Genomic DNA, 71,784 nt, shown 5'->3' with positions numbered 1-71,784 from the left:
TACATATTTTTCGTTCATCATTTTCTTTATATATAAATTATTTATTCTTCTTTTAATATATTATATACATATTATAGTCCGTATGAGCACTCCCTGGCCAGCTGGCCGAGCCGAACACCGTGTTCAGGCTCGACTCATTTAAGCTAAACAAGCTGTAGGCACATGACCCACGAACAAGTTTATGACAAGCTGAGTCATGTGTTGCTCGGTTCGTTTACCAGCCCTAGTCAGGGCCCTCACCCAAGCTATGCAAGTAGTGGACAGCAGGTTCGCCGGGCCCAACCTGGACACGTTAGAGCACAATTGGCCCAACCCAGACTGACCCATGGAAAGCCTGATTCAGTTCTTGTCAGTTTTTTGCTCAGCCTGGGACTTCTCGGGCTGAGTCCGAGCCAGTTTGTGCCACGCTCTTTAAACTTGATTAAAACAACTCGCGCTGAGTTAGGCTCTATTGAGATGGTCTTTCAGCTCTACATGTAACCCGGCCCATTTATCAACGGCCTAGATGGGGTTAGGCCCAATAGCTCTATCTGCACTGGGAAGCACAAACCTGGACCATATCGGGTCGATTACATGACTACCCATCAGGTACCCAACAACCCGATGTACACCCATACCAAAAAAAATGGATCTTATTTCCAGTTATATGCAAGAGTGGTGGTATATACATAATTAAATATCCCTTTGGACCCCTGCTGGCGAGGCGAAAAGTTGTGTGAGTAGCTTTGTCGCGATTGGGGCAGGTAAGTCAGGGTGCTCGTGGTCTCAAAGGGGTTTGGCGTATTAGGATGGGACCTACGCCACTAGGCTGGTGGTCTAGGTTCAAATCTCATGGGTGTTGAGCAAGTCAAAATCATGGTGACTCACTGGGGCAAAGGGTAAGCCCACAGAGTTTTATGTTGACAGGACAGCTACCATAAGTAAGGTGAACAAAACCAGCATGGCTAGGTTTGTGATCTCGGGGGTGGTTTCTTCATGTAAATATCAAAAGGGTCAGGGTGCTCGTGTTCCCACCTGACCATCAAATGACCTGGTCCTCCGCGAGGGTTCTTCGTCATTAAAAAAAAGACCTGTCCAACTTTACATACGTACAAGGGCATTTTATTGATTTAGAGGAGCAAGGTTGGCTCTAAAAGAGTAAGGATGTAAACAGGTGGGGGCATAATCTGGTGTAGCCTAATCGGATTCAGATAAGGATGAATAAAGCTTTTACTGAACCCACTTCCAGTTAGCTATTTGTCCTAATCAGATATAAATTTACGTATATAAAGAGTCTGATCTGAGATTTAGTCATCTCTGGAGATAAATCTGGATTGCATTTGGATTTCAATTGAACTATATGAAACCAAATTAACTTGACCTGATTAACTAACCCAATCTGAATACTTAATCTGACTAAACAGATATGGGTCAGTCAGATATCTGACCCAAACCTGTGTGACCAACGCACCAAGCTTAGGAACTCAAGCATTTCCTTTATGGAAACCACTATTTCTCAGAAACATCAGACGTGTGTTTGGTGCGTAGAATTGGAAGCTCATTCTAATGTGAGTAAACGGATTCCAGTCACTCGGATATAAAACCCTAAACGGTACGAGGCACACACCACGTTTGAGAAAGCATTTATTTTATGAAAAACACTTTCTCACAAACATTGGATGTGTATTTGGTGCATGGAGTTGGAATTTCATCATGATTCCATATAAACAAGAATTGTTGGATAGAATACTGAATCCACATCAGTTAAGACTGTTTATTCCTCATTTCATGTGGGATATGGAGACCATTGAGGCAAAAGTTTGTCTATCACTATTTAGTAAATATTACTGATAAAATTGCAATATTTTCAAAATAGGTGATATTTTGAAAATAACTTAAATTTTCAGGTTTACATCGGTTTTTTAAATATCAGTAATATTTTTTTGCCAATCGAAAAAACTATTACTGATATTTTAAGAAACCAATTATGCAAACTTGAAAATTTAATTTATTTTCAAAATATCACCTATACTGAAAATATCATGATTTTTTTGTAGTATTAACACGATACCAACACTTCTTAAAAAAATATTTTTTGTAATGCTTAAATAACATTTTGTATTTCCATATAGTATTAATACTACATAAGTTTCTTTTTTTCTAAAATAATATGTTTCCTTAATAATTTGTTGCAAGACCTCTCTAGCTGAGAAATCCCTATAGCGATTGATGTCACATTGGTTTATAATACAGCAAACCATACTCACTCAAGAGTTAATGAACATGGCATGTTTGAGTTAACCCCAAAAAATAGCCTTATAATCTTTCTTGCCACCAACTAAATGTCATACAATATTCTTTAACCATTGAAGGGCTAGTTTCTAGTTAGGGATTTCAATTACATATTTTATTGGATATTCGATCAAATTCATTTTCATTTAATTGCATTTGATAAGCCAAAGCCATATCCAGTTATAATGGGATGTGGATATGGTTTTGAATTTTTGCTACCAAATCTGAAAAATATCTGAATTTGATGGATATCCCAATCAGTTTACATGAAAAAAAAAAAAACAGATCTGGTATGAGATTTTTACCATCCGAATCTGTATCTGAGTTCAAATTCATTTAGCCAACATCCAATTAGTCAAATATAGTATTAGTCCGATCGGAATCCAACCGTCCATATTTCTAGTTCCTTCAAGTAGGCAGGGGCAGCTCAAGAGAAGTTCAGGCCCTGGTTATATTTCATTAGAGAACCATATTTCTCCATTTTTTTTTTGTTGGAGGCCCCCAGCATGTGAAATATAAGCGTTATATATTTTTTTCATTTGAAGACCTAGGTGGTGGCTTCAAATCTCAAAGAGGCCAACTGGCCCTGGAGGTAGGGCATGTAGCAGTCTTTGGCAAGTTGGCATGAGCAGGTAATATGTTACTTTCCTGCAACTGCTTTCTAGCATCTCATCTTGGACCAAGTTCTTGAATTGGTTCTACAGTGTGGTATGCAGTACTTATTCAACTAACTAATTGATAATGTCAAGGCCTACCACTACATTCCTTTAGTCTTTTAAGTTTTTTTATTTTATAATGAAAGAACCCTCACTGAGAACTGGGTCACTTACGGTCTCGCTTCCCAGCCTTACGTGCCCCAACCGTGTAAAAGCAACAGCAGGACAACAGGGTTCACACAGGACCCCGCTTACCACATGGGATACCACCTACATTCCTTTAGTCTTTAAGTTACCTACCCTTCAATAAATAGGTTTAGTTAGGGTTGCTGTTGATACTTTGGTGCAACAAGACCTACGTACACTGATAATTACCACTAAGTTGAACCTAAAAATCATGAGACCAGTGAACTGCTGCCACCTTTACCATTGTATTTGAATTATTGGAACTAATGAAACAATATTAAATGCATGTTAGGAAATTGATGCTGACCATATGGCCTGGTGGCCAAATAAATTGTCATTTATTAGGCGAGGGAAGATTGATGAACCTATTCTCCGAATTCGGAAATTGGATGCAGTGAGCCGCACCCTCTTGTGTGATTGGTGATGGAAAAGAGGTTGTTGTGTATGTGATGTATTCTTAAACAATGGTTGAATTGTGATGATTTAGTTAATAACATTGACAAAGCTTATGGTCATGGTGGAGTATCAACTCTGGTGGAGTCTACAATGATGGGTCACGAGGAGGGTATGGAAACTATAATGGTAGGAGGCATTATGTACCAACCACAGTTTGCAAACATGTGCAGTGATGGAGGTTCATCAAATTATATTTTGATGCTTAAGCATCCAGTTCTTCAATAAAATGGATCACATCCAGATTGGTTCCCCACTTAGGTAGTGAGTTTGAAAAATTATAGTGTGGATTACTAACTTCTTGTATCAAAATGGAAAATTATATCTTACTCAAAAGTGAGTTTGAAAAATATGTCTTAAATTTGTTGTTTGCATAGTTGCACATCAATCCTGTTACCGAGATTTTCTCGACAAAGGAAAACTCTCATGATAAATTAAAAAAATGTTTTTCTCAAAAAATTATTAGTACATTTGAACTTAAAAAATATTTATCATGATAAAACACGATATTTGAAAATAGGCGATATATTCAAAATATCACGTTTCTTTGGAAAATCATGTCGATTTTTTAAATCGTGTGATAAAAATGAGAGATTTTCAAAAAAAAGACTATATTTGCACCAAGGTGGGGAACATCATGTGGTCCATTGTCAGGCAATTAGGGATTTAAATGGGTTGGACTCGGGTGGGATCATAGCGACAAAAGTTTAAAACACATTTTTTTTTTGCAGTCAAAAACTCGTAAGTTTTTTATTTTTTTTTTTAAATCTTGCATTTTTTCTGGCAAAATCTGGGTAATAAAAAATAATTTTAAAATATAAGAAAATATAAATAAAAATATTTAAACATAAAAACCACATGATTTTTTCACGATAAATTGTTGTTTAAAACATAAATATCGTGTTTAAATCGTGATATTTATGTTTTGCTGAAAAAATCATGATCATGAGAAATTGCTTTCTTTAACTTTCAGGTAATTTCTTGCGATATAACTTTGAGATTTTCATAAATCTCACAATATTTGTCACTATGGGTGGGATCTATCCATTATCGAGTCTGATTTAGCATAATCGGGAAACTGAATCTCAATCTGCATGCTAAAGATCCAAAATTTACACATGGATTTAGATTTTAGTACGATTTAGTTTTTTCCCAAATTTAGGCTCAGATTCGAATGTAAAACTCGATAATGAATTCAGATCCAATTATTAATCTAATCTCGTTTTTTCTACCAGATTCGATCGGGTATCCTGAAGAAACAAAAAGAATGCAAGACACGGATTTATGTACGTGGTTCGGCTTAGCCTACTCCACGGGAGAAGAGAGGGAGAGATTGATATTGGTTTATAATGGAGATCACGTACATATAGATACAAAGAAGATCTTATTTTAGCAACTACCATTTTCTAATTGCTCTAAGTAGCAATTACTAAAAAACGTGATTCATCAAATCACCCATAAACAGTAACAAATTCTTAAAATCTTTGTTCTCCACCAACACTCCCCCTCAAGTTGGTGCAAAAATATCGATAGAGCCCAACTTGAACAATATCTCTTGAAACTTGGCAGAAGGCAATCCTTTAGTGAAGATATCTGCTAATTGTTGATCACTGTCAACAAAAAGCGTACAAATAACATTCGCTTGAACATTCTCTCATGATAAACTGGATTTGAAGCAATGTGAATTGTAGCTTGATTATCTCAAAACATTCTTGTTGGTTGAGATGAACCAAAACCAAAATTCTGCAATAAAGCTCACAGCCAAATAACTTTACTAATGGTGGATGGCATTGCTCGATATTCAACATCTATACTTGATCGAGCAATAACATTTTATTTTTTACTTTTCCATGTTACCAAGTTACCTCCAACAAATGTACAATATCCTGTGGTAGACCTTTGATCAACTGGACATCTAGCCCAATCAGCATCAGCATAGGAAGTAATGAAATTGTGTCCATTCTTACGCATCCAAATACCTCTTCCTGGTGATCCCTTCAAATATTGCAGAATTCGGTTGATTGCATTCATGTGATTCAATCTTGGGGCATGCATAAATCTACTGGCCAAACTAATAGAATAAGATATATTTGGTCGAGTAATGGTCAAATAGATTAGTCTACCAACTAATCTTTGGAACTGACCAATATCAGGCAATAATTCACCATCATTACTAAGCTTAGCTCTGCTATCAATAGGAGTGTCTGAAGGTTTTACTTCTAATTTTTTAGTTTCATGTGACATATTTAATACATATTTTCGTTGATTAAGAAATATGCCCTTTTTTGAGTAGGCAATTTTTAATTCAAGAAAATATTTTAAAATTCACAAGTCTTTGATAGCAAACTACTTATGCAAAAGAATCTTGAGCTTTGATATCTCAACTTGATCGTTATCAGCGATCATAATCTCATCAACATAAACCAGAACAATAGTAGTACAATAGATACCTTGCTTAACAAATAGAGAAGGGGCTGAAGCACTTCTTTTTAGCCCGTTAATTATGAGAACAAAACTGAGTTTAGCATACCAGGCTCGTGGTGATTGCTTGAGTCAATAAATTATCTTTTTTAGTTTGCACACTAAGCCGGGTTTGGGTTCTTGTGGGTGACCGGGTGGTACACTCATATAGACCTCTTCTTCTAGATCACCATGCAGAAATGTAAAGACTCAGAAAGTATTCATCTTTGCGACAGGAGCAAATGTCTCTTTGTAGTCTTCTCCATAAGTTTGAGTAAAACCTCTAGCAACAAGTCTTGCCTTATATCACTTCACAGTTCCATCACTTTTATATTTTATTTTGTATACTCAACGACACCCAACTATTTTTTTTTAGGCAATCTAACAAGTCCCATGTTTTATTCTTATCAAGAGCCTGCAATTCATATTTCATAGCATTTTTTTAAATAGTGTTGGAATTAGCTTCTCGAAAAGTCTTTGGTTCTTGATCACTAGATACTGCACTAAAAAAAGCATAGTAAGATTGGGCAACATTCTCATAAGTCAAATAGGATTGTCAAAGGTAAGAGACAGTATGATAAGTGACAAAATCTTTCAACCTTTCTGGAGGACGAGTTTCTCTACTTGATTTTCGTTGAACTGAAAGAGCTTCAGTTTGATAAACTGTAGAAGTCACTTCATTCTCTAGAGGTATAACATCTATATGTGGGGCAATGACATCAGACGTTATTGTTGGAAGCGGTATCAAATCTGACAAGTACTCTCCCTGGGACCGATTCTCACAATCATTTTGTGTTGAGAAATATGGTTCAATTTCAGCAAACTGTACGTCATGAGAAATGACAAGTTTTTTGGATGACACATCATAACAAATATACCCTTTCTTTATAGAAGAATACCAATAAAAAATACATCGATTTGATCTATCATCCAACTTATCACGATGGATTGCTTGTTGGTGCACATAACACACACAACCAAACACCCGCAAATGAGATATGTCAGGTGTCCGATTCTTAAAAACTTCCAGAGGAGCCCTAAAATTGATTACTCGACTAGGAAGTCGATTAATTACATATATTGTCGTTAAAATTTCATGAGACCAATACCTTTTTGAGACATTCATTTGAAACATAAGAGCTCTTGTGACTTCAAGAATGTGCCGATTTTTCCTGTCTGTGGTGTTCCAACACAACTAGTTTGGTGAATAATCACTTGGCTCCAAAGAAATTCAGCAAAGAAGACATTGGTGTATTCCGAACCATTGTCAAACCTGGAAATCTTAACTTTGGCATTGAATTTAGTATATATCATAGTATGAAAGTCTTTGAAACAAGTATAACCATGTAGCATGAGTCTGATTATCAATAAATAACATAAAGTACGTATATCTATCATATGAATCAATTGGAGCAGGACCCCATAAATTAGAATGAATGAGTTTAAAAGGTTCAACAGACATAGACATGAAATTAATGAATGGTAAGTGTGTTTGTTTAGCAAATTGACAAACATCACATATACTAGATGCAATTGATACGGAAGGAAGAAGACTTAAAAAACATGATTGGACGGATATCCAAGCCGTTTATGTAAGATGTGACTCTGCACACAACTATTGGTATGATACGCCTTATGAGTGGGTTTGAGCAAGTACAATCCATGAGAATAAATTCCTTCACCAATCGTCTGCTTTGACTTTCGATCCTGAAAGATGACAAAGTTAGGAGAGAAAATAACATCACAATTTAAAGAATTAGTAATTTTTTCAACAGAAAGAAGTTGAGTTGGAAAGGATGGAATAACCAGAGCATCAGAGGTAACACTATTTGAAAAAAAAATAATTTTGTCACTTCCTAACACAAGAACAGTAACTCCATTGACAACAAAAAAATTAGGTTTATCAGGCCCAGAGGTAAATTTATACACAGAGGATGGACTATTGGCCATGTAATCAGTGGCTCTTGAATCAATAATCCAAAAATTAACTTTAGAAGATTGAGTAGGGCAAGTTTGTAAATTACTTGAAGCATGGGTAGAGGCCGAAGAACTTTGTTCAGAAGACATGGACTTACTGATTTGATGAAGGAGGTGACTCAATTGACTCATTAAGATGGATGTATCGGCTATTGCAGCATGAGCTCTCTTATTCTTGTCAAAATTTAATTTGAGGTGAGGATGTAATTCCCAGCATCGATTCTTGGTATGCCAATTTTTACCACAATGATCACAATGATAAGTCTTATTTTTTTCTTTATTTTGATAAGTATTCCTTCCTTTTTCAGTACCAAAAAATTTTCTTTGATCGTTTTTCTCTGCCAAAAGAGCATTTGATTCAACTTTCTCAGATTTTAGTGCAATATTTATAGTCTTCTTTCAAGTTTTTCTTGTTGAATAATGGCACAAATACTGGAAAAAGAAGGAAGGGTAGCATCCATAAGAATATTACTCCTGATGTTTTCATATTCAGGCTTCAGACTACTAAGTAATGAAATTTTTTTATCTTTTTTCACCCTTTGCAAGAGTGTCTTGGTATCATTGAATATTTTTTCACCTTGTTGTGTTGCTGCAATCTCAAGCTTGAGTTCAAATTTGCAAGCAGCATTATTACTCTGCTATAGAATCCCACAATTCCTTTGCAGATTCAGAGAAAGTAAAAATTCCAGAAATTTGAGGTTCCATGAAATTAAGAATTTATGATCGAACAAGTTGGTCACTAGAAATCCAATCTTCATAATCATAATCAGTAGATGCAGGATAGGTTTTTGTTCCATAAATAAAACCCAAATTTTTTCTTACTGCCAAGAGACAATGTCACTACCCTTAACCAAGGAACATAATTAATACCATTTAAGAGAACAAAGGAAAGCTTCCATCCGAGGTTACCATCTGATTCACCCATTGAGAAAGAAAGCAAACACAAAAAAACTGATCAACGGTCTTTGAAAAACAAATTTTTGCAGAGCCTTGCAAAAAACAACACTTTGCCTTCTTCATCAAATAGAATTTTTTTTGCCGTTGTTCAAGAAGTACTTGAGACAAATGAGATAGATAACTTATGTAGGGAGATTCAACTTTTCTTTGAAGAAGTCAACACTTCAATCAAAAATCTGCAAATTGAAGAGACCATCGTCCAGCAACAAATTCAATGGCCTGTTGATGAATGCCAAAAAAAACTAAGCAACAGAGTTATACAACAACTCTGATAATGATGATCCGACCGATAATAAGAGCAATCAATTCAGCACAAGTTCAAGCAGCAACAGTAGCCGCAAAGGAAGCCAACAACATCCGAGAGTCTGAGTTATGAAGAACCGATGATAGAAAGTTGCAGCTCTACTCGAGTATGAAAATCAGAGATCTCAGCATGCTACAAGATTCAGTCGGTAGGACGACAACCTTCCTATTCCTCCAAGATCCGAGGATGAGCCTTTGTCATAAGAATGCAGCAAAAAATGATCACGAAGAAACAGGAACCCGATCATGTCACTCAGCACCACAAGATCAGGGAAACAGGAAACACAAGCTCATCAGTCAAGCCTCAAGGATTAGCAACCTTGCTCTGATACCATGAAAACATAAAAAGAATGCAAGACACAGATTTACGTGGTTCAGCTTAGCCTACTCCACGGGAGAAGAGAGGGAGAGATTTATATTAGTTTACAATGGAGATCGCGTACATATAGATACAAAGAAGATCTTGTTTTAGTAACTGCTATTTTCTAATTGCTCTAAGTAGCAATTACTAAAAAATGTGATTCATCAAATCACCCACAAACTGCAACAAATTCCCAAAATCTCTCTTCTCCACCAACATATCCAACCTAAATCCTAACGGTTTACATCCCTAGAGTCAAGTCAAATACCCAACCCATCGAAAGCTGTGTGCATTAGGGATGAAAAAGTGCCTGATCTTACCATATCCGAATATGAATCCAAAATATAAGTAGTAATCAGAATCAGATCCAAGGAGGTAAGGTCAGACATGTGGTTATATTGGATTCAGATAAAATAGAACAAAAAACAGCTATGTACATGTAAAAAATGCAATTAAAATGCTGATCCGAATCCAAAAGTAAACCCATTGAACAGATCTGAATCTGATCCAAATGCATCTTTGGATTTTACTTAAAGGATCCAATCCATAAATAACATGTATCCGTCTATGTCCGATCAATTTGCAGCCCTACATGCCGTCCACCTAAAATTCCATGCATTTTAATTATCCTTTTGAGGCATTTCTTTAAATAGGGCGTGGATATAAAGGATGGATGTCAGGTCGAGCCCATTAGAGCTTGACAGGCTAGGAGAGGGAGAAAACCTGACCCGGTTCATATAGAACGGAACTGGGAGTGGGTTTTATGGTGCTTGGGCTCGAAACCTTTGTATATTGGCAACCTGGTTGACCAAAGTCCAGGTCAACTTAGGTCCCACTGAAATGATGTCTAACCTAGATGCAATCATGCAAGCCCAGCCTGGTTTACAGTTCAAGCTGGGCTGAGTTGGGTTTTGCTGGGTTTCGAGCAGAAACAGGGATGCCAGTGGATCAGATTTTATCTGACACTTGACTAAATCCAGCCCCATTTAGTCAGACTTGGTAAGCCAAACTATATGAGCTTATAATCAGACTCGGATATGGTTTTCATATTTTTCTATCGTATCTGATGGATATCCAAATTCATTTAACCAAGCCCACAAGGGCTCTGCTCACCTGGCAGGTGAGACTTATGAATGTCATCACATTGACGGGATGTCACAAGTTTGAAACACATGGGTGGCATCCCTTACTGCAATGTCGAAGCTGGGTGTACCCCGTCAAGGGTTTTACCAACCCAAGGCCAGCCAATGTGTGGTCTGTGATGGGGGGTTTTCTTTGGATTATCCAAAAAAAACAAAATTCATTTAACCATTATCCGATTAGTTGGATCTAGTATTGGCCACATCCTACCTGAATCCAAACTGTTTACTTTCCCCAGGCAGAATAGCAAACAGCTAGTGAATTCCCCACATGATTGGATTCAGATCGTATCCAATGTCCTTATCCATTTAGGATAACAGATGATAGCCAGTGTGACCCCAATAGATCCAGACCTAGTCACTCTGCATGGACCCAATATTTGGGTTAGAACCTTGACCCAAGTGCTAAGTTGGCCTGCAAACTATGGGTGTCAATGGGCCGTGTTTGACCCGTAACAAACCCTATAAGGTCAGGGTTTGGCGATAAACCAGGAGGTCCAATTAGAATCGGGGTCAGACTCAAAGGGTTCAATCAATATATGGAGCCCGGTATGGTTTGTAAAATTTCATATCAGACCCGAGCCCAACCCAAGTTCCAACTAAGATCTACGATTTTTCAATGTAAAAAAGAAAATATTATTTTATTGAGTATGGTCCGGGTACGGTTCATGTAATCTTTATATGATTCAGGTATGGTTTCTCTTATGGTGAGTCTGATTGGGCTCAGGTTGGGACCCGTACCACGGTACCAGCATCTCAAATTAGATCTGAAATTGGTCCTACTTAGGTCCGAACCATTCACTAGAGGAGCGTTTGAATCAAGGACGTGCATGGACAGAACATGTCAGGACTTTCACACACATCCACGGACAGGACAGGACACACTATTCTGTGGAGGGGACATGCAGCAGCGGCGGAGGCTGTTTCGGCGTCCGCAGGATGCACCAAATCCTTATCTGCGCGTCCTGCATTTGCATGGGCGTGCGGACTCTCGTGGGGCCCGTGCTCGGTGGGTCTCGCAGACGGGGATTCAAACGCTCCCCTAGTGTGAACAGAAGAATCGGATTTCTAACCGGGTCGATCCATTTTCGGTGTTGGTCCCATCTATGACCCGAATCAGAGGCTGCCATCAAGGCCATCATCATTTCGCTCATTACCCTACGGTCCCTCGAAGCCTCATGACAGAGGAAAAGCAAAAGCGTGGTTTCGTCGCGACCAGGCTCTAGCGCAAAACAGGGCGAGCTCTTTAAGTTTAAACCTGTCCTGACCCGGTACGGACGGACCAAGAGTCCCATTGTCTGACAGCCACCTGTATACTTTACTGTTCGTGCCAAATCTTCAAAATGCCCTCCTCTATTTGAATATATAGTATTTAGACCCCTCAGAGGACTTTGGATCGGGTTAGTTAGGGCCTGTGTGATTCATAGGCCCGAAGCTTCTAGAAAGAAACACTGCTTCCAGGAAATTTGAAACCTGCTTTGAACGTGCAGAATGCATTTCTTTCATTTTATCCAAATTTTATAAGAAGTTCGCTTTTTAGGCAATGTTATAGGACCTACCGATTCTCAAGTGAATGGTTCTGAATCGGCCAAAAAATATTACTTGTCAATCAGAACATGACACATGCTAAAGCCATTAAAATAATATTTAAAATTCAATTTAAAATTATTATTTTTACATTTATTAAAAAATAACGATAAGGTACCCATCCACCGATATACGTTAGAGATAGAAAATGAGCTCTTTCCAACATAAAAAAAAATAAACAGTGGATTCCGAAATACGTTACTTGGATCCAAAGGATGTGGACTGGGTACAAATACCAGACCCATTTACAGCTTAACTAGGCTACCACCTCAACTAGTGTTACAGATGTCAATGAATCGGACTTTATCCGATGTTCCCTTTAGTAAGCCGAAACCATATCCGACAGATCTAGTATGAGCTTTTCACCATCCCAATCCAAATCCGTTTAGCCAATATCCGATTAAACGGATATATGGCATTGGCTACAGCCGATCCGAATCTGAACCGTTTAAATCCCCTAACAAGTGCGGATATAATCGTAATTCTACAAAATGAAAACAAAGGAAGCCATTGTCAGGACTCAGGACCGATTAGGGGTAAATTCGTCAATGAAAAGTCATACTCAAATGGATCATTTCCCCACCTGATTTACACGGGGAGCACGGGGAACGGTGGGCCCCATCCCACCCCCATTCGATGCCGACGACTTGACCAGACGATATTTTAAAGTCGGACGAGCGAGGGCACCGTGGAGTCACCGACGAAGCGAGAGCGCGAGAAAACAGCTAGCGGTTAACGTTCCAGCGGCGGCGGCGGCGACGGCGACGGGAATTCCGGCTGGATGAGGCCGCGCCAATGCCGGAAAAGCCACGAGAGGTCCACCGGTGCCCACTGTGAAACCCTAATCGGATGACCCAACTGAAGACAGAGAGTCAACCCTGAGAGAGAGCTTCCTCGCCCACGCCCCCCAACGCTTCTCTTTCCTCCGTAGCGAAGATGAAGAGCAAGAGGGAGGTGGAGAAGAAAGGGGAGAGGAAGAGCCCGTTCCTCGTCTGCTTCTTCCCCGCGGCAGACGACGCCGATACTCCGGAAAAAGCCGCCGGCTCGGACCCCGTCCTGGCGGTGATCGCCGTGTCGAAGGAGAATCTCATCCCGGTGATCGTCCAGCCGAAGACGAAGCAGAGTCCGGCGACGGACTCCGATTCGTGCGGCCAGAAGACGTCCCGCCGGTTCTCCGGGTTCAAGTCGGCGATATTCGGCAATGCGAAAGTGAGAACCCGCCGGAATTTTGCCTGATTCCGGCCGATCGATTTCGTGATCTGTTTCGGTTTTAGGAATCTGACGGAGGCTCGAATTTCTTGATTTCTTTTGCAGAGAGTTCGGAGCGGGAAGGTCCAGCAAGAACCGCGGCGATCGTCGGGTCGCGCGGAGAGAGTCTCCGACGAACCTGTAACGGCCGTGAAACCGCCGGAAGTTAACCGGAAGCCGGCCGTCTCGCTCGTCCGGAAAACCGATTCGAACCCCCGGACTCCGTCGTCGTCGTCTTCCCAGTGTTCAGTTTTCGGCAGATCCAAGAACTCGAGCTCCTCGTCTCGCCGGAGAAGTGATTCTCCGACGTCTTCCGCCGAGTCCCGGAATTGCAGGCAATCGTCTTCTCGACGATCCAACGGCCGGAGAACTCTTATTCCGACAGGAAAATCGGAGGCGGCACCCGATCGGATCGTCGAATTATGCTGCCTTCTAGCGTTCAGCCTCTGGGTGACGTTGATCTGGGGGCAGATCTCCGCGATCTTGTGGACGTCGATCTGGCTATGCCTCTCTGGCTTGACGAGGGTGCGCAACTCGTCGGAAAACGGCGAACTGCCGGAGAGTCCGGCGGACCCACTGGAGATCCATTCGTGGGACTACCGGAAACGGGTCATCATGGAAGGATTCTTGGGGCGGAGCCACCAGCACCACCACCATAGGGCTCCTTGCCCCGCCAAGTAGGAACTCTTTTTTCCACGCGGGAGATACTTATCCGAATCAGATCAAGATCTCGGTAATTCCCCAAACGCCTACATTAGAACTTCCAGAATTCACATTTTCCTGGAAAAGGAAAAGTTGGCTGATTTCTAATCCATTTCTGATCATAGCAGATGCTGGATTATTACGTGGAGCAAAATTCTCACATGATTCATGAATAGTAAATCCTACGTATTAAATTGCATTTTTACCCTTATCTTGGTCATATTTCCCTCTAAAATCCAATTGCTTGGACATGGCTTTACCCGATTTGACACCTGTTAAGAATTTTCTTCGGAAAATATTAACAAATAAAAATTTATATAGCTAAAAACTATAAAAATGTGGAAAAATGCTCTTGCCGTGTTAATATGATGATGAAAATGTAATAATTCTAAAAATGGCTGATATTTGTAACATATCATTTTTTTTGGGAATGTATCTATTTTTAAGAATTTTGCAATAAAATCACAAATTTTCCAAATTATCACCTATTTTTATTAGGTAGGGTTTAATTCATGAGTTAGGTTGCTCGAGCTTAATTTGTTGTTGCAACTGGACTCGAGTTGTGGTTTGCGCAGTTGTCTTAATTTTGGCTTAGTCTTGCTTGGGTTTTAGAATGGTGGTGGTCAACAATTTGACTTGGCTCACTGTTAAGCTTGAGCCCTAGGCTCGAGACATCTTGAATGTCAACTTCAAACGAAGCTCTTATAAGATTTGAGCTCGAACCGGATTGTACAGCTTGACTTGCAGACCATGTTAAAAAAAAGCGATACAATCCCAAAAGAACACTATATTTTCACGATATCGAGTAAGGCAGACCCCTACCAGTTATACAACTATACAAGGTGAGGAGCACCAGCTGCTCCTATCAGACAAGCGGAGCCCCCTTGGCTCAATATCATGTTTTTATCACAATGTTTTTATGTTATTAACGTGATATTTTTTTCCATCTTTTAATGTTTTTATGTATTTATATATTTTCTTATATATACTTAAAATTTAAAAAATAGTTATATTTTCTTGAGTTTTTTTTTTTTTTGAGAAAACAAATTTATTTAATTTAGTTCAAGGTTTACACACTAAAGCATGGAATTGACAGTGACATTGTATTTACACTAAAGCATGGAATTGACAGTGACATTGTATTTACACTAAAGCATTTGGGATTAGCTGGGATATGCATTTGGGATGGAAAGTGACATAGTATTTATACTAAATCATGGAATTGACATTTTACGAGTTGGTAGCTGTCACTTCCCATCCCATCTATTAGTTTCCAAACAGGGCCTTAGTTTCGCTCTCATTTCTTCTCCATTTTTCACCCACTTCTCCTTTGTTTTCTTCTTGTTTTTTGTGTTTATGTTATGCATATTTTTTTTTTGGCTTTCAGCTCTCTTTCTTCTGGCATTTATTTAGCTTCCTGGTAACTATGACCCCAACCCCATCTTTCACCTTGACAGCATTCACAATGATGGATGGTTTTGTAATTTTCTTCTGTTTGAGCTTCCCATGAGAGTCTCCATGCCATCAATTATTGATTTGTGTATTTTATCTGTATTTGGCAGATGGCACGTGTGAAATCTTGGTCGACACGTGCGATGGCTCGAAGTGGTGGATGTGAGTGAAAAGATCAGGTGCAATATGATTGCACATATATTTGTGCACTAAGCACCTGATCACCCTCCATCTCAAGGACAGGCCTGTCAGGTGTGTGTGACTCTTGAGGGTGATGGGGGTGCTTAATGCGCAATCATATTGCACCCGATCCGGACTCTGGATGTGAGGGTGTTTGTTATTGTGTATAGACTTTATAGAGTACAGAGCGATCTACAAAACTACATAGAGCGATCTTCTTCTCATCAACCAGGAAGTGCAGTGTAATACTAGTCGTCAGTGGTCACTGCCATGAAAGGGGGGATTTCTTTTTGTTTGTTTTTATTTTTATGTACATGGATGAAATCATGGCTGCTCCTTTGTATTCACTGTTTACACTGGCCTTGGTTTTGTTTTTGTGATCATATGTTACAATATTTAATGTAATGGTTGTTGATAATTTTATTAGATCAATTTAAATACTAGTAATGATAGGGTGCTCCGGGAGCCCCTACTCCCACTTAAAGAAAGTTTTAATTTTTCAAAATTTTCAAGTTTTTTTTTTTATGATCAGACCATATAGATATGATCTACATATTCAGTAAAAAGCAAGTTTTTGAATGTACAATTATGAAGATCGACATTCTTTTGATTTGTTGTTAAGGGTCGATTTACATGGATTGCTTGTTGTATCCGTAATGGCGCCCTTGGTGTTGTTTTGTGTTTTAATTTTAGCACAGTGCAATTATAGATCTCAATACCAATGCCAATGTTTCCTCTGTTGGTATTCTTTTATAATTTAGTTCAAAGCTGCATTATTCGGGTTTCGGCATCTGAATTGAAAAAACATATTTGAAGAAATTCTAATCGTCGGTCACAAAGCTAAAGAGCTCAAGTAGAATCTCAAAAGCAGCGCTAATGAAATTTTCGTAGATGAAGAAGTGAATTTCTCGAATTCGGTCGCCAAAAAATATGTGATTTGTCATATATAGAGAGCACAAACTGATGAGAGAGAGAGAGAGAGAGATGGCAGGCCTAGCATACTAGATCAATCACTATGACCTTGGATGGTACTGCTCTTAGTTGGGCATACAAAAGGAACTATGATAAGATTAGAGCCTATGTGCTCAGTATGAAAGTACATCCATGGATCCATGCATCACGTTTAAAAAATAATTTACAAAAAGGAAAATATCAGAATTGATTATTTCATAAAGGCAAATTTTGCCAGAAACAATATATATATATATTGTTAGAGAAAACTAAATTCCAAAAATTTTATGGGTTTTACTGATAAGACCCAACCCAGTTACGCCCCTAGTCTGACCCTGACCAAATCTACGCTAGTCCGATCACTTTTAACTTGTATCCTCCATTCTCTAAGGCCTTGAATCTTTTAAGATGGGACTTCACTTGGACTCTTCTTCACATTGAGGTTTGGTAGGCCCATACAGGTCCAAACCTGGCAAGATGGGTTCACTATAATAAATTTATGACTGGACGGACTCGAACTCGATCCACGGACACCTCCAGCACCCCAACCATAATATGATGATTCTGATAAAATCAAATGGGCCAAAGTGGGATATGCTTCATGCAGAACCGATTCAAATCCGTATTCTTTTATGCTCTCAAAAGAAAAAGTTAAGAAAAAAAAGCGTATCAATTTGCATGTTCAGGAGTTCAGTTTAGTCTCTGGTTACCATCATTGGATCCCAAACAGATCCATATCCGAATCATTGCATCGTTACTTGTGTCGGATGCCAGTAAGAGTCGATCCATCTTTACTTCTATGCAAAAGACCTAGTTTAGTGGCATAATCACAATTACGCAATATCTTGAGAAAATTGTTTTTTATTTTTTAATGATGAGGAACTATTGTTGAAGCGAGGAAAACACCGGGTGGTGCCCGGCACCCATGACCGCCCCGTCTCAAAATCCTACTCTCCATCCCTGCACGGGTTTTGATTTTAACCCCCATCCCTGTTTCATGTCCTCTATCCCTTGTTCAAACGGGGTGAGGCAGGGCGGAGCTCCGTTTCTGCTCGATCGACTGCCATCTCTAAAGAAGGATCGGGGATGGGGCAGGGCAAGGCAGGAATCGAGGATGGGGATGGGGCGGGGCTAGGTGGGGGAAGCGTAACTCCATCGCCGCCTCGATCCCCACACAGATTTTGATTTTAACCTCCATTTCCGCCTCCATCCTCATTTCATGTCCTCCATCCCCGGTCCAAAACAGGGCGAGGTGGGGTGGGGCCCTGTTTGCCCCCAAGTCCACTGCCATCCCTACCCTGCCTTACCTGGCCACCTCTGAAAGCTAGGGACACACCCATGCACCAGCCAGGTTTGATCCAGTGACTTCGTCTCAGCACCCTCACAACCACCCCGCTGGCCACGAGGGCGAACCCAGGTTGATTTTGTTGTGGTATTTTAAAAAACTGATATGATCAATGATAAAATTCCAATGTTTTGAAAATTGCTTTTTAAAGTATTGCAAATTTATCACGATAGTAACACTTTTTAATCTTTTATGTTATTACATTTATTAATATTTTTTTATATACTTGAATTTCACATATGCGGATATTTTCCCAAGATTTTCTCGTGAAAATTCCTGACCGGGAAAATCACTATACCAATGTATGACAACATTCTTAGAAACGCATTTGTCAATGGTTTGATGTTGCAATGCCAAGATAACGAGGTCCAAAGAACTCCAAATCTGCAATTTGGATCCCATCTGGCCAAATGCAGTGAATCGAACCCGGGTCTGCCATGGTAATGTTCAGATACTGACATCGTTTCAAACCCCTGGTTTGGTGTTGCCGTGCCAAGATCCAATGAGGCCCGGAAACTCCAAATTAAGGATGTCAATGGGTCAGATTTTATTCGAAATCTCACCAAATCCATCTCCATTTAGCCGGATTTGATTAGCCAAAATTATATCCGATTATAATCGGGTTCTGATATGTTTTTGAATATTTGCTACGGAGATGAATATCCAGATTTGACAGATATTCGAATCCAATTACATGTAAAAAGCCATATTTGGTATGAGCTTTTTACCATCTACATCTGAATCCATATCCGTTTAGCCAACCTTCCATTGGTTGTATTTGGTATTGGCCACATCCGACCCGAATCCGAACCATTCGCATCTCTACTCCAAATTCTTGTTTTGGATCCGACTCGGGCCAACTGCACCAAGAGTCAGACAGGACCCGGGTCTGTTATGGAAATACTCAGATCGACCCACCTCCAGCCCCAACCCGAAACCGCGCCAAATCCACCGAGTGTTATACCAGAGCTCCGTATGGTCCGTCATTTCTCTCTTTGCCGCCTATGGCTCTGAGTCTCATCCTCCCGCCACAAAATCTCGCCTTCAACTTTTTATATTCCCAAAATGCCCTTCTGAGACGACGCTCCTTCTGCGCTCCTTTCTCCGTCTTCTCCTTCTCCTCCTCCTCCTCCTCCTCCTCCTCCTTTCTCTCTGAAACTCTAAATCCCGAATTCAAGTACGGCCCCTCTCTCAGCAAGGGCCGGAAATTGCCTCCGGAGATCTCCACGGAAGAAGACGAAGAGGAAGAAGGAGGAGGAGCCATCGACAAGCGTCGGTTCGCCAGGGTCTTCGACGTCGCGGCGATTAGGGTCCCAGCGGAGGATTGCTACGCCCTCGAGAGCCGCCTCAGAGGCCACCTCCTCAACTGGCCGCGCATCCGCAACGTCGCTAGGGTTCCCGGCGACGAGATCGACGATGATCTCCAGAAGCTCCTCTGGGATGGGAGGATCGACGGCGAAGAAGCGCTGAGGCGGAGGGTCGGGGAGCATTCGGAAGCCGGGGAGTTGAGCCCGGTGCTGCACAGAGAGAAACTGGTGAAGTCGTTCAATTGCCGAGGTTTCCTGAATTTCCAGTACCTCGCGAAGATCTCGAGGCCGAAGACGAAGCAGAAGAAGAGAGGGAAGAGAGGGGGAAGGACGAAGAATGAATTCTCGGCGGTTGAGGTTGTGGAGGAAGGAGACGGCGAGGATTTGAGCGGGTTGCTCGGAGTGGATTACAGAGTGGGAAAGTGGAGAGGTTCGACGAGACTGCTGCTTTTGGACGAGCGCTATGCAAATAAGGGCATGGATGAACTCCCCCAGGCTGTCAAGGTTCGTGATTTCTCTATGAAATTGTGTTTTGAATTGCTTGTTTTCATTTGAAATTTTGGACAGACTTTTTTCCAAATTATGTGCAAGAATACATTAGTCTTCCCATTTTATAGCGTGAGCTATAAGTTCATGGGCAAACCCATCCTGCATCCCCTAATTAAGAACAAATCTGTGCTCTTTTTGAATTTGGTATATGATCACGAGGATCCTAGCTGTATAGTTAGGTTGATTCAAATTGTAATGCGATGATGGTCGAGCTTCTTTGGGCTTGAGCTGGACCAGTTTAGTAATTGGCTTCATTCGGCTGCTTTAAATCCCTAGATTTGGATGGTTCTTGTGCCAGCGAACAGACTGGCATTTTAACTAGAGACTGCCGTCTGTATCTTTTGCTGAACTGCTGCATTTGCTGCTGAAAGCCTGGAACTATCTCTTTTGTTCATGATATAATCATAAATGATCATACTGTGTGTACTGCCAAATGTACGCTATCTGCAATTGGCACGGACATACATCTCTGATGGATTCCAGCGGATTTGAATGTGAAACTTGTTACTTATGTATTATTTTGGTATTTGATTTAGGTTGTCCTCCAGGGAGGTGGCGACAACAGGAAGAAGGCAATATTTGAGCTATTCAAATGCAAATTGACCTTATTTTATGATTACTGGCAAACAAATGAGGTAGGAAGTTTGTTGGGATTCTTGTTTGTTTATTATTTGCATTCAATTAAACCCCTAAAGAAGGTCTAGCTAAATATCCAAGAAGACAAATAAGTATTTGAGTTAAAGTTGCCTTGGAATATTACTAGAGTTTAAAATCTTGTTTATTTATTTATTTTTCTTTCCAGCATCAGTCTTGACGTTAGCATTTTCTTCTGAAGCCATAATCGACCTTAACCACTTGTTTTGTATTTATCATTCACTTTTAATGGAAGATCGCATGCTACGCACTCCTATATCCTTACATTGTGTTGCACAAATATGTCTATCATAATAGCAGTCTTTATGAGTGTTTTATGTTTTTTGATGTGAGTTTACTGGTTCACTTGTTCTATATGATTCAAACTCATAGAAACAATTTTCATGCACACCTGTTCTTGTCCAATGTGCTTCCATCTTTATATTTTTTTTTCCTATATTCTTATTACGATATATTATTATATAATAATCACCATGTGGTACTTTTCAAATTTAAGGCTTTAAGCTCAAAAATTCAAAATTGTGGGATGAATCTTGGGGTCATCTTTGGGAGACCTTAACTCTTCCCTCCAATATTAGAAATCAATTATTCAAGATGAGTCTTTGATCTATCCTAAGCCATACAACTCTTCTATTTTCTACAATTCTCAGGTCGCTACAGGATTTGTAGCTTGGATTGCATTTTTTGTGGTTCTCCTTATTTTTTTTTAGAATCTTTGCATGTGGAGTTTAGCTGAAGTTATAAGGGAAATGGACTAGGAAGATTAATAGTTGTTTTATGGAAACTTTTTAAGATTCAGTTTAGGAGCTTTAGGGTTACTCTGTTGAGAAAGCTGTTTGTTTTAATAGGAAAACAAGCTTAGAGGCCGCCTTGAGGGATTGGTTGAAGTCTGCCTGGTTGAAGTCTGCCTACCTTTAGATGTTGTACACTTCATAACTTCATATGAAATGAAGGAGGTTATGATGAAAGAAAGAAACATGTCAAACTTTTTTTTTCGTGTGCATGGAACTGTAGCACATAGTCAGCTGCTTGAGATTGGTTGGTCATTGTCATATTGTTAAAGGAACCTGATTGTATGGCTGTCTGTTCTTGTTGATGTAATTGCAGCTTTATATATCCTCTTTCTTCCTTCATACCTCATTTTGTGAACCAACTTTCAGTTTTAAAGGAGAAAGGAAAACCTTTTATGCTGCAAACTTTTTCCTTCTCTACTGAAAAAAAATTCCTTTTTGGGGTAGATGGAGGGACATGTAGTCTGATTTCCTTGTCAGCATTTAATTCATTATCATCTTGTATCAGCTTTCAGTATGTCACATTAAAACATGGATTAGAAAGTTATACTTGTGCTTTCTTTTGCTGTACTTTGGGTTGACATCTCATCACCTTACTGAATGGAAAATTTTATTTGCTTCTTCAAAAAAAAAAGCTTATTCTCTTGTCATTTTAATAGTTTGCATCTACTTTATATTTCATCTTTTGTCTTCAATTCCAATAGAAGAAAATTGACAATCATGAATTAGTGTATGTGCTTCAGGTTTTAGAGGCTTTGATACCAAAGGATATTATAACTCCTACAAGTTTTGAGACTGTTGGTCATATTGCACATTTGAACTTGAGGGAGGAGCATCTTCCTTATAAAATAGTTATTGCTCAGGTAACTTTTGAATATTTTAAAGTATAACAAGATTATTTCTAGCAGTATTAAATTCTGTGTTTTTTTTGTAGGCCATATTGGATAAGAACAAGCCGAAGATACAGACTGTTGTTAATAAGATTGACTCCATTCAAAATGATTACAGAACAATGCAACTTGAGGTTCTAGCTGGCAATCACTCCCTTGTAACCTTTGTCATCGAGAATGGAATCTGTTTTCATGTTGATTTAGCTACTGTGTACGTTCTGCTTTCCCTTCAGATCCACTAAAAATGCAGCTTGAAAATTCTTTCTAAGTTACTACAAATTCTATTGAATTGATCTGTCCCCTTGGCTTGATCCTTGGCCTGTGAACTGTAGATGGGTTCTTCTATGATACCATGTTGCTTCTTTTATTGTGTTTATGGTCTTGAACCATGGCATTCAAAGATTTTTATTGAATGATCCCATTAGGATTAGTCTCTCTACTTATTATACCGATATATTGGTCTTGTGGCTTTTGCAAGGGATCCTACATTTCATTTTCTTCGGAAAAATTTCTCAGGCAACATATGCTATTGTAGCTTTTTCCTGTAAACCTACTCAGATGTAATACTGTGACATGTTGCTGAAATGACATTCTTTATATGCATCTCTTGGTATTTTTGAATTGTGAAAAAACTTAACATTGTAGGTTTTCTGCTCCTTTCTTTCCTCATTTTTTTCCCTTATTTGAACCTGTTGTTTTGGATAGCTACCTTTTCTAGATTCCTATTGAATGTTCCATGCCTGTCTATTTTGGGTTGGGTATTGTGCTGGCCTGGCCCTAAGCAATAGGGTCCCACCCACCAGGCTTTTGGGAGACCTGAATGGGACATGGCTTATCCCTGCTAGCTGTTGTGCATTTGCCATAGTTCTTGGTTTAACCTAGACTGAGTACCTGATACACAACTACCCACCCAACCTGATGCTTGTATGTATGTTTTATGATGTCATCTTTTCAATGTGGATGATGGAATCCTAAGTTTGAATATTTGGAAAGGTCTCTTTGTTTTCTCTGTGTATCTATATATGCTTACATGCCACTAACATGATCAATACTGGTCCCATTTGCATGTAGGTACTGGAATTCGCGGCTATCAACTGAAAGGCACAGACTCGTCAACAGTTTTGCTAGCAGTGATGTTGTTTGTAAGTCATTTCATACTTTTTGCTATTCATTTATCTTTGTTGGGTAATCTTAAGCTAAAATGGGTTAATGGCCAGAAACTACATATAGAGTTGTTGCATCATCAAAGTTGTCTTTAGTTCCTTTGGATCTGATCATTTATTGGTTTTATAAGCTATGATGGATCTGTCTGTTGACTTAAGTCTCTCCCACAAAATTGTTTTAGGTTCACTAAGATGGAAGGGGTGGTTTCTTTAATTGATCCTTCTTATGTATCACAGGTGATGTTTTCTCTGGAGTTGGCCCAATAGCCATTGCATCCGCAAAGAAAGTAAAATATGTCTATGCTAACGACCTCAACCCAGCTGCTGTGGAGTATTTAGAGAGAAACCTCATTCGCAATAAGCTGGAGAGGAAAGTTGAGGTAAGCTACAGAGAAACCATGAATGGACACAGATTTATGTGCTTGTACATGCATCCTATGCACAATTAATGCTATTCAACTAGATTCTTGCAGCATTATCCTAATGATAAAGAATTTTTGTACACCACATTTTAAACTACTTCTCCATATTTCCGTAGTAGTTAAATCAAACAATCTGGTTTTGGTTTTGGTTTTGGTTTTGGTTGTCATAAAGTGTTGTCATATTAATCCTTCATTAAAGGGCTTATGAAATTGTAGCATTTTAGACATGTCACAATGGTAAACATGTAGAACATATACACGTGTAAGTCATCCATTTCACATTCTTTTGCAAGGATTCTGCAAATATGTTGATTCGTTGTTCTGTCATGCCCATGTGATGGTCGTTTTCAGCAGCATACCACATAATGTTAACAACAACAACATATCATTTCATTTTCTTTATATCCTGTAGAACCTGGAGGGACTTTTTCCACATAGGCTGCATCTTGATGGTGCATGTTTCTCACGTAGAAATGTTAATAGTAATGCAGCAGAAGCTTCTATCTGCCACAGGTATTTAACATGGATGGAAGAAGGTTTATCGAGACTGTATTTGCACTTAGAAGACCAGAGCATGTTACACAAGTGGTCATGAATTTGCCGAAAGATGCTGTTGAGTACCTTGGTAAATTTTTGTCCCATTATTCTTCAGTTCATTTACTAGAGATTGAATGCATAGTTATAGAATACAATTGATCAAAACCAATTATTTTTATTAGGTGGGTTTTGGGTACAAATGTTTCAAGTGAGTCCCTTGTGGCTAAATAGGTGAAAGTATTTGTTCTGCCCACTTTCTTGGTTTATCTTTATGCCTGAACCTGCATGTATCTCGCTCATGTAGGCTGCCATATGTAGGGCTGGTAAACGAGCTGAACAAGCCACGCTTGGGCTGTTCGGGCTTGGCTCGTTAAGGGTATACCCCAGCTCAAGCTCCCCACCCCGACTAGGGCAAGGGAAGGCCCTCTCGACGCTGCATGTGAAGACGCTGAAAAGGAGCTTCCAGTGGCAAAGGACCACCTTGTTGGTTGTTCCCGACTGGCAGATGGTTTGATATCAGGCCCTCGCCAGTGGTGAACCCGTCGGCGACCTGATTTCCCTGATGAGATCATGTGGGCCCGGCGGTGGTTTTGGAATCACCACTGATTGAGGCTGCTGCTGCTGCTACGATTTTCGGTGACCAGGGGTGGCCTTGGCTTGCCAGGGCCGGCTAAGAGCCGTCGGCGACACCGTGGTTCTTAGTTGTCATAGGCACTAGGCATGGCTTAGGCGATACCCCAAATAAAAAAAATAAAATACATAATAAGAAACATCCAACAATAAGCAATATACAAATAATATGTTGTTGAACACTGTAAAACAATTATATTACATAATTAAGAATAAATTAACAATTGAATAAACAAACCATACAACTAACAATGTGAATGAACAATACACAAAAAATAAAATCATGTATACATAAAAATTAACAACAATAGACATAATACAAGCAATAGACAAATAATGTCTTCTTCTTCTCAACAATAGACATAATACAAGCAATAGATAAATTGCATGTCTTCTCTTTCTTCTCCTCCTCGAAGAAGAAAACAAATGATGTCTTAAAAAAAATATATATAAAAAAAAGCCTAGGCGGTAATATATGGCCCCACCGCCCAAACCTGGTTGCCCAGGCGGTGGGGTTGCGCCTAGGTCACCTAGGCCGCCTTTGACAACTAAGTTGTGGTCAAGCCCAAACTCCATATTTGATGGACAAAAGGCTTATGTGGCTGAAAATACGACGGATTCAATGGCCCTCATTAGGGTTTCTTCAAACATTTGCAATCCAACCATGTTCGCGTCGCCACAAAACCCAACCATGTTAGGGACGCTCCCTTGGCTGGAAACAACCCCTACCACGCTCGGGATATCATCGGGCAGCAAGGGTTTTCCAATCACCAAGGTTGCCCCATGCTTAGGTTGGTTATTCTATCGACAACAAAGGGAGCATACCATGCAAAATCTCCGATTCAACTATGATTTCTTTTGCCTTGGATGACTTCTCGAGATTTCATTCTTTTCTTTGGATTCTGTAGGCTTTTCGAGAAAGATTTTAGCCAAGTTCGTCAGTTGAGCCGACATTCATCTAAAACTCTCCTGCATTTTGCTCATCTCACCCCTCATTTCATTGAGGGTTTCATTCGTACGATCATGCTTTTCATTTGTTTTGTGTAAGCCGTTCTTTAATCGCTGAACACATGATTCTAACTCTTCCATGAATCTTTCCTCGAACTTCACAAGAGGGCGATGATCGAGGGAAGCAATCTAAGCTCTAACACCAAATCTGATGCAGTGATCAGGAGGATCGCTCCTGAATCCCGCAGATCGATACCAAAATTAGAGAAAAACTACGATCTATTTAGTGAAATCAAGTAGAACAATAAAGAAAGCAACAAAATAGGGTTTCTCAATCTCTAAACTGAACTCTCTCTTCTCTCAAAGCAAATATGTGGTCTCTCTCAAAAGATGGACCTGGATCTGGACATGGTGGCAGGTCTAATGTATAAACTCATAGAACCAAGCTAGGTCTGAATCCAGCTAGGGAGGTGAAGGGCTAAATCTCTGCCTCCTTTGCCCCTTCGTTGACCGATAGGATCTACGCACAGGTGGATCACCCTGTCTAGGCTCCGGGCCTGTAACGGGATCCAATTCAGGTTCCACATCGTCATGCATAGGATTCAGATCCTGGACCGTAGCATTAGGACCAGTGGCATCACAGGCCCGCTCTGCATCAATATGGCAACATTTTTCTGATGAGTTGTCTCCAGTTGAGTTGGTTTGCTTGTGACTGCTGATATGAAATTTCTGATATGTGATCTCAGTTATTGGTTCACATGTTTTCTTTATGAAAATATGCTCTTGGTTGTTGCGGTATTTTTACTTATCAAGGATTATTCTGTGGTGCCAGTTGCATTCAGGGGCATATTCAAAAGAAAATCTCAAGACAAGGATTCCTTGTTGCCCAAAATTCATGTTTATGGTTTCTCTAAGGCGTCTGATCCAGAGTTTGATTTTCACGAGGTCTGCATTCAGATGGTTCCTATAATCTGACAGCATTTTTACATGTCACCATTTTCGTACATTTTGCATATTTACAAACATATTGTTTCATATTGTTTTCCATTAATTTGCTTGCAGAGAATAAGAACTGTGCTTTGTGAGATAGCAATAGAAATAGACACACATCGAGTCCGGCTTGTTGCTCCTGGGAAATGGATGCTATGTGCATCATTTGTTCTTCCAAAAAGTGTTGCCTATGCGAAAGATAAGGAGCTCTTGTTACCATGACCTTTCATCAGACAATGGCAGCAGCAGGAACCCTGTTTCACAGAAGTTTATTTATGCATAACTATACCTGTGAGAGAATGGTATGTCGGTATCTGTGTTCATTAGACACGAATCTGGGGCTCTGATAAATGGTGGAGTAGATCTGTGTATATATCTTGATGCAGAGAGTTAATACAGTGTCTTTGTTTGTAGCAAATTATGAGATAACGCTGATTGCCATGACAAGATCATACTACTTGAATGACTTTGAACTTCAATCTGAAACTATTGAGCCAATGCAGGGTTGATGGTACCTTTGAATGGTGTGTAAGAAGCTGGAGAGAACATTTGGATTCTTTGTCATCGAAGATTTTATTTGAAAAGGCTGCAGCAAAACGGTGGACACCAAGTGGTTGAACTTCGAGCTTGTGGGTAACTTGTTTGGTTCAAGCCTTGGTCCATGGAACGAGTCATGCCCTTCTGGTTGTTCCAGCTTCTAATTTCCCTTCGCAATTTAAAATGTATTTTTTTTTCAAAGTATATTGTTAGGAAACATCACTAATCAAACCAGAGTGGGAATTATATAGAAAAAGTGTGCATTTACCCATCTCATTGTGGTCCTAGTCTTTGCTATGCCATTGAGTTTTCATGTACCGGACTCTGACATTATGCATGTTCTGTAGTCTTATGGCGAGGCTGCCTGTGCCTGTCATATCTAATTATAAGTTGGATTGACAAACTCTCGGATGATTTTGCATATATACTCGGATGATTTCAACTTTTTTGTTCAGCAGGAAATGGAGGTGTGAGCTTTGCAAGCAGAAAGTTAGGACCGTCTTCAGTCTACCCCAACCTAGCACCCCAGAATATGTCTACCTCTTTGGTATAACCCTTCTTTTATCCTTCTTAATAATTCTTTTTCTTTTATAAGAAACATGTTTTTAAGATATTTCATTGTCGCCTAGAAGTTTATCTTTTTCTTGTTGCTCGCGTTACTTTTCTATTTTCAACAATTATAAAACAGAATTATGAATCGCAAATCAGGAAATCTTCTTGGTGACCATGGGTTGCTTGAAAGTAATGCCCTTAGGCTGTGTTTGGGAGTGGGGCGTCGGTGAAAGCCCTATGTTCCTGGTAGTATTTATTTAGTTACCAATTTCCCTCTTGGCTGCAAATATACACATGGGGACCGCAACTTCAATCTAACTCATGCCAATTTCTCATTTCCTAATCTCAACTGCCGTCTCCTACACATAGCATATGCTAGACTTGTTGCTTTTTTAGAGATGAGATTCCATACAAAATTTCTGGTGATATACGCACAGCCTATACAAAATGGAGAAGGAAATAAATCCTTCTGGTGGTAACTTGCTTTTCTTCTCTTTAGTTGCAATGGTTGAACCAGATAATTAGTCAATTACTGGGTTCATGGTGGAGGGCAGAGTCTGCTTCTTGATGAACCATCTGAGACTCAGGCACCAAGACACCCCCCCCCCCCAAGAGAGTCTATGTGCATGATCCGGACCCGATCCATGTCACCTGGGTTCACCAAAATGAAAGCTTAGCAGGATTCATCATGCACTAGCTTCTATGAATGCAAATGGGTCGGAGTTCAAAGGGATCCATATCAAAATCGGATAAACAAATATGGTTGGACTCGGTTGTGAATATTTTACTTTTCCCACACGAAATTATAGATTTTGCCCATTTTCAGCAGATCCAGTACTACAGGGATTTAGATCATAACCACATCGAGGCATTCATTCTGAGATCCAATTTGATTGATATCCAGTAGTAGACCCACTCTTCTAAAGTCGGATTCCGTGTGGAGTCAAGTATGTTTCAACCCATATCCGGGCCCGCTTCCATTCCTTGCTAGTTTTCTATCTGCCTATCGTGGTGATCTCTATTTGATGATGCAACTGACCTCCATCTGCCCTGCCATCTCAAGTGTAGTACAGGTGTTAACGTGTCAGGTTTGGTTCAGACCCAGATGGGATCAAACCCAGATCTGATTTGAGATGCTGGTACTGGGTCTGGACCTGAATCCAATCTCACACTGTAAGAGAAATCATACCTGAATCCTATAACGATTACATGAACCAGACCTGGATCATACCCATTAAAATAATATTTTTATCTCTTTTTGCATTGAAAATTTTGTGGATATTAGTCGAAACTTGGGTCAGGCTCGGGTTTGGAATGAAATTTCACGAACCATGCCCGGCTCCATATATTAATCGGTCTGACCCAGATTCTAACCGGACCTCCTTGTTTATCAACAAACCCTGACCTAAAGGGCTTGGTACGGGTCGGGTCTGAGTCAAATCCGACCCATTGACACCCCTAGGGCCTAGGGTATGGACAGATTGTGCGCTAGCCTAGGGTATAGACCGATTGTGTGCTAGAACCATGTCGTGGTACCTGGTCCAACTTATTTGGACCCGATCTGATGGCCTTGTACAGCAGCCCTTTAGGTCAAAATAGCAGGTTCTTGTTGGTCCCTATGGACTCTTCACGTGAAAGCCTGTTTTTTTTTTAAATTAGGTATTTACGTAGTGGAAAAGGAGTCTAAACGGTATTGATGTCCCATGATGGCCTATTAAACCCAGCCAGTAACTTGATGGAGAATTAATTACCTAAAAAATCCTGGTCAAAAAATAAAAAGAAGTTGATCTTTTGAAAAGGATGGTGTTTGGCTAATAGCTCTTAGGATCTGACAGGATGGCCAAAATTTTCCCAAATTCATGTATTCAGTACATAATAGACAGTCCAAGTCAAGTACCTTTTCTGATTTTTTGTGGGTCCTTTTTGGCAATAATCAAAACCAATTTGTACATATAGCAAACCAGGGTAGGTAGGGTGCACCTAGTGGCTGGATACCCTTAAAATTGTAGGCCCAGTATGATTGGTTCTCATACGCTGGTCCCAACCAAGCCAGTTACAACTAATTACAGGATGGTCAGTGAAAGATCCAGGATCATTTGAGTGTTGAGATGGACTTGGTGAGCTTAGATGGAAATCTCTCATGAGCAATGGGAACGCCAATACATGTTTCACTCTCCAAATGATCCCACTCCATTTGTCTGGTTTGATAGAGCCCAAACCGGATCCAACTATGCAAATGTTGGATATCAAACCCAAATCCATAATATCTAAATCCTAAGAGATCTAAATGTAGTTTCGGCATCTTACAAGGTCACTAAAGAACTATGTACGGCCGTGTTAAAAAACATAAATGACATTTTTATCTTGAGTCGTTTACAACAAAAAACGTGAAATCTCAAAAAATAAAAAGATATTGCGACATTTTTATCTATTTAGAAAAACTTAAAAATTACTACAATATTTTCAAAAATATCATAATTTTTCTCACACTCTACTCTGAATCGGGCATCGGAGCGTATTGGCCGAAACGCATCGTATCAGCAGAAAATCGATACAATACTGACCTGAATCGGCTATTTTTTAATAAATGTAAAAACTAGCTTAAAGTTAAATTTCTAATATTATTTTGATGGTTTTAACACAGGTCACGTAGTGATTGACAAGTAATATTTTTTAATTATTTTTTGCCGATTCAGAACGATTCACTTGAGAATCGGTATTGGCTGATTAACCTGAATCGTTGGCCAAACAATACAGGTCCGATTATTCCGATACTGACAACATTGTGTGAAACGGTACGGGTGGGCATCAGGTCAGTACCTATTGGGCTTTCGGGTACCCAGCCCGAGATGGGCTGGAAGCACCAGGCTTGGCCCAATTACTTAAACGGGTGTTACTCGGGTCATACCCAATATGAAAACACATATTGCACAACCAATTCAGAACTTTTTTTTTTATAGGCAAGCTGGGGTTAGGCAGATCCCTACCAGATATCTCTTAAGCCCCATGTGGCAGAAGGATTCAAACCTGGGCCTTCAGCTTGGCACAGGACTCCGCTTACCAGATGATATACCACCTCTGTAAGGGTTCAGCTTGAGCTTGGCCGGAACCACAAATACAACCAGGCTGGGCCCATCTTGGGCCTAGGTTTGGGTCTGACCTGCCTGGTCCTCACTGGGCCCTATCCAGGCCCAATCTCCACCCATGGTTAGGGATGTCAACTGGTTGGGTTTGGTTCAGACCCAGGTGAAGCCAGAGCCAGGCCTGATTTGAGATTATGTCACTGGGTCTGGATCCAGGTCCAACTATACCCACCATAAGAGAAACTATACCTGGATCCTATAAGGATTACATGAACCAGACACTAACCATACCCCATAAAATAATATTTTTTATCCTTTTTACATTGAAAAATTATGGATCTTAGTCAGAACTTGGGTCGGGTCCGGGCCTGGTATAAAATTTCGCAAACCATACCCAACTCTATATTGGACCCTTTGGGTTCGACCCAGATTCTAATAAGACCTCATTTATTACCAAATCCTGACCTATAGTGTTTGGTACGGGTTAGATCCATGGGTCAAACCCGACACATTGACACGCTCTACCCATGGTTCAACCCTTAGATCTAGGGGTGGCAATCGGGTCGGGTTGGCGGGTTGGCGTGTCATCATACCTCAACCCGAACCCGACCCGTTTATTAAACGGGTCGGCTGTGGCAAACATGAACCCGACCCGTTTAATAAACGGGTAACCCGACACAACCCACCAACCCATTTAATAAATGGGTTGGGTCGGGTAAACGGGTTTTCAGGTTCGCGGGTCAGGTTGGCGGGTTGACGGATAGGGTTGGCGGGTCGGGTTGACGGGTCGGGTTGGCGGGTCGGGTTGACGGGTCGGGCAGACGGGTTGGCGGGTTGACCCACCCGCCTAACCCGTTTATTAAACGGGTCAGCCGGGTTGGCATACCCCCAACCCGAACCCGACCTGTTTAATAAACGGGTTACGCGGGTCGACCCGTTTATTAAACGGGTTGGCTTAAGCCCAACCCGAACCCGCCTAAGAGGCGGGTCGGGTTGGCGGGTCGTGTCAGAAATTGCCACCCCTACTTAGATCAGAACGGTCAACCGACTTTCCTCAACACCCTCATCCGTCCACTTCCATCCAATACGAGTGCAATTTAGTAAAATCCCAACAGAAGACGAGAGAGAGAGAGAGGGAGAGAGTTTCGGACCGGGCCATACCTCTGCAAGAGGGAGGATCCACAAGTGCAGGTGAGCGGGATCCACGGTGTCCGCCCATGAGGGGCAAAAGGACAAGAGGGCCTCGCACGTGCCACACCGACCCTCGCGCGTGTCAGGTCGCTTTTACCAGCCGCCACTCCCCGTACCTTCCAAATCATCTCCTCCCCCACCGTACGATGGGGCCCACCTGCCACGCGTCTCTCGGATCGAGCATCCCGTAGTGGGGACCACGGGTCCCCGCCGGAATGCAGGATCCGGATCGGATTGCCTGCTCTGCTGGAGTAAGTGCTGTTTGAGATTTTTAAAAAAAAAACAAAATTGAAATTACGAAAACCAGTGGAAATTTTCGGCTATTTTCAGAAAAACATGAAAGTTTTAATTTATTACATTTGACGTCCATTTTCCAAACGGTATATACAAGAAGCTGCCTTCATTTCGGCTGTTACATTAACTCTGCCTACATTATATGAATGCATTTCATACACCCGGCTGGGGTTAAAAAATTATATTTCCAGGTTTTTTGTGGGCATTTCGTCATTTTATAGTCTTTTTTTTTATCCAAATAAACAATGATGCGTTTTAGCTACTTTGTTTGACTAAACAAAGGTCAAGTGAACGATTTTAAGCCAAGCTTGTTTCTCAAAAAAAATATAAAGTCAAGTGATTATATATTATAAATGAAATACCGGGCATTTTTTTGTAAACGGCTAGGCTGCTTTCTGTTAATTACTTAAATCTTTAGGCATGCCTGCTTTTAAGACATTCAGTTGACAATTGTTTAGCCAAATAATAACAAACATGTAGTGGTGCAAATGGGTTGGATTCAGGCTATATCTTGCTAGATCCAAATCTGAATCTAAAATGTAAGCAGTAGACCCTAATATAGATCCGGATCTGATTAATCAAATCCAATGAGGTAAAGTTTGATCTGAATCTGAAATGCATATGGTAATATTGGATCCAAAAAAATAGAACAAAAACAACCTATTTACATGTAAAAAAATTCAAGGGGATCAGATTTTATTCAGGTCAGTTCTAGATCCAACTTAAAATGCAGATTGGTTTCCAACCGAATCTGGTTGAACAGATCCATATCCGATTTTGGATTTTGGATTTTGCTTAAAGGATCCAAATTTGGATATAACATGTCTGACTCCAATGAAAAATTATTGAGGTTTTTTGCAAAAAAAAAGTGATAGCTTGTGTACGTAATTTTCTAAAATTTCAAAAAGTTAGCAAAGAAATTACGACGTGAAAAAAAAAAGGGCCGTTGTGGGGATGCAGATCTTGAGATATGCCACGTGGAAGAACATGATTGGAGGTAATGGTGGGGGATACCCTGTCACGCGGGGTTTTGATCTTTCTGGGCGGTGACTGGGTCCGGTGTACGGACCATACCGGCTATCGGCGGTTGCGATTTGTTGAGAGAGACAGTCCTCTCAAGGTTTTTCTTCTAGGGTTTCTGACACGTATCTTCGAACATGGGGTTTGGTCATTCTCCCGAAATGCCTATTATGGCCCTGCCTTTGAAAATGAGAAGGTTTCCACTCATTTGGACCTGCATGACCCGAATTCAATCACGGATCGGATCCCTGCTCAATGATCAAATTAAGATTGGATCTAGAAGACATCTCATGTTTAGATCCAAACAGGCCTGTAGTACATTCCAAGTGAATCCTGATCTAGGTGGATCAAATCATCAGAGTCATAGTGTCTCATTAGGTGGAACACAAAAGAAATGCTTCTCATATGAAGCATCACCCCCAACCACTTGAGAAGCGCTGCCCAGGTAAGATTTTGGCCTTCAAGTTCCAAAACCCAAGATTGCCATGTTATTTTGGTGATTTATGGGAGAGACTCCCATAAAAGAAAGTCCTTTGGCCTTTAGCTTGTAGGACCATCTAAGCCAATCTTGTGTTGAAGAGCCCAAGATTTTAATGATATTTTTGTGATGCACTCCCACCAAGTTCAGATTTTGGCCTCAAGCTTTTAGGACTATCTGAACCCATTGTGTCAAGAGCACAAGATTGCCATGTTTGATGTTGGTGGTTTATGGGACTCATGCCAAAGATGTTGAATTTATAGAGGACAACTCAACCCATCCAAGCTAGCAAACCAGTAATGCAATCCAAGATTGCCATGCCACTTTTTGCTCAAAGGGTGATGCTGGCCCCACACCAAAAGGTTTTGTTGCACCATACCCAAATCATATTTTATCAATGCAGTGCCCTTCAATAGGAAAGTACAACAGACCAAAGCCACATCAAGGTACTCAAAAGACATCATGGACCCGATCTGATCCATATATATTCTCTCTATCCATTTCACATCTCAGCTAAACAGATGAACATCAATTGGTTTAGTTTATCCCCTATATTCTCTCTATCTTTCCATAGACTAACCCCACTACTAATAACCTAGTGTTGCTCAGGACCAGGACCAAAGGACATGTCCCCAAAACCTGAAGGTCATGCAGACCAAAGGATGTGATCAGTAGGTCCCACAGGCATCCACCTGAATCAACCTGACCCCACCATTCCCTTGCAACGACTTCTCAGATTCAGAGAGAGTGAGAGAGAGAGAGAGAGGAGTGTTGAATTGTTGATATCTAAAATTCTAAACTGCACGTTCACCATTAAATATTCACCAGAGAGAGAGAGAGAGAGGGAGAGAGGCCAGTACATAGCACTAACTGTATGCTCCACAATGTGGTCCCCGCGAAAAAGGTACCTCTCCCCTTCCTTTCCCTCTGAACCTGTCAGGTGGGTATGAGAGAGGAACTCTCTCTCTCTCTCTCTAGAAAGTGACACTCTCAGGAAATAAAAGGAAAAAACAAAAGAATAAGAAGGGAAAAAGGGGGGATAAATAACCAAACCGCCGCACTCTGCCATACTCTCTCTCCGGCAGAGTCCTTCCCGTTCTCTGCTCTCCCACCACCACCACCTGAACCATAAAGCATTCCATTGTCTCCAGACCCCACAAAACCCTATAAAACCCCTAAAATCCCTCTTCGTCCTCCTCATCTCCCACATTCCACCTCACAAGCTATAGAGAGAGAGAGAGACTGTCCTTGCTCTTCTTGTCTATCAATTCTGAGGAAGAGAAGAGAGGGGAATTGCTACATGGCGACGACGCTGCTGCTGTGGCCGGACAAGTCCGGAGACGACCACCCATCGGAGAAGGAGAGGCCGGATGCCGCCTCGGCGAGGCCGAGAAGCCGGAAGGGAGGCAAGCAGTTTTCTGCAGCGGCGAATGCGCCGAAGAAGCAGCCACAGCGCGGCCTCGGAGTGGCGCAGCTGGAGAGGCTCCGCCTGCAGGAGCAGCGCCGGAAGATGCTGGCCGATGCCGAACTCGCCCACGGGAAACTGGCAGCGCCTCCGGCCGTCGCCGCGCTCCACTACTCGTTCCCGTTCGCCGACGGCCGGAGCGGCGGTATGAGTGCCGCCATCGTGATCCCGAGGCTCGCGCATCCGGCGTATTCCGGAGGTGGATTCTGCGACTTTCCGCCGGCTGCTGCCGCATTGCAGCGGTACCGCAACGTCGGCGCCGGCCGCCCTCCGGCGTTTCCCGACGCGGCGGATCGGGTCTTCACGATCGGAGGGGCCGACGCCGCGAGGCTTCAGAACGTCTTCCCGGTAGCGCCGGAGAAGATGAAAGAGCTCTCTTCAAACCAAAATGTGGCTTGCTGGTCCGACCAGTGCGACACCTGCAACAAGGTAACCTTCTGGAACTCTCCAGAACACTCTGTCCATTCTTTTTTTTTTCTTCAATGTTGGGATGCTGGGTGTAGAGGAGAAGGCCGCAAGGCGAGAACTACGGGTTCATCGGTGGCGGGCGGCAGGGTGTGATGTGTAATGACGGCTGCGATTTGCTGAGGCTTGGGCTGTGTAGCCCCGGAACCGCTAATCTCGAGAGGAGGGGCCTGGAGATGGTGGTGGTGAAAGGAGGAGAATCTAGGCATGGAGATTTCTTCATGGACGTCGATGAGGTGACTTCTTAATCTTTAATTCACATCACACACAGAGAGAGAGAGAGAGAGAGAGAGAGAGAGAGTTGGTTTTCCTCCTCTAGAGAGAGAGAGAGAGAGTTGGTTTAGCTCTTCTAGAGAGATGGTTTTCCTCTTCTAGAGAGAGGGAGTTGGTTTTACTCTTCTAGAGAAAAATGGTTTTTCCTCTTATAGAGAGAGATGGTTTTTCCTCTTCTAGAGAGAGAAAGAGAGTTGATTTTCCTCTTCTCATGTTTGGTAACGGGGTTTTTATGGGTTTTTGTTTTGATGGGGGTGCAGGCAATCGAGAGGAAGGGGAAGGGGGTGATCGAGGATGAAGTTTGGGAGTACGACTTCTTCCCGCCGAAGGGAGTGTCTGGAGATAAGGGTCTGGTGGTTGGCGACTCTTCTGTTTCTGCTTTTGCCTCTGCCTCATCCTCTTCTGCGTCGGGGCCTGCCACTGTTGTTGCTCCTTCTTGCCCTGCTTTCTTGGATCTGTCGCTCAGGCTTTACTCTAGTTGAGAAACTCTGATTCTCTTTGTTGTTTATTGTTTTCTTGGTTTTTGAGATTGTGATGTTAAGAGTGAATCTCAAGACGCCTTTGCTCTCTCTCTCTCTCTGGTGAAGAAAGATGGCTTCATTTCTTTGTTTTGCAACTCTGCCCTTTTTATGAACTGTATCTTTCCCTCTCCTTTTTAATGGATTTGGGATTGTCCTTGTTATTACAGAAAATGTACTTGGTGCTTTTGGTAACGGGCAACGTGTCCCTGGCCAGTGTAGCCGTCCTCGGCGCTGAATCGTATAAATCGGCAAAGGTGCGCGGTTCGCAGTTTGAAACGATTTCATCGTACCGATTATTTTGTGAAATCGGCGGATCGTGAGAATCGCGATGAAAATGAGTGAAGAATCGCGACTTACACTTCAGTATCGAGTATCATCGGTCTAGTGACCCAAAAAATGTCAGGCATTAAATGCAGAGAGAGAGAGAGAGCATGGCATAAATAAAGAGAAAAAGGTTATTATCGAAACGATTTATACATCAAGAAAAATGAAAACAAATATGGATTCTTTAATGTATATATATATATATTGAGATTTGGTAACATGTTAAAAAAATAAATTTAAATAATTAATAAAAATATATCAGGAATTTTTAATCAATTTTGCCATTTTGTTCATGTGAATTTTTCATGATGGGTTTATTAAAGGTAGATATTAATATTAACTTTGTTATCAATAAAAAATTTGATGTGAAATATAATTATTTGATTAATTACATGTTAATATATAGTCTTTTAATCATGTTTAATCTAAAAATCTATTAAGGGTTGACCGATTACTTACGATTAATCACGACTTTTATTTTGCCGATTAAGCACGATTTGTCTAGGAATTCGAATGGTGTGGTTGACCGATTTTTTTGCCCATGAGCACTTCCCGAGGAATTGCCGAGGACGAGTTTTAGCTATTATGTGTCTAGTTTTTTGACGATGTTTGAAAAGACAGTCATATCCTTAACTTTGAGTCTATTGACATGGAAAAAGTAGGGAAGGTTGGTGAGATTTGGAGCAAGATGGGGAGCGAGCAGAAACTGTTTAAGTTTGTGTGCAAGCATTCTATTTCTCTTTGAGGTTGGATTTCTTCTTCCATTTTCCTTCTTTACTTTGGTATCTCTTTCTTCTTTTTTATTTTCACTGGGAGAAACTGCCAAAGGCGCAGAGACCTAGCCTTGCTGTCTCAGCCTGCTGTAGTTGTCCCTGTTTGTGTAAAACTCCAAGGGCTTAACCCTCGACCCCAGGGAGTCGCCAAGCTTCTTTTAATCAGGGGGCTGACGCCCATGAGATTTGAATCCTAGACTGCCCGTCAAACGGTTTAGTCCCCATCCCACTATGCCAAACCCCTTGCGTCTGGTATCCTTTTCTTCTTGGTTGCTTCCTATGGTGTAGATTTCTCTTTGAATGGCAAAGCCATCCAGCAAGACTCAATAGGTTGGCTCTTCCTTTGTTAGCATGAAAGAAACTCAGAAACCAAGTAGGCTACTTCTGGTGAGACCAAACGTTAGCTCTCTTAGAACATGAAATCTGTTTGTTTCCAGATCTCTGCATAAAATATAAAATCATGGAGTGGAGTTGCTTGTTGAAATTAAGCTTGGTCTTATTAGCACATGTTACGTTGCATTTATTTTTTTCATACTGAACTCTTTTGGGATGTGAAGGGCATTAATTCCTTTGAAGTTTCAAGCTATTATTATTTATGTGAACTGCCCTATGGCGTTGCATTGCTATACATGCATGCTGAGCTCTTATTGGGATATGTTGGATGTGAAGACCTGCAATTCCTTTGAAGCCAGTGATTATATAAAATGCCCTATGACTAATACCCAATGTGGACTTTAGTATCACAACAACAAATATTGGTTGCAACCCCCAGTGTCTTTATGGTTGGAAAGGCGAGTGAAACACCTCAGCTTATCAGAAATATCTAAACATACCTTTAATTGGAATGGTTTGTTGGGTGCTAGATAGCAAAAGGCTAAAGTTGAGCTATGAGCTGGGCTAGCCCTTTTGTTGTTGGGAGTCTACAGTCCCTGTCTCGACCAATATCAAGCTTGTCTGTTTTATTCCAATCAAAACACGTCCATTAACCATGATATCCTTATAAAATAATGAATATAATAAAGTCAGTCAACATTCACTAAATTACATTAACCTGCTCATTGGCATGGCCTTTTGTAGTATGGTTGCCAAGCAATATTGATTATTAAGTTGAACACTGACTTTCTGGTCTATTTTTTTGGTACCCTTTGTATTAATTGTCCAAGACATGTATAAGAATTTCATATTGTTAATGTGTCCACTTGTGTAGTCAATGGTTAGTAGTTAATGGTTAAATTGGTATTTTATGCATGATATTTAATGACAGCCATTTATTATATTTCATTGTTTAGAGAGAGAGAGAGAGAGAGCATGCTAATATCAATTTCCCTAGACATAGTCTGCAAACTTGGTTCTAAGTTATCCATTGAACAAAGGACGCCATCTCTATGATGCTCTTTAATGAAAATATTGTTTGGTTAGCATTTTGGGTGAATTACTAATTAAAATGAATACAAGTTTAGCGTAAATTATAAAGGGCTGTCATCATTTGGTGTATAAAAGTTTCTTATCTGTTATTAAGGCTGTCATTGGTTCGGATCCTTGAATCCCATATTTCAGATCCAACTAAATCTATAGAGCTCATGTATGGAATCTTAGACCAGGGTCCAATTTCTATCAGCAGAGATGGAGCATTGTCTATCCAAGATGGTGATGAGAAAGAGGCCAAAACGCTGACTAGGAATGCTTGGCTTTGGTCCCACTGCCCTTGTATTCTATCAGCCAGACAGCTTTGTCCTCTTATGCAGGAACACGCACTCATGACCCATTATCCAAATAATGTTGTCGTTAGTTCTATTAAAGACAATGGCTGGTCCATATTGAGGGGATCAGTGTCCGATTACAGAGTTCCGTCTTAGACCCAGTCCGATCCTGCTTGTCTGGTCTGTTTACAGCCCTAAGAGAAGTAGAAATGGATTGGATTTGGCCAGACATCCAATCCAGATCAAACATATTTTTCTCAAGTACGGATCTTAAAATAAGATCATAAGTTGTAATGGGATACAGACTTTCATGGTTGGACTTTTATTTTTTTTTTCAGTTTGTACTTGTATCCTGATCAATATTTTCTGTCAGATCTACATTCATCTCCCGATTAAATCTTTTTACATGTAAACTGTTTGCGTCCAGCCATTTTTTACCAGATTCAGCATTACTATATGCGATTCAGATCCATATTCAATCCCACCTCATCGGATCCCATCCAGATCTGGATAATGTTCAGACTTGTTACTAAAATTTTATATTCGGTTTCGGATCTGACCTGACCTGATTCAGCTTGTACCTGATCTGTTTGCACCCTCATCTAGGTTGGCCAGAGATGCTTGTGGAAAGTGATCCCTGAGTGGTATAGAGAGAACGGGTGGTTTGAGATTAGGGGTGTCAAGTGTCAACCAGTGGGGTTTACCCGGACCAAACCTTATAGGGTCTGGGTATGGTGACGAATAAGAAGACCCGATTAAGACCCGGGTCCAGACCCAAAGGTCTGATTAATACATGGACCCGGGTATAGTTTTTGAAATTTTATACCAGACTCAAACCCAACCCGAGTTCCGATTAAGACCCAAAATATTTCAATGTAAAAATGATAAAAAAATTATTATTTTATGAGGTATGGTCCGGGTCTAGTTCATGTAGTTCTCATCGGTTCCAGGTATGGTTTCTCTTATAATAGACCTGATTAGACCTGGGTCCGGACCCTATACCATACCTGAAAATTTGGTCCAAGTCTGGTTCCACCTGGGTCCGAACCAAACCTAACCCGTTGACACCTCTATTTGAGATGAGATTAAATAAGGTCCCCACACTGATAACAAAAGAGAACACTTGTCCCGGTAATAAATGAAGAGCTGTACGTCTGAATCCATTTACGTTTTGTGTCTGTAGAAGTTTTAGGGTTTCTTATGTACTCTCTCTGTCTCTGAAACTTGAATACTTTAATACTGGTAAAAAAAGGAATGTTTGTTTTGCGATTTCCCGAGAAAAAAGGTCAAGTTCCCATTTTTAGCTACGCTATGGCCTACATCAAACAATGATGTTTAAGTAGAAATTCTATGGAAATGAGATTGGGCTGGTAATGCTTTTGGGCTTTTGACAAAACACAAGTGTTATGGTCCATTGTGACTCCACTTGTTCCTTGTCCAACAATATTGTAATCAAAACTGGACCAAAAAGGGTAATGTCCTGTCCAGTCTCATGTTTAAGTCTGCCTTTGGCATAGGTCTTTGGTTCCCACACCTGGCTAGATGGGTCGGCTTAAAGTGTCCAAATTGAAGGACATCAAGAGTTTGATACCAAGATGTGCATCCTTTGCCGCAAGGAAAAAGCTGGGAGTACTGCTCCTTGCATGACAGAAGGATCTGGCATGGGGCTCATGTAAGATCTCACATCAAGCACAATCATTAGGGAAGTTCGGATGTGTCCTAAGGCTGTGTTTATTTTTTCCCATGAGTAATAACAAGTAAACCACCCTTCGTATAAGAGACTTAATTGTGCTAGATGCCCTACTTATTTTATTTTATATCGCTTGCTTATTTTGATATGTAAGGAGGTCTCTTGAAAAATAAAATAAGAATTGAATACAAATAAAATCAGAATATAAAAGAAAGGAATAAACACACCAGGTTTGGTCAAGTGCTTACATTATTCACGAAAATAAGTTCTCGCACCTTCTTTCTTTCTCATTTATTCAATCTCTAAGTTAGAGGTTCAAGATCGAAACAAAAATCTTTATTTGCAACTCATATGATAACTAATTAAGATAAGATAGTGATAGATTAAAGGTCATATAATCGGTCATCGAATCTTGAGAAAGTTGTAACTGGATTTTGATAAAACCTTCTATATCATCGTAGATTTCAACAACATCCTTAAAGAATGTAACCTTGACCCACTCGCCTAGCATCCAAGGCCCCCCCTCCCACTATGCCAAACCCCTTGGAGCTTTTGTTTGCGTCGTATTTAGATACGAGATCTTGTGATCGCAAAACCATGGTTTTTAAACAAAACTATTTATTTTGGAGGTTTTGAGGATCAATTCCCATTTGCATGACCCTGGTATCGAGCATGATCCTCATTACATATTCGACCTGGGACGCGAAAATCGGGGATTTTCAGTGCATACCCACTTGGGAATGATGTGTTCTAGGGCTTTGTGTTAAGGACTTAGGGTTTGTGAAATTTTCCAATGCATTTGGTATAGCAAACCAATAGGTGTGAAAGTTTTTGAAAGAATAGGAACAGTTAAGTATAGGAGCTGGAAGCTATACTGGGGTGACAAAGCTTCACAATTTCTCATAATGGTTAAAGGGGTCAGGATGAAGATCACATGGCATCTTAAATTTGTCAACTGAGTGCATAATAGCTAGCAAAATTATCTATGGGTGTTATGATTCTTATTACCATAAATATACTATAGTGTGTAATGTCAGAGAGGAAAGATATTAGACATTATCTTGGAATATAAAAAAGTGTATGCAAATTGAGAGACTGTGGACATGATCTTGACCAACACTAGTTCTAATGATTGTGATGGCTCAGAAATCTCAACTGCTTGCAGAAGGCATGATCTTCTTCAGCTACTAAACCCTATAGTAGCCTTTATATGGCATATACCTGGAGTTGGTTAGGTTAATAGAGATGCAAATAGACTGCCCCATTAAGCATTCGGCTGGGAATGTAGGGTTGGTGATAGGCTGAATTTGGATCAAGTCCAACCCCATAACACACTTACATCAGATCCTTATAAGCGTACCGGGTTAGCTCAAGTGGGATCCAAAGCTTGTTCAGACTTGGCTCTATCTGGTGTTGTCAAGGTTTGGCCAACTCTGCTCGAACCATCAGTAACCATGATAGCATTTTGACTGACCTGGATTTGGTAGGGGTTAGGGATGCAAACGATTAGAATCCGGAACAGCTAAATACATGGGGATTCAGATCTGAATCAGATCTGGAACAACCAAATATTGCAATACCGCCATCCTGGATCCGACCCATTTGCATCCCTAGTTGGGGTACTTGGACGTAGGTGGATGGTGGACCTTGGCATGCGTTGAGTTCTGAACCTTAGGATGTCTATTACGGATCGGGTTTATTTCAAATATCCGGCAAACAAATTACCTTTTCGCTGGATTGGGTAAATTATTCCAGATCTGACTAACCAAATAGGTCGGATTCAGTTTTAGAGCTTTGCATTCAAACCCGATTCCCCAATATGGGTCCAACTAACATCGGTAACAGAGTATGCATAAAAGTGTATTATAGTTACAGGTGTCAATGGATCGGACCTCCACCAAAATGGGTGGATCAGGATCATGATCTGACTAAGAGGTGCTGGTATCAAGTCCAGATCTGGATCTGACCGGATCTTTCATATGAAAAACAATACATAGATATGATAAAGATTACATAAACCAGACACGGTCTGTATAAAAAAAAGTACTATTGTTTAAGTTTTTTGCATTGAAAAATTATGAATCTTAAACTTTGTAACCAAAATTTGGGTCGAGACCTAGATTTGGTATAAAATTTTATAAACTGATACGTTTACATTTTGGAACCAGATCAGGCAAGGTCACCTAAGCTCAACCAAGCCGCTCCAAGGTCCAAAGCCACCCAAGCTCAACCAAGCCGCCCAATTGGAATCCACTTCATGAAACGGACCCAAGTGGATCGAATCTACCAAGCCAAGATCCAGTCGGCCCGAACCCAATCCACCAAGAAGGATATTCTTGGTATTCTGAAACAGCGCCCAGCCCTGGGCAAGAGGAACTTGGGGTTTCTACGCCCATAAGTTTTCCTCAATTATCCGAAAAAAAAAAAGTCTTCAGCGTCTTGGATCAAATTAAAATGCAAGTAAAATATTTTGAGCTCATTGAATATTGAAAAATGAAAAGCATTTGTATACAATTTGGTTGTTATTTATTTGGGTTGGTTTGAAACTTTGAATCTCTTGAGATGATTTAAAGCAATTTACTAAATTATTTTTCTTTCACTTCCACGTGGCAGAATGACAGCTGGAAAGGGGCAGGACTTATTTCTTGAACACACTAGTGGGTCAAGGGGTCATTGCTTTAAGAGCGAACTCGTAAAAGAAAAACTAAGAGGAAAAAATATAAAAAACGTGGACGGCAGGATTCGAACCTGCGCGGGCAGAGCCCACATGATTTCTAGTCATGCCCGATAACCACTCCGGCACGTCCACTGGATGTATCATTTTGGGATTCTTAATTAATATGTATGCAGCAGATTCTTGTTTCGTTTTGGACATCCTATCCCTTTGCTGTTTTTGGATGCAGCTTTATTCTCCAACGCAGACCTGACCTGAACTGAACCTTAAAGAGTCAGGGTTTGGTCATAAAGAAGAATGCCTGATTAGAATTTGGATCGTTTCCAAAGGGTCCAATCAGTATATGGAGCGGTGTATGGTTGTGAACTTTCACACCAAACCTAGCTCCAACCCAAGTGCCAACAATAAAGTCTGCAGATTTTCAGTGTAAAAAAGATAAAAAAAATAATATTCTACTGGGTTTAAACCAGGTTTGGTTCGTGTAATATTTGTAGGACCAGGGAATGGTTTTTCTTGTGGTAGATCAAACAGGACTCAGGTCTGGACTTGCTACCAGCACTTCAATGTCAGATCCAGGTTCGATTCCACCAGGCCCGACCTGTTGACACCCCCCAAGCCACATTTGGACCAACTATGATCCCAGTCCCTATCCAATAAGCTTCCACCCCTGCTGCTGAGTCTTGGGTAGTCCGTAGTCGATCATCTGTGAGCGTTGTTGGGGTCAAAGGCCAAACTTAACAAATTGTTACCGGATCCATCTGAGTCTAGTTGCATCTCATTCTGCTCATCTCCAAGTCTTGGCAACCGCATGCTCACTCCACTTAAGCCAGTTTGGAGTCCTTTCTCTTTTTAAGTTGCCCCAAAGCCTGGTCGCAGGTAGATCATAAATCGATCAATGGGAATTCCGCTTTTTGGGTAGGAGCAGCTAGTGCACGTCACCTTGTGTTGCGAGCAGGTTGTATGTTCCCCCCGTGAACACGGGGCCCTGTGTTCGGGGGTCCGAATGAGTGCCACGTTGGCACTTTATGTACGGAGGAATATCTTGGGATCCGCAATATTCTTTCGTACGCACCCAAACTGATGAATGAGTGCCAGCGTGGCACTCATTCGGACCCCCGAACACGCGACCCCGTGTTCCAGGGGGAACATACAACACCCTCTCCCTTGTGTTGGGACGTTGCAGATTGAAGACTGCCGCTCGTCACAGCAGCGCAGTATAGGCCAATAGCACAATCCGGCAAACCGGCAGCTCGACCAGCCTACAGTACGTTGTTGCAGCTCAGAAGGCAGCAACACCTCACAGAGGCATCACTTCTTGTGAGCATAGAATCAGGCAGCAGCATCTCACAGGGGAATCACTCGGTGTGACCATCTAAGGAGGCCACAATACCTCATGAGCATTAAAATTTTTAATAAAAATGATTTTATGACTTATGAGCATTAAAATTTATAAAAAGTTTGATTGAATTTTGAATCCTTATGAAAACATGCTTACGTGTCCTATTCGAATTATCCAAAAGTTGATTCTTTTTTTTGGTAAATGAATTTTTAAAACTATTGTTTCAAAGAGTTTGTATTTTCAAAAATAATTTTTCAATGAGTCAGGGTTTTCTTAAAATATTGCTTTGAACTAAATGAATTTTTGAAAATATTTTTTCAGCAATTCTGAAATTTTAAAAATATTATTTCAATGAATCGGAACTTTTTAAAATATTTGTTTGCACAAAATGGATTTATAAAAATACCTTTTCAGAGTCTGGATTTTTAAAAATAGTTTTTTAAAAGTAGATCTTTTAGAATAATTTTTGCACTGAATGAATTTTTGAGAAATTTTTTCAAAGAGTTTGGATCTTTAAAAATAGTTTTTTAATGAGTTAGAATTTTTTAAAATATTTCTTTGCACAATGAATTTTTCAAAATATTTTCTAGTGAGTCAAGATTTTTTAAATATTGTTTTGCTTTAAAATAATTCTTAGTTTTTTTAGTGAGTCTAGAATTTTTAAATATAGCAAAATCGGTTCTCTTTTACAGTTTACATGCTACGCACAATGCTAAATTTGGATTTTTTACTATGAGGCTTCCCGCCAAAGTGGGTACCAATCATGTACATATAATGTGGTTGGTGGGCTCGATAAGGGCTTGAATGTCAATGACTCTACCCTATGATTATCATTTGTTATTGATTTTGGATGTTTTAAGTCATGTTTTACAAATTAAACCTTACAAATGCCTTCAATATATTTTATTTGCTATATAATCGATGAATGGAGTGTATATTTTAATAACAATTTGATTTTATGACTTATGAGCATTAAAATTTATGAAAAATCTGAATCTATCAAATTTTGAAACCTTATAGAAACATGCTCATGGGATTTAATCGAATTATCCAAAGTTGATTTTTTTTGGTAAACAAAATTTTAAAATTATTGTTTGAAAGAGTCTGGATTTTCAAAAATATTTGTTCAACGAGTCAAGATTTCTTAAAATATTGCTTTCAACTAAATGAATTTTTTAAATATTTTTTTCAGTGAGTTTGGAATTTTAAAATATTATTATAATGAATCAAAACTTTTAAAATATTTGTTTGCACAAAATAAATTTGTAAAAGTACTTTTTCAGATTCTTCATTCTTAAAATTATTTTTTACAATGAGTCTGGATTTTTAAGAATATTTTTTGCACTGAATGAAATTTTTAAGAATATTTTTCAGTTAGTTTGGATCTTTAAATATAATTTTTCAATGAATCCATTTTTTTTAAGATATTTCTTTACACTAAACTACTTTTAAAAAATATTTTTCAATGAGTCATGATTTTTGAAAATATTGTTTTGCTCTAAAATAGTTTTCAGTTTTTTAGTGATTATGCATTTTGTTAAATATCTTTTTAATAAATCAGAAATTTTAAAAATATATTTTAATTCGAGTATACGACTAAACGAGCAACCGTGCTCAAACGAGTTTGCAAGCATCAGACGAGCCCAACAACCCATCTAGATGCCATACGAACCTAAACTAGCAACCGAGTTCGAACGATCAATGCGTCGGTGCTTAAAGAAACGGAGCTGACTATGGCCTAACTCTGCTGACCGTTGGATCTGAATCCGTGACCTCGTGGCCTCCTCTCCCTCTCCCTCTTCTCTCTCTCTAGAGAGGGACCTGCGACCGGAGAATGACGACGCCGACGACGGATCGGTTGGTTTCCGGAGGCACTCCGGCGGAGGCTCCACCAAAACAGGTGGCGCTGGCCATGGAGCAACTGACGGAGGCGGGCCGGATCATCGCGGACGTCCGGGTAGGCGCCGACCGCCTCCTGGAGGCGCTCTTCGTGGCTGCCCTCTCCCCTCCCTCTTCCCGACCCCTCCACCTCATCCACAGCGAGGAGTCCGCCATGCACGCCAACCTCCATAAGCTCCGATCCATCGGTATCTCTCTCTTTCTCTCTGAAATCTAGTTTTCCATGATTTTCATCCCCTTTTTCTCTTGATTTTAGCATGTTTGGTTCGTGAAATTGGAAAAAACCCACGGCATAGATGCGGAGTCTTCGATTTTTTTCCTGAATTACGTGGAATTGATTTCCCAACAAGAGATAAAGTGAAGAGGTAGTTTGGAATTGCAGGCTGTTTGACGTGTGTTGAAATTGGGGAAACAGATTGTGTGGAACTCCCCCAACTGAGAAATCGAAATCGCCATAGCTTTCTTTCCTCGGTTCTAATTTTTCTTGTTATTCAGAATAGGAAGTGTTTGTTTTTGTGGTAAAGGATCAGAATTGTTGGCATTGTACCTAAACGGAATACTGGGGAATTGTTGGGAAAAAACTGACTTTCCCACAGGTGTGAATCGATGGAGGCAATACAAAGATGACAGACAGCGGAAACAAAAACAGCACAGAAAGATTTACAAAGTGGCGAAAGGACATAAGCCCTTACAAGAACCAGCCCCACGAAGCTGTCCTGAAAGAAGTGTAAGAGCACTTCTTGCCTTTGTTCACAACACGCCCTTTCGGTGCCCTAAAAGTATTTTTCACGCTTTTTTCCTGCTTTTTCAGCTCTCACCTTCTCTCTCCCATCCATCACTTAAATAGAGGATAAAACTCACATTTAATGCGGAAGACTAAAGGTCTTGCACAACTTACAATGTGCCTGAATCGCCTTATCACAAATCGCTATCCAACGAGTACTACACATCACTATTCAACGAGTACTGAAACAAATCACTATCCAGCGAGTACTGAAACAAATCATTATGCAACCTAAGGCACTAACCACAAATCGCCATCGACAAATCGCTGATCCTCAAAACTCTGAACAGCTGAATCATCATTCAGTTGTGAGGACTTCTACAAATCGCTATCCAGTGAATACTCCAAAACGTCCTCGAGAAGATCAAGCATCGTGCTTGGAAATTCTACCGCGATAATGAATATACATCGAACTACTGATGATGTCATAAATGATCAGTTATCAGACGATCCATTTCCAAGATAGATGAGTCCCATAAGAAGGGAAACCCAACAATTCTCCCCCTTCCTGACTTATGAGGAGGCTTCTACCATTCATGCTAGTAATCAACACTTCTCAAGTTCGTCCTTAGGCAATGCCTTAGTCATCATATTTGATGTATTATCATCAGTGTGAACTTTCTCAAGTTGCAACAATTTGTCATTCAAGATATCTCGAATCCAGTGGTATCGAACATCAATATGTTTTAATCTTGAATGAAATGAAGAATTCTTACTCAAGTGAATTGCACTCTAGCTATCACAGTGAAGAACATACCTTTCTTGCTTCAAGCCCAACTCTTACAAGAATTTCTTCAACCATAATAATTTCTTACTTGCTTCTGTAATTGCGATGAACTCAGCTTCTGTGATGGAGAGAACTACACATTTCTGTAATTTCGACTGCCATGCAACTGCTCCCCCTGTAAAAGTAATCAAATACCCAAAAGTAGATTTTCTACTATCGACATCACCAGCCATATCAGAATCTGTGAACCCATCGAGAATATGTTCACCATTTCCAAAATACAGACTCATCTTCGAAGTGCCCTAAAGATACCTTAAAATTCATTTCACAGCTGCCCAGTGTTCTTTCCCTGGATTTGACAAACATCGACTAACAACTCCAACAACATGAGCTATGTCTGGTTGAGTACAAACCATAGCATACATCAAAGAACCTACTGCCGAAGCATAGAGAATTTTCTGCATCTCGATTTCTTCTTCATCATTTGCAGGACATTGACTTGAGCTAAGTTTGAAATGCTCTGTAAGAGGACAATTAACAGGCTTTGCTTTATCCATGTTGAACCTCTCAAGAACCTTTTTTGATATAATTCTCTTGAGATAACTAGATCAACCCATGTGATCTGTCACGAACGATTCTCATCCCAAGAATCTGCTTTGCTGGACCTAAATCCTTCATGGCAAAAGTCTTACTCAGCTCCAACTTCCAGTTGCTTATCCTGTTGATGTTTTGGCCCACAATCAACATATCATCCACATAAAGCAAGAGAATAGTAAAATTTTTATTTTCACAAACACACAATGGTCTGTGAAGGTTCTTGAATATCCATGCTCAGTCATAAAAGAATCAAACTTCTTATACCATTGCCTTGGTGCTTGCTTCAATCCATACTAGCTCTTCTTCAGCTTGCAGACAAGGTGTTCTTTGCCCTTGTCAATGAAGCCTTCAGGTTGCTCCATATAAATTTCTTCTTTCAAGTCACCATGCAGAATTCCAGTCTTTACATCAAGCTGCTCAACTTCTAAGTTCATGCTTGCTGCTATACCGAGCACAGTTCGGATGGAGGACATCTTCACAATTGGTGAGAAGATCTCATCAAAGTCAACTCCCTTTTTCTCACTAAAACCTTTCACGACAAGTCGTGCCTTGAATCTAGGTTGAGAGACGTTCCCATCAGTCTTCTGCCTGAAGACCCGCTTGTTCTTCAACACCTTCTTACCTTTAGGTGGCTTTATCAGATCAAATGTGTGATTCTCATGCAATGAATTCATTTCTTCTTTCATTGCCTTGAGCCACTCAGACTTGTTTTCATTCTTTAAAACTTCTTGAAAAGTTTATGGCTCTCCTTGATTTGTAATCATCACATACTCATTTGATGAGTATTTTCTGGATGGTTGTTTCTCTCTGGTAGACCTCCTTACTGGAGTCTGAGGAAGTGGCTCTTGGGTTGTTGGCTCTCCCTTAATTTTTGTCTCAGCACTTCCTTGCTCTACATCATTATGAGGATGTGGCATCTCTTCCACGAAATCATGAACAATCGGTGCATCAAGAGGATCTAAGTCAACAAGATCACATTTACTGAACTCTGATGGCTCAAACTTACCAACGTCTTCAATGGTTTGATCTTCCAAGAAGACAACATCTCAGCTTCTGACAACCTTTTTATCAATAGGGTCATACAGTCTGTAGCCAAATTCTTCATAGCCATAGTCAAGAAATATGCACTGCTTGGTCTTTGGATCAAGCTTGGACCTCTCTTCCTTTGGAACATGAACAAAAGCTCTGCAGCCGAACACTCTTAAGTGATCATAGGAAGCTTCTTTCCCAGTCCAAACTTTCTCTGGAACATCTCCCTTCAAGGGAATAGAAGGAGACAAGTTGATAAGATCAACTGCTGTCCTTATTGCCTCACCCCAAAAAGATCTTGGCAATTTAGAGTGTGATAACAAACATCTGACTCTCTCAAGAATGGTGCGATTCATTCTCTCAACAACCCCATTCTGTTGAAGCGTCATTCTCACGATCCTTTTATGCTTGATGCCATGATTGATGCAATACTGATCAAATGGCTCAATGTATTCGTCACCATTATCCGAGCGAATATATTTCAACTATCTGTCAGTTTCTCTTTCAGCCATGACCTGAAAATGCTTGAATACATCTAGAACTTGGTCTTTAGTTCTCAGTGTATAAGCCCATACTTTCTTAGAGTGATCATCTATGAAAGTCACAAAATACAATGCACCACCAAGTGTCTTAACCTTCAAAGGTCCACACTGAAATGAAATGGGGATCTTCGAAACACGAGCTTAGATTAACAAGAGCAAGTGTCAAGAATGACACTAAAGCATAACCCTTAAAAAGGGTATAACTGGAAACAAAATAAAAATAAAAATGTATTCTTTATTGATATGAAAAACCAATTGCTTAAGAAGCATTGGAGTAAAATACAAGAGGGGCTGCACCCCTTTATATACACAGCTGAAAGAGGACTCAATAGAGCTGTTGGGCACAGTCCAACAGCTCTATTTAGAGCTGTTGGAATGTGTCAGTCCAACAGCTCTATTAAGAGCTGTTGGACTGTGTCAGTCCAACAGCTCTATTGCTAGTCAAGTCTGGACAGGACTTGACTAGCAACAGTCATTCTAGTTCAAACTGAACTAGATGACATAAAGACAAAAAATAAAAAATAAAGGAAAAAAATTACAGAAAAGAAAGAAATGAAAAATGTATATATATAATATTATTATATATACATATATGTACAGTTTTACATTTTAACACTCCCCCTCAAACTTACGGTACAATGAGCGAAAGTTTGTCTAAGAGAAAGTGAAATCGGGGAGCAGCAAGAGGCTTTGTAAAAAAGTCTGCTAACTGATATTCTGAAGTGACATATGGCAGATCAATTATCCCGTGTAGATATTCCTCTCTGACGTAGTGACAATCCATTTCGATGTGTTTGGTGCGTTCGTGGAATGTTCTGTTACTGGCAATGTAGATCGCACTTTTGTTGTCACAACACATTTGTGAAGCCTTTGTTGCTTCAACTCCCATGTCAGCAAGCAGTCGTCGGAGCCAAACTACTTCCATGGTCGTGGTTGCCGTGGCTCTGTATTCAGCTTCGGTGGATGAGAGAGATACCTTCTGCTGCTTTTTACACCTCCACGAGATTAATGATTCCCCTAAAAAGACACAAAAGCCAGTGGTTGAGTGTCTGTTATTGGGATCACCTCCTCAATCAGCATCAGTATATGCAATTAAATCAAGAGAAGAGGAGGAAGATAAGAAAAGTCCTCGTGAAAGAGAGGACTTGATGTATCTGATAATACGCATGACTGCTCCCATATGAACAGAAGTAGGAGCATGTTGAAATTGACTTGCTGTATGAACAGCATGTGCTATATCTGGTCTGGTAATGGATAGATAGGAAAGTGCCCCGACAAGCTGTCTGTAAGGAGTAGGGTCTGCAAGAAGTTCTCCATCATCAATCTTCATTTTAACATTAACAACTTCTGGAGTGTCGACTTTCTTATCATCAGTAATACCAAACCTGAAAACAATATCAAAAGCAAATTTAGTCTGAGATAATAAATATCCTCTAGGAGAATAAGCAACTTCAATGCCTAAAAAATATCTCAACAAGCCCAAATCAGTCATTTCAAAATGAGATTTAAGAAGTGTTTTGATTGTTTTAACTCCCTGTTTATCGCTTCCGGTGATGATCATATCATCCACATAGAGAAGAAGCACAATGATCCCTGCATCAGAATTCTTAATAAACAAAGCAGTGTCAGTTAAACAGAATTGAAAACCAATATCAATCATAACACGACTAAACCTATCATACCAAGCTTTTGGTGCTTGTTTAAGTCCATAAAGAGCTTTTTCTAAGCGGAGGACTTTACCCTTAGGAATACTTAGACCAGGAGGGGGTTCCATATATACTTCTTCAACTAGCTTTCCATTTAAAAAAGCATTTTTGACATCCATTTGAAAAATAGACCATTTTTTGATAGAAGCTAAGGCAATTAAGGTTCGGACAGTAGTCATACGAGCCACCGGAGCAAAGGTTTCTTCATAATCAATCCCATATTCTTGGGCATAACCTTTGGCTACTAAACAGGCTTTATATCTTTCAAGAGTACCATCACTCTTGGTTTTAATTTTATAAACCCATCGACATCCTATAGTTTTCTTCCCTGGAGGAAGATCTTGAATATTCCATGTAGAAGCCTTTTCAAGTGCATCTAATTCAGCTTTCATGGCTTCTATCCATTTGATATCATTTTTTGCTTGAAAATATGTGGATGGTTCTTCATATGAGTGAATTAATGCAATAACTGCCTTATATGTGGGTGAGAAAGACTCGTATGATACAAACTTTCCTGGAGGCCTCGAGATTCGGGTTGATTGTCTAGTTGGAATGTTAGAATATTTCTCAAGTGCACATGGAGGATTAGACTCTTGTCGCCTGGAATATTGAATACTAGTATCTCTATGAACTTCTTCATTTTCAACATTAAGATCAATAATTCTTTGATCATCATCAAAGTTACAGTCAAGGTCATATTCATTAGATGTTGATGTTAGATCTAGCAAAAAGGAGTACTCAGTGACGTCTTTTAATTTTCTAAAATCAAAGAAGCTCTCCTTTTCAAGAAAGGAAACATTTCTAGACACATAGTTTATTATTTTTGAAGTCAAAACATCTATAACCTTTCCGGTTTTCAGCATATCCTAAAAAGGCACAGGGAATCGCACGAGGGGAAAGTTTATCATTTTTGTCAGTAAATATGAAACATTTGCACCCAAATATTCTTAGTCTAGAGTAGTCTGGAGAAATGTTCATAAGTTTTTCAATGGGAGTGATATTTTGTAACGAAGAAGATGGCATCCTATTAATGAGATATGTGGCAGTTAAGGCAGCTTCTGCCCAAAAGTCTTTCGGGACTTGATTTGCTATTAATAAAGTCCTAGTGGTTTCTATAATATGGCGATGTTTTCGTTCTGCCAGTCCATTTTGTTGAGGTGTATAAGGACAAGATCTTTGATGTGTGATGCCATGCAATTTAAGATAATTTTGAAAATCTGTGGATAAGAACTCTCCCCCTGAATCTGTGCGAAAAATAGTAATATCATTTTGAAACTTGTTTTTAACCATATTATGAAAAGTTTGAAAGTATGAAAATACTTCAGACTTATGTTTGAGAAAGTACATCCATGTATGTCGGGAGAAATCATCGACAAAAATAACATAGTAAACAAATCCTCCTTTAGAAATTACTGGTGCAGGACCCCAAACATCCGAGTGTATTAATTCAAGTGGTCTTGAAGAGAAAAAGGTTCTGTTCTGAAATGGTAATCTTTTCATTTTGCCGAGAATACAATCTTTACAATCAAATGATTCAGAATTACAAAATTTCCCTAGATTTGGAAAATGTTGGATTTTGGCTATATGTGGGTGACCAAGTCTCTTATGCCACAGTTCCAACTCTATTTTTTGAATATTATAACAAAAAGCTTTCTTTGGCATTTCCAAAAAATCCATGTAATAGAGTCCTCCTTCTCTATGGCCTTCCCCAATCAGCTTGCCTGACTGGCGATCCTGTACCCAACAACCATGAGAAGAAAAAGAAATATTACACCCATAATCAGAAATTTGAGATACAGATAAAAGATTTAAATTTAATTTGGGAACATGTCTAATTTCTGGAATAAAAAAAATTTTTGTTTTATAAATTTTTTTAAAATTTCCTATTCCTTCTATTTCAAGAGAAGTCCCATCAGCAGTAAAGACCTTTGACACACTTGTTTTATTTTTAACACATTTGGATAGACTTTGATTATTTGGGGTCATATGAAAAGATGCACCAGAGTCAAGAAGCCAAGAAATTTTACCTAGATCAGAAAAAGATGAGGCTGCTGCGCCGGTTGAAGCTTCAGATGAGGAAGAGGCACCTTTGATGAGAGGCTGAAGAATCTCCATTAGTTGGGCCAGGGAAACTGGTGCATCCTGATCTTTAGGCTCCGATCCAGCAATTGCAGCTCTTTTTTCTCTCAGCTCCTTAAGTTTGGGACATTGTGGCCTGTAGTGTCCCGGTTCATGACAGTGATGACAAATAACTTTCTTCTTATCATAGTCACCATTTTGTCGGTTAAAGTGAGGAGGCCTATATGATCGAACATGATTCTCTGGTCTAGACACGGCTAAAACGGAATCATCTTCAATTTTTAAAGAACCTTTCCGGAGACGATTTTCTTCCATTGTTAACTCTTCAATAGTTTCAACAATAGAAGAAATTTTTCCCCGGTGAAGTAGGGCCGATTTAGTGGTTTCAAATTCCGGCCTTAATCCAGTGATAAACTGGTAAAAATGTTCGGCATCGAGTTGTTTCTGACGAAGCTCGATGTCTTCGGCACAATGCCACTTTGGTTCTAAAAGGGAAAGTTCTTCCCAAAGTTCGGACAACCCATTGTAATATTCACGAATAGTTTTGTCTCCTTGTGTCATCATTCGAACTTTTTCTTGGAGGTTGCACACGTGTGCAATATCTTTAAGGGAATACATATTCTTAAGGTATTCCCATGCCTTATCGGCATGATCAAATTTGGCAAGACTTGAGCATTTTTTAATGTCAACGCTATTGATAAGCCATGACATTATCTTCGCATGAGATATTCTCCATTCTTTCCATTTCTTCTCGTATGAGGCAATAACCTTGATTTTCTCTTCTTCCGATAGAGGGACCTCTTTATCTCCCTCCTTTTTAGTAAGAGATAGCTTAGGTTCTGAATCGGAACCATCCACAATCCCCCATAAGCCTTTTCCCCATATATGGTGCTTCATGATTGAAGCCCATGTTACATAGTTCGTATCGCTTAGTTTCATAGGCATGATGGTGACTTTATCATTGTCATCCATCGATTACAAGGAGAGAAAGAATAGGGATAGAAGAGAAACAAGGAAAATGAAAAAGAAAGAAAAAAAAACAATACAACAAGATGTGAAATCTTCTCCAATGAAGTGATAAAACACTTCTCTTCAAGTGGCGAACACTTTTGCAAACGGGCACGGAAACCGAGGCAGCTTTTCCTCAAGATTTAGTACTTCCGCGGCTCTGATACCATGAAATGAAATGGGGATCTTCGAAACACGAGCTTAGATTAACAAGAGCAAGTGTCAAGAATGACACTAAAGCATAACCCTTAAAAAGGGTATAACTGGAAACAAAATAAAAATAAAAATGTATTCTTTATTGATATGAAAAACCAATTGCTTAAGAAGCATTGGAGTAAAATACAAGAGGGGCTGCACCCCTTTATATACACAGCTGAAAGAGGACTCAATAGAGCTGTTGGGCACAGTCCAACAGCTCTATTTAGAGCTGTTGGAATGTGTCAGTCCAACAGCTCTATTAAGAGCTGTTGGACTGTGTCAGTCCAACAACTCTATTGCTAGTCAAGTCTGGCAACAGTCATTCTAGTTCAAACTGAACTAGATGACATAAAGACAAAAAATAAAAAATAAAGGAAAAAAATTACAGAAAAGAAAGAAATGAAAAATGTATATATATATATATAATATAATATTATTATATATACATATATGTACAGTTTTACATTTTAACACACATCAGAATGTACAAGATCTAGAACATGAGATTTTCTAGATGCAATGCTTTTATGGAAAGAAACTCTATTCTGTTTACCATGGAAGCAATGGACACATGGTTCCAAAGATGTACCTTCTGCCTCTACTAGGAGCTCTTTCTTGACCAAGACTTGCAGCCCCTTCTCGCTCATATGCCCTAGCCTTTTATGCCATAACTCTGAGGACGAGTCATTCTCCACAGCATTCACAACACTCTTGCAGGTCTTCGCTTGCAAAGTGTAGAGGGAGCAGATCTTCGTTTCTCTTGCTACCACTAAGGAGCCTTTGGTTAGCTTCCACCTTCCGTCACTGAAGGTGTTGTTGTAGCCTTCATCATCCAACTTTCTGGCAGAGATCAGATTCAGTCGGATGTCTGGTACATGCCTAACATCTTTGAGCAACAATTTGCAGCCAACGCTTGTTTTCAAGTAAATGTCGCTTATGCCAACAATCTTTGACACATCTTCATTTCCCATTCAGACATTCCCGAAATCACCTTACAAATAGAAAGTGAAGAAATCAGCTTGTGAGGTAAAATTAAATAAAGCTCTAGAATCAATTACTCAATCAGTCTCTTGACCGATCAAATTGATGCTAGTACTATCACAGATAACCATGAGCTCTCCATCTGTGACTGCTGATGTGACACTTTGCTTTTCTTTTGAGCTTTTCTCTTTGTTCTGCTCCTTGAACCACTCCCGTTTCATGTGCCCTTTTTTGTGGTAATAATAACACTCGACATCTTTCTTTGAACTCGAGTGTGAGTGACCTTTGGATTTGTCACGATAGTACGAAGTCTTGCTCTTACTTCTTCTCTCCCTATTTTCAATCAAAGTGCCTCGGAGAGGGAAGGACTTGGTGATTTTCTCTTAATTTCTTTATTCAGCAGACTGTTGGTAACTTGGCTCATCGTTACCATTCCATCAGATGCAGAGTTACTAACTGTGACCACCAAGGTTTCCCAACTCTCAGGAAGGGAATTAAGGAGCAACAAGGCTTGCAACTCATCATCAAAAGTGATTTTCATTGTAGCCAACTGATTTACAATGCTTTTGATCTCATTTAGATACTCTGTAATAGAGTTGCCCTCTTTATATTTGAGGTTCATAAGCTTTCGAAATAGAAAGATCTTATTCATTGCCGTCTTTCTATCATAAAGACTTTCCAGTTTGGTCCAAAGACCATGCGCCGAAGTTTCAGTGGATACATGATGAAAAACACTATCATCGATCCATTGCTGAATGAAACCAACAATTTTCCTGTTTAGCTTTATCCATTCGTCATCTTTCATCTCTTCTGGTTTGTCGTTATCACTCTCTATAGGTCCATCCAAATCTTTACAAACTAGGTCTTCCATTTTTGTTTTTCAGGTCATCCAGTTTGTGCCATTCAAACTGATCATACGATCAACGTTGTTTTCCATGAATTCACACATAAATATAACAAACTGAGACTAGAGGAACCAAGGCTCTGATACCAGATGTTGGAAAAAAACTGACTTTCCCACAAGTGTGAATTGATCGAGGCAATACAACGATGACAGTGGAAGAAAGGTAAACCAACAACGAAAACAAAAATAGCACACAAAGATTTACGTGGTTCCCTCTCAAACTGAGGTACATCCACGACGACCAATAGGTCAACTTCCACTATTTTCAAACAAAGTTTACAAAGTGGCCAATGGACATAAGCCCTTACAAACACACGAAGGTGTAACAAAATAAACAAAGAGGATATACCTCACTGAAGAACAAAGAACAAATGCTCTGAAGAACCAGCCTTATGAATCTGTCCTGAAAAAAGTGTAACACTTCTTGCGTTTGTTCACAACACACCCTTTCGGTATCCTAAAAGTGTTTCTCACACTTTCTTCCAGCTTTTTCAGCTCTCACTTTCTCTCTCTCATCCATCCCTTAAATAGAGGACGAGACCCACATTTAATGCAGAAGACTAAACGTCTTGCACAACTTACAATGCGCCTGAATCGCTTTATCACAAATCACTATCCAACGAGTACTACAAATCGCTATTCAGCGAGTGCTGAAACAAATCGTTATCCAGCGAATACTACAAATCGCTATCCAACGAGTACTGAAACAAATCGCTATGCAACGAATACTGAAACAAATCGCTATGCATCTTAAAGCACTAACCACAAATCGCTGATCCTCAAAACTCTGAACAACTAAATTTTCATTCAGCTGTGAGGACTTCTACAAATCGCTGTCCAGCGAATACTCCAGAACGTCCTCGAGAAGATCAAGCATCGTGCTTGGGAATTCTGCCGTGATAATGAATATGCATTGAACTACTGATGATGCCATAAATGATCAGTTATGAGACGATCCATTTCCAAGATAGATGGGTCCCATAAGGAGGGAAACCCAACAGAAATTGCATTTGGAATGCCTTTCAGGATTTTTTTTGGTCCATTTTCGTCTGAATGAGTGGGTGCAACCACTTGTCTGAAAAAAGTGGGATAAATTGGGAAATTGGACCATACTCCAGAATTTATTTTCCCAACTTATCCTACTCATCTCAAAAGTTAGAGCATCCAATCAAAGGGATGTCCAGAAGCACCCACTTTTTTTGAAAACTGGGATACATTGGGGTATTTTATTATGGATCAGAGTGCAATATCTCAACTTGTCTCGGTTCTCCGAATAAGTGGCTGCATCCGAACAGCCATTTGGAGGAGAAGAAGTACGAATCTGTTTGTTTAAGATTCCCAATGGCCGACAATATGCTGGACTCAGTTACATCTGCTTCCACAAAGGTAAAAACATGACATCTTGTTTGGCATGTGGAACTGAAAGCAGATTGTTTATGATCAAGAGTTAGTTTTCATCCATGGCATCCATGGTCCATGAAAAATGCATGGTGATTGCTGGATGAAACACAATGTTACCGTTTTCTCTTTTTCTTTGTTCAATTTGGTTGTGTGTTCCATATAAACTACAAAGCAAAAGTGTTGATCTTTCAATTCCAAAAACCAGCATCCAAAAGCACCACACGATGGCAGCAGTAACAGCTAGTTTTGTTTGTGGGCTTGGAAGCCATTTCAGGGAAATTACAGATCTGCCTTTTCCCATTTAAGTACTGAATCTACCTACCATAAGAAAATGTTGAGAGGACATTTTAGACATTATTTGGCTGACAGTTCCTCATATTTGATGGAATGTCGATGCCACAGTTTAAAACCAAAGAGGCCATTACTCAACATTAAAATGGAACAATCATCAAAATATTCTAGGTTGGCTTCTTAAGCTCAATATATATATATCAATGTTCTAATAGGTGTCCATTTAAGGCAAGATAGATTCGGTGCTATTAATTCTTTGAATGGTAGGAAGAAAGCTAGAAGCATCTGGAGTTTTAACTGGATCCAACCGCATAGGAGGAAGTCCTTGGGGTTTGCATATGCCACTCGTTTGCCGTGATGGTTCTGTGGTTGCGTATGCTTGGAAGCGTCAACTGGCTGGCCAGGCTGCTGCTTCAGCTGTTGACAGAGCCAGGTAAAGCCATACTTTTCTGGTATTTATAATAGTTGTTATTTCTTACCTTCTGATTGACTTCTTTTAGTTCCTCACTCCTCAGTTTTGCATGGGATCTCTATTTCCTATCAATTTAGTTTTCTTAGTTAATTCTTTCCTTGAATCATCTGATGTTTGGGAACCTGCTCTTTTGTAAGCAAAACCAGTTTCCTCACATTATCCTTTCTTTTTTTACCACTTGTTTCTTGTCTCGTGAAGATTCTTGTTCTGCACTCCTATTTTAATAGTTGTTCTTAAAAGAAAAATTAGATGCAAATTCTATTAAGTTCTTTGCTTTCATTTTGGGTGATAAGTGCCTTTCATGATAGTTTCTCTTTTCAGATTGTGCATTTGACAACAACTATTCATCAATAATCATGTTTTCATACTTTGAATGACAATGAGTTGCAAAGATTGTAATACCATCTTGAAATTCTCAAATCTTGTTATTTTTTTAATTCTCGCCATCAGAGTTTTGGCTAAAGCTTATTTAGTTGCAGCTTCATCATCAATCTACCGGAGAAATACCCTCTCATTGGTATATGTGTCAAAAGCTAACTATAACTTCCTACTTTTGGATTAATGCTTAACACTCTCTCTCTCTCTCCCCCCAATTTTTTGTGCAAGTATGACATTTTGTTAATCAAGCATGGCGAGATTGATGTTGGGTAATCAAGAAGGAAATTCCTTATCTTTTGTTTTCTGTTTTTTGAGAACCAGTTTTTCTCTCCAAAGAAAAAAAGATAAAAAGAGGGAATTAGTTTGCCTATCCTACTAGTTCAACATGTTCAAGATAGTCTTTATGTTGACCTTTTCTTACACTCCAGTTTTTTTAGGGGTTTTTGTAGGAAAATTGAGTGGGAAAAGGTGGAAAAAGAATGTGGAAAACATGGGAAAGATAGGGAAAAGGTGTAGCTAGTTTGGGGTTTTGATGCATTTTCCTTCTAATTCAAGGAGGAAGGTGCCTCCGGGCTCCTTTTTCGAGGAAAGAGCATGAATTCTAGAGAATTCCAAGTATGATATTTCTCAATTGATGAATACAAATGAAGGATTACACTTATTTATAACCCTTATTAGACATGTGGACCCAAACTGGATCCTACTCAATGTACTCATTTGTCCAATCCACTACATGTATCCAGCTTAAGATCCATTATTAATACTAATATGGATCAAAGAATCCAAACACTAACCCACATCCGAACATCCAATAAAATAGAAAGGTACATGCTGATGCAAATCTGGGATCGGATTTACGCAAATCTGGGAAAAAATTTATCCTAAAATGTGTGGATTTGATATGATGATCCAAATATGAAATATCCAAAATAGCAAATAAAGATACAAAATACAAATGGACCTGGGTCTTCTGTTTCTCTCCTGCATCATTCTCCTCGGGTTGGAGAAGACCTTCCCTTAAGCATGGATGCTTGCACTTTTTTCAATTCCGTTCCACCTTGTGGGTTATGGGCTCACAATATGGAATCAGGTCTCCCTGCTGCTCTAGAAAGAGAAGGAAACTTGTTGATTGATGCATGTCTCTCTGGCATGGCAAGACCAATAATATTCTTTCCAATCTATCTATAGTCACATGAGGTGTCTCTAAAATGGAATGGGTCAAATGAATGTAGAGTTTGTTAAAAATAAAATTGTATTCAAATACCTGATAAGGGTATTTCTGTCTTTTATCATATAGTACAGTCCACTAGGGACTGAAATGTAATTTAGCATTGTAATAAATAACCTGCGCACAACAGTCAAAATATGACATTTGAGGGTTTTCTCTAGAGTTTTCTTTTTTCCATCTTATAGGCTTGTATGCCTCTTGTGTTGTTTGCTATTTTTATCTCTTTTGAGATTGTATTTGGTCCATTAGTGACCAACCTTAAGTGAGTTTATTAAAGCCCTTTGTTGGCATTGTGTTTGTTTCACTATTGTTTCATTGTACTTTGTTTCGTTACATGGTATCAAAGCTATGCTCTTGAAAGAAGGAGAATATCGTGAAGTAAGTGTTCTTCGATCATTGATCATTCTCTATCTCCTCTATTCTAAACTCAACTATTCATTATGGGAGAAAGAGAGTATGCCACCGTCATCACCTACAAACTCAATGAAAACAATTACTTGATGTGGGCGACGGCTATGGAGAATCATATCAAAGGAAAAAGATTATGGGGTTTTGTTAGTGGTTCTACTAGTGAACCACAACTCAAATTGACTAGAAGAGAAGGAGATCAAGTCAAAGCCTTGTCCGAAGAAGAAAAAGAAAAAGCCTTGGAAGAATACCTAAATAAATTGGAAGATTGGGAGGCAAGCAATGCACAAATACTCTCATGGTTTATGAATACCATGGAGTTCAAGATCGCCACCAATATTTATCAAATTCAAGAAGGCATATGACACATGGAGCTTTCTAAGAAGTACCTTTATCCAAAAGGATATGGCTAGACTTTATTATCTCCAAGTCAAGGTACATAATTCAAAAAAAGGAGATAAGTGTAAGAGATTTTTACGGTATTTTATCTTCTATTTGGGATGAATTAGCTATGTTGGAACCAAAATGGGAAGGTTCGGCTATTGATATGAGAATGACCCAAATTGAAAGAGAAAATCTTTGCTCCTTTCTTTATGGCCTTCGACCAAAATTTAAGCAAGTAAGATCTTCCTTACTTCATAGGATCACTTCTCCTTCTATAAGTGAGGCCCTTGCTCAAATTTGTCAAGAAGAGACAAGACTTTGAATGCACAAGTCTAATGATGAGGTCCTTGCCATGGCAAAACCCAAAAATTTTGTGAAAACATATAAACCACCTCACTTTGAGAAGAAGTTCAATGGGGAAGGGCACAATGGAGGAGGATACAAGGGAGGATACAAAGGTAAAATTATTTGTCATCATTGTAAGGAACCCGAACATATAAGATCAGAATGTCCCAAATTTAAAAAGGTGGCCGCCTTAAGTGAAGAACCTTAAGAATCAAGAAAAGGGGGCAACTTCAATGAATTAAATCTTGCTCAAATAGCAGAAGTTGTCTCACAACTTCTCAAGGCTACACCTTCTACATCCGGGGCTGCCATCTCTTCCTTGTCTCCTCCAGGTAAGACCTTTTGGATTCTAGACTCGGATGCTTCTTTCCACATGACTCATAATGAGTCTCTATTATCCGATTGCACTAAATCATATTTCTCATGTGTGTCAACTACTGATGGTACCTCTTTAAAAGTCAAAAGCTTAGGAAACCTTAATGATATTTCAAAAAAAATCTTTGTTCCAAAAGTGAGTCATTCCTAAACTGGATTTAAATCTTTTTTTGGTCTCTCAAATTGCTGACTATGGTTGTAAAATATTCTTCTCATCTAAGGCGTGTTGGGTGCAGGATCTCCAGTCAGGGAAGCTGATTGGGCAAGGCCATAGACGAGGAGGCCTTTACTACATGGATTTCCTGTGTTTACTAAAATACTCGTTTTGTAATAATGTCAAAGACATTAATATAGATCTTTGGCATAAAAGATTAGGATACCCAAGTATATCCAAATTATCTCTTTTTTCATTTTTGAAAATTTTTTGTAAAGATAAAAAATTTGTATGTGAAGATTGTATACTTGGAAAAATGCAAATGATACCTTTTGAGTTTAGAACCTCTGTGACAAATAAATTTTTTTAATTAGTGCATTCAGATGTGTGAGGTCCTGCTCCTATTATATCAAAACGTGGTTATTCGCATGGTTGTCAGTCGAGGAAGTGAGAGCGGGAAGCGATACGAGAAGCGGGAAGCGAGGCACTTTTAAAATTTTAGGAAGTGGGAAGCGTGGGACAACTTAGAAGCGAATCATGAACCGTCTCGGAAAGCGACCTAGGAAGCGAGGGGGAATCGAAAAAAAAATTAAAAAATTAAAAATTAAAAATTTATAATTTAAAATAAAAAATAAAAATAAATGAAAAAAGAGGAAAGCATGGGAGAAGCGTGTTTCCCATAAAAGAGAAGTGCGCTTCCCTGAAAAAGGGATGCTTCCCTATGCGCTTTGGAAGTACAACGTTTTGTGCTTCCGAAACACATATCGGGGAAGCGTGCTTCCCCTACTACATAGGCACTTCCGGTAACTCTAGTTATTCGTACTATGTTACATTTATAGATGATTTTAGTAGACATACTTGGATTTACTTTCTAAAACTCAAATCCGAAGTTTTTTCATGTTTTAAAAACTTTTATAATCTAGTTAAAAATCAATTTAAAACAAACATTAAAGTCTTTCGTTTCGACTCTGGGAGAGAGTTTCTTTCAAATAAATTTCAATTATATCTAAAAAATCATGGAATTGTGCATCAAAAATCATGCCCTAGGAAACCTCAACAAAATGGGATTTCTGAAAGAAAACATCATCACATCATTGAAACTACTAGAACCTTATTTATTTCAAGAGAAATTCCAAAGCAATTTTGAGATGAAGCTGCCCTAATCGCAGTCTATCTAATAAATAGAATGCCTTCTCAAACTTTGGAAAACAAGTCTCCTATTGAAAAACTCTTTAAAATTTCTCCTGATTTAAAAAGGCTAAGGGTATTTGGTTGTAAATGCTTCATGCTTCTTAAAAAATATAGCAAACTCTCTCTTAAAGCCATAAAATGTGTCTTTCTTGGTTATACTGATAATAAAAAAGGATATCAATGTTATGATAAAACAAATGATAAACTCTATGTTTCTAAAAATGTTATATTTCTATAAAATGACAATGGATTTGATTTTGAAGTTTCTAAGGAAGAATCCGAGTATGCTTTCTTATTTGATTTGTTACCCAATAAAGGTATTAGTAATGATATTGAAACGTTCGAGTCTATTAATGACTCAAGTAGCGAACAATCTCAAGATCTTTTCAATACTTTAGACAAAATACTGGAGAACATCTATGTGCCCTTGACAGATATAATCAACTAACAAATACTGAAGAAACTAGTGTTAGAAGGTCAGAACGAACACATAGGCCTCCACGTAGGTTTGTCTTATACGAATCTTTCTTACCAAACTACAGAGCATGTCTTCTAGCTATTCATTCCTATCATGAATCATCCAACTATAACAAGACCAAAAATATAAACGAATGGGTTGAAGCCATGAAAATTGAATTAGATGCATTACACAAGGCTCACACTTGGACAATTCAGCCTCTTCCTATCGGAAAGAAGACAATAGGGTGTAGATGGGTGTTTAAAATTAAAACAAAAAGTGACGGGTCTCTTGAGAGATATAAAGCAAGACTTGTTGCAAAAGGATATTCTCTAGAATATGGTAAGATTATGAAGAGACCTTTGCCCCAATAGCTCGTATGACTACAATTAGAACTCCAGTTGCTATAGCATTCATTCGAAAATGGCCGATATATCAGTTAGATGTTAAAAATGTATTCTTCAATGAAAACTTAAATGAAGAAGTATACATGGATCCTCTCCATAATCTGTCTATTGAAAAAGGCATGGTCCTTCGTCTTCAAAAATCTCTATACGGGCTTAAACAAGCCTCTAAAACATGGTATGATTGGTTGAGTGGTACGATATTAAAACTTTGATTTAAATCTTGTTACACTGACACTGCTCTTTTTGTGAGATCTATAGGTACCTCATTGATCATTCTTCTTTTGTATGTTGATGATATGATCATCACAGAGAATGATAAAAAGGAAATTGAGATATTAAAATTTTGCTTAAAAAATCCTTTAATATGATTGATCTTGGGTTTTTGAGATATTTTTTAGTAATTAAAGTAACCTACTCACCAAGAGGATACATTTTATCTCAAATCAAGTTTGCAGCTAATATTGTTGAGCGTTCATGAATCACTGACACAAAATATGCTGATACTTTTGAAGTAATAAATGCGAAAATGCGAGCTGAAGATGGAGTATTATTAGATGATCCAACCCCTTATCGACAACTTATTGGATCGTTGATGTACCTGTCCATTACAAGGCCAGATATTGCGCATGTCGTATATTCTGCAAGTCAATTTCAACATGCGCCCACAACCGTCCACATGAGTGCAGTATTAAGAATAGTTCGATACATCAAGAAAACTATATCTAAAAGACTATTCTTATTTTCCTCATTCTTAAGTCTTATTTCTTACACTGATTTTGACTGGGGTGGAGATCCCAATAACCGTCACTCAACTACTGACTTTTGTGTGTTTTTAGGTGATTCTCTCATTTTTTGGTGATGCAAAAAACAACAGAAAGTGTCTTTATCCTTTACGGAAGCTGAGTACTGGGTAATGGCTACCACAACCACTGAAGGTTTGTGGATGAGAGCACTACTTTTCGATATGGGTGTTGATGTCTCAGAAGCTTCAAAGCTATGCTATGATAATAAAAGTACCATCTATATAGCCAACAATCACACATTTCACGAGCGAACAAAACACATTAAGATGGATTGTCACTATGTTCGCGAAGAATATTTGAAGGGGACTATTACATTGCCATATGTCTAGTCCAAATTTCAGATTGCATACTTCTTGACCAAAGCTCTTCCACTGCGTCAATTTTTGTATCTTCTTTGCAAACTTTCAGTGATTTTTTCATAAGTTTAAGGAGTGTTAAAAATAAAGTTGTATTCAAATACCTGGTAAAGGTATTTTTGTCTTTTATCATATAGTACAGTCTACTAGGGACTGAAATGTAATTTAGCATTATAATAAATAACCTGCCCAACAATCATATTATGACTGTTGGACACAACAGTCAAAATATGATTGTCGGGAGGGAGTCCAAAGAGCTGGACTGCCTAAATAGAGCCTCACTCTCTTGTTATTCCTTAATGTTCTTAGAAGCATTTGAGGGTTTTCTCTAGAGTTTTTTCTCATCTTATAGGCTTGTATGTCTCTTATGTTGTTTGCTATTTTTATCTCTTTTGAGATTGTATTTGGTCCATTAGTGACCAACCTTAAGTGAGTTTATTAAAGCCCTTTGTTGGCATTGTGTTTGTTTCACTATTGTTTCATTGTACCTTGTTTCATTACAGAGTTGGTGACTGAGACAAAATTTGGATCCACTCTAAAGGAACCTCATCCATAGCTAACTGTGAAAGCCCATAGTGATCTGATTTGGGCAAGTTGAAGGTTTGGATAGGGCTTGGGTTAGGCAAGATGGATATAAGATGATTTTGGATATGATTATTAGGGTTTGGATCCGTAATAAATCTGGGTATTGGTAGGTTATGGAAAACTTCACTTTCGATTACAACAAGTGGATATGGGCTTAAGCCTAAATTAGATTATTCTTGATGTAGATCTTTGGGGCCTAAGGTGGGTTCAAGGAGATCAAATAAAATAGGTTTGGGTCCATTAAGTAGTTTTTGATCCAAATCCTTCTTAATTGGACCTGGGTTTTGAAGAAGTTCTACGGGTGGTTCTGATGTAGGCTTTTGGATAAGTACTAATGGAGGTTCTTAGTATAAGTTCTAGTGAGGTCTTACCTAATTGGGTTTTGGCGTTTTCTGGGTCAAAGACATAAATCTGATCTTCTACAAACATGGCATGCATCAACTTCTTCAATTGGATCCAGGTTGGCATTCCTTCTAAAAGAGGGTAATCTTCTTTAAAAGGAGAGATCTAGTTGTCATATCAGAGTTTAAGATGGAGACTTGATATCAGTTATTTCTCATTTTATTCGGTTAGTTCCTACATTTTCTAGTTATTTCCAGTTTTCTTAGCTAATTTTAGAAATTCATAGTTGAGTAGAATTTCTTTGTAAATCTGATCTCGGATTTACATCATATGCACACACTTATTACCCATATCTATAGTATGCAACTATGCTACTATAGAGGTTGTAGGTTTGTAACACATTTTTTTATGAATATGGTGTGCTAAATCTTATTCAATCTCTATTCATAACACAATCTTGTATTGTAATTGTTCAGACATAAATAGTCATGTCTTGGCAACATTATGTTGAACAATAAAATGGATCCCACTCAATATGTTGGAAACTGCAAACTTATCCAATTTTAAGGGGTATTCTAAGAATTGTACTATAGGTGTATTCAGGATTACTGATTCAGTATGTCCATGATTATATATATATATAGATAGATAGATAGATAGTTTATTAAGTTCTTCTGATTGGTGCATGTCATTTGCTTGGTCTATGTTAACATATTTAAAGTCTGATGTAACTAATTGAAAAATTCTTATTATCCCTTTCTCGAAAGTATGAACATTTCGGATATGCAAAGACAGCGAGGGAGAAAAGGAACTGTTGACCTGGCTGAATTGTTGGCCTGGTGAAATAGGGCCTTGCCAAGTTTGACTTGAACTCAAGGCAAGATGCACATTGGTGGTTTCCAGGTTTAGTTAGTGAGCTGGTGGAGGCCATCCATAAGAGAATTCCTCTTGCCTATTTATGAATACAAGACTATGCAATCATGCTTATGTCCTGTTCAATGAATGTTTCATTTGTCCATGTTGATTTTTTTAACATCAGTTTCTGTGTCTCAGTACTTCGATGTGTCCTTTACATGAATGAGGACTATTAGTTAATTTGATTGGCACTTATAATTATATATTTTTTCACTGTGGAAAATAGTTGCCTTTTTCCATTTTCCTCACTGTACTTTTCCTTTCTGTTAGCATGTTATCGTCAATTGCAGATCATGGCATCCTTTTATGTAGCTTTTCAGTAGCTAGAAGTGGACTGTTTTTGTTTTTTCTGGTAGAATGTTGTGCTTGTTTGCTAATGTGGATGGGATGAGGTATCTTTTGCTGTAAGTTTTGACAGTTGGAAGTTCAGGATTCCAGAACATGATTTGACAGAACCAGTAACGTCTCGTGGGAAGACTAATGCACACACCAATCTTGATAAGTTTATGTGATCTTTTTAAGGTTTGTAAATTACACCTGAATATTTCAGGTTAGCTCTCAAAGCATTTACAGATCAGAAGAGGCGCTTTTTCCCACACCTTGAGGATGAGATGTACAATCAGAAGCATTCTAGTGAGTTTGGTGTTTCAAAGAAACTTGCCACCTCTGTGTCATCAATGGTGGATCATAAAGATGAGCTTCATGCTGAAAGAGATTTACATGGCATTTTAAATGATCTGGAATCAGAGTCACCCTTTGTGAAAATATTCACATATCAACGTTTGGATTGGTTGAAAAGAGCTTCTTCATTATCCTCATCATCAAATGAAACCTCTGGGGAGACTTCGAGGGAAAACAATGTTAATTCAGACAAACCATGGGGAGAGGCACAAGGTACACCAACTGATCAGATTGCAGTTGTAGAGCTGTTGGTTCCCTCTGTTTTTAGAGCTATAGTGTCACTGAACCCTGCTGGCTCCATCAACCCTGATGCAGTGGCCTTCTTCTCCCCGGATGAGGTAATGTTTTAAAAACAGCCTTAAAGTGCTACTCTTTCTTTGTGGCATTCTCAACTCTCAACCCATTTTGTATGGTAACATCATTATTGTGGATGATTATGGTCAATGAATGGGAGAGGACTGGAATGACAACTTTGACTCATATCATTATGGTTACCATGGAGTCCATTGGCTTTGACTCAACCAACTTGTTGGGACATCAAACTCTTCAACATGAGTGGGGGAGTCTAGAGTAAGAAGGTGCAAGCTGCTTGAGTTCTGCAGTAGGTTTTCAGGCCTTAGAACGCTTCTATATTCATAACCCATAATTATCTACATGTAGCCAATTGAATTTTGATCACGAAACCTTGCAACTTTCTTGCCTGAGAGTTTTGATGATAGAGCTTCTGAACCTTCTAGTTGATTGGTAGTTTTATGTTGTTTTGTAGATAGGTCATCTTAATTAACTTCACCAGTTAAGACCATCTTTTGCAGGGCGGTAGCTATATCCATGCACGTGGCTCTTCAGTCTATCATGTATTTAGAGATATCACGGTAATCAGAGATCTTGCTTTTACTTCTCTTTATTAAAGATGCATCTTATAATCAATAGCTGAATATATTGCTTGCTCCTATCTTTGCTGAACGTCTCTTTGGGCTCCCAGATCATTCCCGTATTACTCCATTTTGACTCTGGATTCAGAATAAGCTACCTGATTGTGGCTATTGTTGGTTTCATATTTTCTGTAGGACTTTGCTAAGGTTGCCTTGTTCTGTTAGCTATTCATCTTTCCTTGCCCAAGGCTTTTTTGCTTGATGCCACACTTTCAATGCTATGGAAAATGTTTGTCTCATTGCTTGATCCTTGTATCTCATTCGTATAGGAATATGCTGATAAGGCACTTCAATATTTTCTTGGTGCTGAAGGCTGTGGATCACTTTATCTACTTTTGGTCTCTCTCTCTCTCTCTCTCTCTTTTCTCTCTCTCTCTCTGAAGTCTAAATTATTATTTTCTTTGTTTGGAAGCATTGGATTTGTAGCTATCACACACTATTCAGCAAGGTTTGCAGGTGAGGCACACTTTCTTCTTCCATTGTTTTCTTTCACATTCAATCATGTAGCTATCTTAAAGATTTTCTTTTGCTACAGTAAATGTGGGCGTCTTTTGGCTATGGATACAGAATCTGCCTTGCTTTTGCCTCCTGTTTGCCGCCCTTATCGGCAGTTACATTCAACTAAATGTAGTGCATCTTCTCAATCACCTTCAACATTAAAGGATCAGAATTTTGGTCCTGATGGTGCATACCATTTTGGCTGTTCCCCAGAAGAAATCTATGTTCACTTGGACAAAGTCTTCTAAGTATTTACTTGTTCTAGTTAACTGCTGCTGCTGGGACAACACAATTTTAGATTTAGAAATTACAGATACATCATTTTCTCTGAATTTGCTCACAAAGCTTCCTTCGCTACATCTGTATATATTTTTTCCAAATGATCCTGTGAACTGTAATGTAGCAGATTTTAGATTTATGCACTAAATTGAAAAAAATTTGTTTATGGTGCCGAATGAATTTTACTTAAGCAGCTGCCAAATGTGGGATTCTGTTAACATTTTTTGTGCGCTAAGTTGTGCTTATCCACGTGGTTGATTTTTCCTTTCTTTGTTTTGGGTCATGTCCATTGTTGACTAAACACAAGTGTGTGCATGTATGTGTGTGTGCTTGCTTGTTTGCTTGCCTGCATAGGACATAGTTGATTACATGGAAGAGAACCATTTTTAAGTTTAAGAATCTTGAGAAAAATTATGCCATTTACAGGACATGTTGGAGATCGGCATGGTATGAACTATTATAGGTGATTTTTTCATGATTTACTTGTACTAGAAACAGTTTTCAATTGGGGCATGAGTCTTCACAAGTTTGGTCTATTCAAGGTTCTCAAGAAATTAGGAAATGACGTACTTGATTGACTTGCCTGATGATTAGCAAATATCACAATTTTCAATGTCTCTAATCTGCATCTGCACCATGGGAAGCCAAATTCTTCAGAAACGTCTCTCCAGTTCGGAGATAGGTTTAGAATACTGATAGTGATTTTGTGGTCTGGGATTGTGATATGGATCAAAGTAATCAAGGTGGTCCAAATTATAAAGCGGACTCTATGATGGACCTAGAGTTGAACCAAGATGAGCATGTTTTGTGTAGGTTGATGTTGGGATAACACTAGGATGGAACATACCATGAAAGCATCGTACAACAAGCAACAAAAAAAGGGATTGTAATCTAAATATGGAACCCTGATTAGGGGTTTGGCTTATATGTTGAATGAATATGCAACAAACTGAAAATAGA

At 39.4% G+C, this 71,784-nt stretch overlaps 4 protein-coding genes and 1 non-coding gene across 7 annotated transcripts; 4 read left to right on the top strand and 1 right to left on the bottom strand.

The window, feature by feature from the left end:
• Nucleotides 1–13,045: 13,045 nt before the first annotated feature.
• On the top strand, nt 13,046–16,379 carry LOC149844495 (uncharacterized). Of its 3 annotated transcripts, none has more exons than XR_016430404.1 (3): nt 13,046–13,559; nt 13,665–14,331; nt 15,863–16,379. XR_016430404.1 is itself a non-coding variant. In XM_089997239.1 (2 exons), the coding sequence occupies exons 1-2, from the start codon at nt 13,287–13,289 to the stop codon at nt 14,277–14,279; spliced, it is 888 nt and encodes a 295-aa protein (XP_089853365.1). In that variant the 5' UTR covers nt 13,046–13,286; the 3' UTR covers nt 14,280–14,750. The 3 variants fall into 3 exon arrangements, 1 of the variants encoding a protein (XP_089853365.1); XR_016430405.1 differs by lacking the exon at nt 15,863–16,379 and adding an exon at nt 14,429–14,750; XM_089997239.1 differs by lacking the exon at nt 15,863–16,379 and having other exon boundaries at nt 13,665–14,750.
• Nucleotides 16,380–19,232: 2,853 nt separating this feature from the next.
• On the top strand, nt 19,233–28,088 carry LOC149844494 (tRNA (guanine(37)-N(1))-methyltransferase 1-like). Its single transcript, XM_089997177.1, has 10 exons — nt 19,233–20,039; nt 20,621–20,719; nt 22,273–22,392; nt 22,464–22,630; nt 23,491–23,561; nt 23,820–23,962; nt 24,518–24,629; nt 26,952–27,064; nt 27,182–27,411; nt 27,613–28,088. Exons 1-9 carry the CDS (start codon nt 19,233–19,235, stop codon nt 27,329–27,331), a joined length of 1,782 nt encoding a protein of 593 aa, XP_089853303.1. The 3' UTR covers nt 27,332–27,411; nt 27,613–28,088.
• Nucleotides 28,089–35,564: 7,476 nt separating this feature from the next.
• On the top strand, nt 35,565–37,050 carry LOC149844493 (uncharacterized). The gene is made up of 3 exons (XM_089997176.1): nt 35,565–36,158; nt 36,233–36,430; nt 36,728–37,050. Exons 1-3 carry the CDS (start codon nt 35,565–35,567, stop codon nt 36,947–36,949), a joined length of 1,014 nt encoding a protein of 337 aa, XP_089853302.1. The 3' UTR covers nt 36,950–37,050.
• Nucleotides 37,051–44,202: 7,152 nt separating this feature from the next.
• Nucleotides 44,203–44,284, bottom strand: TRNAS-AGA (transfer RNA serine (anticodon AGA)). Its single transcript has one exon. It is a non-coding gene; the product is annotated as a tRNA-Ser (tRNA).
• A 2,955-nt stretch (nt 44,285–47,239) lies between these two features.
• Nucleotides 47,240–71,026, top strand: LOC149844491 (mediator of RNA polymerase II transcription subunit). The gene is made up of 7 exons (XM_089997240.1): nt 47,240–47,575; nt 59,902–60,067; nt 68,985–69,453; nt 69,928–69,987; nt 70,317–70,385; nt 70,460–70,503; nt 70,583–71,026. Exons 1-7 carry the CDS (start codon nt 47,323–47,325, stop codon nt 70,791–70,793), a joined length of 1,272 nt encoding a protein of 423 aa, XP_089853366.1. The 5' UTR covers nt 47,240–47,322; the 3' UTR covers nt 70,794–71,026.
• Nucleotides 71,027–71,784: the final 758 nt, after the last annotated feature.

Source organism: Nuphar pumila, chromosome 2 (assembly GCF_984573655.1).
Source record: "Nuphar pumila chromosome 2, dmNupPumi1.hap1.1, whole genome shotgun sequence".
Lineage (NCBI taxonomy): Eukaryota > Viridiplantae > Streptophyta > Magnoliopsida > Nymphaeales > Nymphaeaceae > Nuphar > Nuphar pumila.
This window is presented reverse-complemented; position numbering and strand designations above follow the sequence as displayed.

Excerpts from the sequence above, each read along its gene's own strand:
- LOC149844495 (XM_089997239.1), top strand. The coding sequence starts at position 13,287 with ATGAAGAGCAAGAGGGAGGTGGAGAAGAAAGGGGAGAGGAAGAGCCCG. Across the intron at positions 13,560-13,664 it reads CGATATTCGGCAATGCGAAA|AGAGTTCGGAGCGGGAAGGT; the intron begins GTGAGAACCCGC and ends TTTCTTTTGCAG.
- LOC149844494 (XM_089997177.1), top strand. The coding sequence starts at position 19,233 with ATGGCTCTGAGTCTCATCCTCCCGCCACAAAATCTCGCCTTCAACTTT. Across the intron at positions 23,963-24,517 it reads AGCTGGAGAGGAAAGTTGAG|GTATTTAACATGGATGGAAG; the intron begins GTAAGCTACAGA and ends TATCTGCCACAG. Across the intron at positions 24,630-26,951 it reads AGATGCTGTTGAGTACCTTG|TTGCATTCAGGGGCATATTC; the intron begins GTAAATTTTTGT and ends CTGTGGTGCCAG.
- LOC149844493 (XM_089997176.1), top strand. The coding sequence starts at position 35,565 with ATGGCGACGACGCTGCTGCTGTGGCCGGACAAGTCCGGAGACGACCAC. Across the intron at positions 36,159-36,232 it reads AGTGCGACACCTGCAACAAG|AGGAGAAGGCCGCAAGGCGA; the intron begins GTAACCTTCTGG and ends TGCTGGGTGTAG. Across the intron at positions 36,431-36,727 it reads TCTTCATGGACGTCGATGAG|GCAATCGAGAGGAAGGGGAA; the intron begins GTGACTTCTTAA and ends ATGGGGGTGCAG.
- LOC149844491 (XM_089997240.1), top strand. The coding sequence starts at position 47,323 with ATGACGACGCCGACGACGGATCGGTTGGTTTCCGGAGGCACTCCGGCG. Across the intron at positions 47,576-59,901 it reads CCATAAGCTCCGATCCATCG|GAAGAAAGCTAGAAGCATCT; the intron begins GTATCTCTCTCT and ends TTTGAATGGTAG. Across the intron at positions 70,504-70,582 it reads CTATTCAGCAAGGTTTGCAG|TAAATGTGGGCGTCTTTTGG; the intron begins GTGAGGCACACT and ends CTTTTGCTACAG.